The sequence below is a fragment of the Microcaecilia unicolor genome, chromosome 14 (assembly GCF_901765095.1).
Source record: "Microcaecilia unicolor chromosome 14, aMicUni1.1, whole genome shotgun sequence".
Taxonomy (NCBI): domain Eukaryota; kingdom Metazoa; phylum Chordata; class Amphibia; order Gymnophiona; family Siphonopidae; genus Microcaecilia; species Microcaecilia unicolor.
Window position 1 is genome coordinate 23,484,837 of NC_044044.1, and position 69,208 is coordinate 23,554,044.

A 69,208-nucleotide genomic window follows, 5' to 3' on the forward strand; every position below is an offset into this window, starting at 1 on the left:
AGTCTGACACCCAGAACTTGGAGCAGGATCCATGTTAAACACTATTCTATATAAAGTGTGTGTCTATTACACTATAGCACTTAACGCTGAACTTTTTGGCGCCAATTTTCAGAACCGTTTATTGAATTCCCTTCAAAGCATGTAAGCTCTTTCCCAATGGTGCACACCTGCAAGATGATTTGCACTGACATGATGATTCACTCATGCACGTGCTACCAGGAATGAGTGTACACTCGTACATAGTATGCACTCTTTAAGAAGACTTCACACTCACATTCTGGACCTAAAAACAAATGAATGACCTGAAAATGTTCTGGCTGTCCATCCCTAGTATTGATCTGCCCTCATCTTGCTCAATGATTAAAATAACAAAAACAACCACCAAACAAACTAACAGACAGACAAACAAGAAATGATACAAAGAAAACCTAGAATTTTATAAACTTTGTAACTGTTTTTACTGAGTAACAGGAATAGCCATGAAAAGAAAAAATACTTAATTGCTGTTGAATTTTCAGACGACCGTGATAATGTCTTCTTTCCTTTAATGTTATTTTCTGAAGATGAGATTTCTCAGGGCATTTTTTACTTCTTTATTTGAAGCAGGATCCATGTTAAACACTATTCTATATAAAGTGTATGTCTATTATACTATAGTGCTTCACACTGAATTGTTTGGTGCCAACTTTCACCACCGTTTATTGAATTCCCTCCAAAGAATGTGAGCTCTTTCCCAATGGTGCACACATGCAAGATGATTTGCACTGGCATGATGGTTCACTCATGCACGTGCTACCAGGAATGAGTGCACACTCGTGCATAGTATGCACTCTTTAAGAAGACTGTGCACTCATAATAGCATTCGTTCTGGACCTAAAAACAAAAATGAATGACTTGAAAAGGTTCTGGCTGTCCTTCCCTAGTATCTATTTGCCCTCATCTTGCTCAATGATTAAAATAACAAACAAACAAGAAATGATGCAAAGAAAACTTAGAATTTTATAAACTTTATAACTGTTTTTACTGACTAACAGGAATAGCCATGGAAAGAAAAAAACACTTAATTGCTGTTGAATTTTCCAATGACAGCGATAATGTCTTCTTTCCTTTTATGTTATTTTCTAAACATGAGGTTTCTCAGGGCATTTTTTACTTCTTTATTTCTCATGCTATAAATTAAGGGGTTTAGCATGGGAATAAGTACCGTGTACAGAAGGGCAAACATTTTATCTTGCTCTGGTGTAAACATTGAGCTTGGACTCATGTAGACGACTGTTACAGTGCCATAGAAAATAAGAACAATGGTTAAGTGGGAGGAGCAGGTAGAGAAGGCTTTGTTTCTCCCTTCAGAAGAACGGATTTTCAGGATGGCGACAATGATAAATATGTAGGATAACAGGGTTAATAGAAAGGGGGCAACAGCCACAAAAACCCCCTCCGAAAGTATTATTATTTCTAAGTCATGGGTATCACTGCAGGACAGTTTTAGGAGTGCATTGGGGTCACAGAAGAAATGGTTAATCTCATTGGAGCCACAGAAAGAGTAATGGGATATAAGATCTACTAAAGTAATGGCATCAACAATGCCGGTTATCCAGGAAGAAGCTGCAAGTAAAACGCAATTCTTTTTGTTCATGAGGAGTGGGTAATGAAGAGGTTTACATATTGCTGCAAAACGATCATAAGCCATAACTGTGAGAAGCCAGAATTCTGTACTTAAAGCAATTGTGAACAGGTAAAGCTGTGTCATACATGAAAAAAATAAAATACGAGTCTTCCCTTTTAACAGGCTTTGTAGCAATGTAGAGACAGTGACTGTGGTGTTCCAAATATCTACAATGGACAAGTTGCTGAGGAAGAAGTACATGGGTTTGTGGAGATGATGGTCAGAGAACATTAATATTAAGAACCCAATATTTCCCAGCATAGAGATGACATAGGCTGGTACAACTATTGCGTAAATGAAGACACGGTGTTGAGTTTGGTTAAAGAATCCTAGAATGATGAATACTGTGGCTGATGTCTTATTTTCTCCCTTTATGGTTTCCGTGTTCATGATCTGTTATATTAAAAAAAAAGATACATTTTGCAGATGAATGAATGTCTATTTTGAAATATATATGTCATATTCATGGGATATACATGGGATCCAATGTTGCCACTCTTTGAGTTTCTGCTTGGAATCTTGCTATTCTTCAGGATTCTGGAATCTAGAACGTTTCTACTATTTGGGTTTCTGCCAGGTACAATGTTGATACTCGAGATTCTGCATGGAATCTTGCTACTCATTGAGGTTTAAGCAAAGGAAAACACTCATCTAGTTTACTTCAAAGTCTATTGGTGCAGTTGCAAATGGTTTAAAATCCTATAGGTGTCTTACATTAGAGCTCCCTAAAAATGCTACCATGCCTATAGAGTGGCCTAGTAAACAGGACCCTAAATTTTAGCTGTCATACTCCAGACCACTCCTCAAGCTTCAGAACATCCCTACTCATGTTATCAAAACCTTCCAGGGTGTCTGCCCTGTTGCAGATATTGTTATCATCTGCAAAGAGGTTAATAGGCATTTATTTACACATACACTGGCCACTTTCATGTATGCTATGAGTTTTAAAATAATTTCGTTAAATGCTTCCAGAAACGTTAAAATGCTGAAATGGACCTGCACATCCAATACACACCTACAACAGCGCAGGCCATTTTTCGGCACACCTTAGTAAAAGGACCCCACAATATCTTATTAAGTATGAAAATCAGTAATTATTTACCATTCATTCATAATAGAATGACTCTCATAAGAAAGAAAAGACAACAGAAAGTATGAAGCATGTGGGATACGAAAGGCACATATTTACTGCTGACAACAAATATAGAAATAACACAATTTCTCAGTTGGGATATGTGGAGGGCCATAATCGAACAGGCCGTCAAGCGGCGTACCCGACATTATTATCTTTCATTTTGATAATACGGTCGGGGCCGGGCCAAATCTCAACATTTGGCCTGCCCTTAGAGATCACCAGCGTTAGAGATGGCTGCCATTGGTTTTCGCCGATAATAGAACCTAATGGCGGCCATCTCAAACCCGGCCAAATCCAAGGCATTTGGTCATGGGAACAGCCAGCATTTGTAGTGCACTGGCCCCCCTCACATGCCTGAGCATGTTACCATAGGGGGCAATGCAGTGGACTTCACAAATTGATCCCAGGTATATAGCTCCCTTACCTTGTGTGCTGAGTCCCCGAAATCCCCCCCAAAACCCACTACCCACAACTGTACACCACTACTATAGCTCTTAGGGATGAAGGGGGCACCTACATGTGGGTACAGTGGGTTTGGGGGGGGGGGTTGAGGGTAACAGTTGGGGGGGGGGATGGGCCTGGGTCCGCCTGCCTGAAGTGCACTGCACCCAATAAAACTGCTCCAGGGACCTGCATACTGCTATCATGCAGCTGGGTATGACATTCGAGGTTAACATAGAGGCTGGCAAAAAAAAACCACATTATATATTTTTTTGGGGTGGGAGGGGGTTGGTGACCACTGGGGGAGTAAGGGAAGGTCATCCCCCATTCCCTCCGGTGGTCATCTGGTCAGTTGGGGCACCTTTTTGAGGCTTGGTCGTGAAACAAATTGGGCCAAGTAAAGTCTGCCAAATTCTCGTCAGCGCCGGCTTTCTTTTTTCCATTATTGGCCGAAGCCGGCCATCTCTTAACCACGCCCTGTCCCGCCTTCGGTACACTGCCGACACGCCCCCTTGAACTTTCACCGGCTCTGCGACGGAAAGCAGTTGAAGCCGGCCAAAATCGGCTTTCAATTATATCGATTTGGCCGGCTTTAGGAGAAGGCCGGTCATCTCCCGATTTGTGTCGGAAGATGGCCGGCCTCGTTCGAAAATAAGCAGGATACACATTTAATACCCCTTTTAAACTGTCAAGATCCCTAGGGCCCCTTTTACAAAGATGCGCTAGTGTTTGTAGCGCATGCTAACCGTGTAGATACCCATAGGAATATTATAAGCATCTATACCTTTAGTGCACGCTAAAAATGCTACCGCACCTTTGTTAAAGACCCCCTTAGTTTTCTGCACAGCCCGAATATGCAAACCCTTGATTATGGACTCAGTAGTATAGTTTAAATGTGAGCAAACTCAACTAAATGAATCATCTCTATCTTAGGTCAACAGAATCTGACTCCTAAAAGCAGAAAGTAGTTGGATTCTTTCTTTCTTTCTTTCTTTCTTTCTTTCTTTCTTTCTTTCTTTCTTTCTTTCTTTCTTTCTTTCTTTCTTTCTTTCTTTCTTTCTTTCTTTCTTTCTTCCTTTATCATTTCCTATAATGGTGCGCTTGGTGACTCTTGTCTACTGGCATTGACAAAGTTTTCCACATCATGGACTGCAGAAGTCAATCCTAACCTCATTATTCAGAGTTGTTTTTATTTATTTATTACATTTGTACCCCGCACTTTCCCACACAATGCAGGTTCAATGCAGCTCACATAGTAATTCGAAATACAAAGTCTTATAATAGAAATTTCAAAACGGTAATGAAACATTATAAAGTTGATCTTGATAATGTATGATTAGGATAAGAGAGGGTAGACAGGATAGGATAGTATAAGTCGGGAGAAAAGGGGTAAGGAGGGATATAATAAAGGAGAGATGGAGAAGAGAAGGATGGGATGAGTAGAGGGGGAATGGGGAGGAGGGGTAAGTAAAACTAATGATAAGGTTGGTATCTAAGTCAGAACAAAATTGGGAGTGGAGGTTGGTAAGTTTAGATTGGAACATTAGCGTAGGCTAGCTTGAAGAAATGAGCTTTCAGGAATTTTTCTAAAGGGCAAGTAGTCGTTAATTAATCGGATAGGTTTTGGTATAGCCTTCCAAAGTTGAAAAGGAGCCTTCCAAAAAGGAGAAAGTGTTTCTTTATGATCTATTTGGAGTGGATTTAGCTCACAAATTTTAGTAGTAGGCAAAGGCAATTGTATTTGAGTAAAGTAGGTATTTCTCTGACCCTGGAGACTTTCAGGCTCATTTTCAAAGCACTTAGCCTCCCAAAGTTCCATAGAAACCTATGGAACTTAGCCTCCCAAAGTGCTTTGAAAATATGCCTCTTTACCATCTAAGGGGTCCTTTTACTAAGGTGCACTGAGAAATGGCCTGCGTTGTTGAAGGCACGTGTATTGGATGTGCGCAGGTCCATTTTTCAGCCCACCTGCAAAAAAGGCCATTTTGGGGGCTGAAAATGGACGTGCAGCAAAATAAAAATTGATGTGCGTCCATTTTGGGCCTGAGACCTTACCACCACCCATTGACTTAGTGGTAAGGTCTCAGACATTAATCAGGCGGTAATCATCTGTGCACGTACACTGCCGATTACCGCCCGGTTAGTGCCACATGATAGAAAATACAAAATATTTTCTGCTGCACGTGTTGGATATGCGTAAAAAATGGAATTACAGCCCTGGACTCGCGGTAGCCGGGTGTTAGTTCCAAAATGATGCACGTTGGATGCGTGTAGGCGCCTACACACCTTAGTAAAAGGGCCCCTGAGTTTATCCCTCAGGCAAAAGAAAGCTAAAAGTGCAGTTATCAACATGAGCTACCGTTAAGACATACTATTTTATACAATAAGTCCTAGTTAAGAGTAACATCAGTAGCCCATGCGCCAATCCAGAACTACTGCCAGGCTATCTCAGGAGCCTGGCAGTAGTTCCTAACTGCAGCGTATGCCATTTCCAGTGCTACAAAAATATATGCTATAGTTGTATTGCTGGAGTTTATCCAGCGGTAATAGGGCAGCGATGTGCACTGCCCGGTTACCGTCGGGTTGCCCGGAAATGGACATGCGGCAAATGGTTCACTTACCACATAGTCATTACTTTTTAAAAACAAGAACCAGCCTTTTACCTGCCGTGGTAAAAGGGGGACTTGGCACGTCAAAAACATGCACCGGTGATACCGCAGGCCTCCTTTTACCGCAGTTTGGGAAAAGGAGCCCTAAGTGACTTTCCTCAGATCCCAAGGAGTTGTAGTAGGATTTGAACTCAGGTTTCCTTGGTTCTGAACTTCCGACTCAACAACTAGTCTATGCCTACATGTTAACGCAATAGCTCTGCAAATCAGTCAGGAAACTTTAGATATAAACAGAATAAATGTTGCATGAACCAGACTTCCACACTCAAACATTTCCCTCTAGTAAAATTAACCCTATATTGTGGACTAGATAGTAATTCAGCTCTTCTATTTTCTTTTGGGGTATATGTGTAAATATCTGGGCGTCTATTTTATATATACAGTAAGTACAATTGCTTGATTTATTACTTTTAATTGCATATATAAAAAAAATAAGAAACTTTGCACTGGAAATCTCGCGCAAAATGATCAGCTGAGCTTCCTATTTTCAGTTCATTTCACCAAATTAACAGTACTTACTCATGAGCTGGAAGTTCTCTTTAGACTGATTCCTGTATCGTTGCTGTAGAAAGTTATGATCAGATCAAGTGGTCTGATTTCTGAAATAAAAAGAAAATTTCTAGATCTTGTCAAATATTCAACAAGTCAGATTTTGATGTTAACACATGTTGAAATGACTCAGTTAAGCAGACAATAACTTGAAGGGATGATTCTTCTGACAGGAAGATGGGCAGAGAGAAAAAAAACCATGTTCTAGATGACTACATTTTAAATCTGTTTTACCAAACGGTTCCAGAATTTCAATCGCTTATTTCGATCTTCATTTTGCTTTCTGACAAAGAACAAAGTACTCTTAGATAGGGGAAATGCATTTTATGTTATGGTTAAAGAATAATTTTGAGATCAGAATCATGGATTTAGTCAAGAAATATAAACCGTTGCATTTCATACTTAGCAAATCCTGTAATGATTTGTAATCCACCCAATACTTGTCTGAGATAAAGCATGCTTATAATGTCATCTCTTTGTGACTTGTCAACTGTTCTAATTTTCGATTGGCGTAAAGTTAGAACAGTTGGCCAGTCAGTAAGAGCAATCAAAGAGGGGGTTATCCTTGAGAAAGCCGCACGACGATGAAAAAACCCTCCTATAGCCAACAACATCATGGACAAGCTAAATACATCTCTGTAAAATATTAACTTGAAGGTTGCAATTTAAACTATAAGATAGAAGAAAAGAAAAAAGCGTATGAAACTTATGCAAATAAAAATTAACAAAAAATAAATAAATAGAAATACCGGTGATGATATGGCGTATGTTTAAGTGACACTGAAAACAAACAAGTCGCTTCTGCCCATGCTGAGGTCTTTGATAAAAAAGAAAAAAAATGTACCGCACATAAACTATAATGAAGCTGAGAAGGCACAGTTTGGGTGAAAAAATACTACTACTAGTAACCATTTCTATAGTTCTACTAGATTTACACAGTGTTGTACGAGTTCTATGCAGGTACTTTCTCTGGCCCCAGAGAGCTTAAAATCTGAGCTTTTGTAACCAGGGTAATGGAGGCTTAAGGGACTTGTCCAAGATTACAAGGAGCCTCAGTGGGAATTGAACCCAGGTTGTGTAGGCTCAAAGCCTATTGTACTAACCATTAGGCTACTCCTCCGTTCTCCACATACTGCATGTTCCTTTCCTCATCAATGAGACCAGCACGGTAGTGAATTTCATCTTAGCTTGAGCTGTGGAACTAAACGAAATCCAAGTGCATGGCTTTAAGAACAAAAAACAAATAAGCAGAAAACTGTGAACTGACTTGTGATGTTCAGTTATGGCACACAGTTGCTTCTTCATTAATAATGTCTGGATTTGGAATAAACCAGATTATAAAGATAGTCAAAGCTTCTGGGACATGGAGGTTTGGGAACCAGGGTCATCACAGATACAAGAACTCAAAGAATATTTTCATTGTTGGCCTGAAAGTTTGTCTAATTTGTTTTTCTTGTTAATGAGGTTTCGATGACCCTTTGCATTTGATCAAGTAAAAAAAAGTTTAAGATGGTATGATCTTGATTTTGTAAGGAGAAATAACAAAAGAGAACTGTTTAAGTCTAGTTTATAAAGTCAACAGAAGTGCCTGTGTTCTTTCAGATAATAGTTTCCCAGAATCATTGCCCACTGCACACAATGCTGTAGCATAAATTTATGCCTGGTCGGGGGAAAAAAAGGTGTAAATGGGTGTGTACCTAAAAATGTATAAAATATATGTCTAGACCTCCTGCATGTAGATCAGGTACATTTATTTATTTATTTACATTTTCGATACCACTTTTGCTAGCTTGCAGATCAAAGCAGTTTACAATCTAAAATTGGCAAAGAGGGCAAAGGAGCTAGATAATATGACAGGAAAGAGGAATTCTACCCTTAGCAACCAAACAGGCCTAATAACTTAGCAGACTGAAGTGAAAGCAGAAGAACAGAGCAGAAAGGGAGGGAGAAGGCCTGGGTACATAGGGCTAGATTTTTTACATGGTGCCTAGAATCTAGGCGTACCTGATAGAGATGCCAAGGCGTATTCTCTAAGACGTGCCTAAATTCAGATGAGGTATATAGAATATGCTAGGGCCTAGTGGACACACTTAAATTTAGGTGCATCCATTCATGCCAGTGAAAAGCTGGTGTAAATACGTGGTTTTTCATCTATGCACACTGGCCCAAATTCTATCACCGCACACATAGATGTGATTGATAGGCCCGGCAGGAAAAAGCAGAGGTTGACCAAAGACGATTCGCCACTGGAGACTTAAATCCAACAGTCTTTATTGATAAAAGTAAAAAAAGGGACCCGGCATGGGCCGTGTTTCGATGCATACAACCGCCTACATCAGGGGTCAAATAATATACTCCGGCTGAAAACAGGGAACCCCAGCTCTGCTGGAATGCGAAGCTGTCACCTTTCGAAACGTGTTAACACTAGAAACAAATGGATAAACACTTGCAAGTTCTGTTCCTGCAGTCGTTGCAAGTCTCCTCCCATGACTATGCCCCCTATTTGGCTGCACATGTTGGAATTTACATGTGCCGCTTTACAGAATACGCTTAGTAAAGCACATGCGTAAATTACAATTATGGCCAATTAGTTTTGATAATTTGTCATTACTGGCCAATTATCATGATTAACTGGCACATTAAACAATTGAAGGGCGTGCGTAGATTAGAAGCACACACAAATCCATACATGTGCCTCAATGTACCATATATAGAATCCCGGGGATACTTTTATAAAAGCTCATTTCTTCATGAAGATCAGGCTTTATGAAGAGAGCATTTTTATAGATGGAGAGACCTTTTTTAAAGCATTTCCATGGGTAATACATGATCTGCCCAATATTCGGTTCAAAGTGGTAAGTGGCTTCTGAGCTTCTCACAGCCATGGGTGCGATTCCAAGATGCACAGAAAAATAAATCGGATAATGAACTCTGACCCTTCAATAACTGAGTGCTAACAATCAATCAATCAATTTATTTATTAGGATTTATTTACCGTCTTTTTGATGGAATTCACTCAAGGCGGTGTACAGTAAAAATAGATCAAACATGAGCAACAGGCAATTGCAGCAATAAAAATATTCAAGTAACAATACAAAGTATGGCATGGTATACTACTTGCAATGACAACACAATACGTAATAGAACATTACAATTGGTAGTGAAGGGTAAGGCAAAGTTGTAACATATAGATGAGTAAGAAAGTAGGAAGAATTTGAAAGTAAGGTGACTGATTTGATATTCTTTGGCACACAATAAAATTTGCAGGCACATCTGGAAGTACACTATTCTATAAGGTATGGTGTCTAACTCCCATGGTGTGTATCTCAAAAGGGGCATGACCATGGGTATGTTGGGGACATTCTGAAAAGTTGCGTGCAGAATTACAGAATATTGCCTAACCATGCCTAACATTGGCGCTGATAGTTACTCCAGATTTCAGCAGGCGTAAGTCTGACACCCAGAACTTGGAGCAGGATCCATGTTAAACACTATTCTATATAAAGTGTATGTCTATTGTACTATAGCACTTAGCACTGAATCTTTTGGTGCCAAGGTTCAGAACCATTTATTGAATTCCCTCCAAAGCGTGTAAGCTCTTTCCCAATGGTGCACACATGCAAGATGATTTGCACTGGCATGATGGTTCACTCATGCACGTGCTACCAGGAATGAGTGCACACTCGTACATAGAATGCACTCTTTAAGAAGACTCTTTAATGAATCCTGTGCAGAAGGAATATATCCTCAGGAGATTAGCCGAAATTGGGTGGCGGAGCCGGTGGGGGGGAAGAGGGGTTAGTGGTTGGGAGGCGAGGATAGTGGTGGGCAGACTTTTATGGTCTGTGCCAGAGCCAGTGGTGGGAGGCGGGACTTGTGGGGGAGGCGGGGAATAGTGCTGGGCACACATACGGTCTGTGCCAGAGCTAGTGGTGGGAGGAGGGGATAGTGCTGGGCAGACTTATACGATCTGTGCCCTGAAAAAGACAGGTACAAATCAAGGTAAGGTATACACATATGAGTTTATCTTGTTGGGCAGACTGGATGGACCATGCAGGTCTTTTTCTGCCGTCATCTACTATGTTACTATCCTGCTTATAATCGAAAGACAAAAACGCCTGTATTGCGACCCAAATCGGGAGATGGGCGTCTATCTCCCGTGGGCGCCCAAATCGGTATAATCAAACGCCGATTTTGGGTGTTTCCAACTGCAATCCACCGCGAAAAATGGTAAAGTTGACGGGGGCGTGTCGGAGGCGTGGTGAAGGCGGAACCGGGGTGTAGTTATCGGCCGAGGAGAGATGGGCGTCTTTAGCTGATAATCGGAAAAAAAAAGGCATTTTTACCGTGATTTTGGGTAACTTTTTTGGACCCTTTTTTTCACAAACAGGTCCCAAAAAAGTGCCCCAACTGACCTGATGACCACTGGAGGGAATCGGGGATGACCGCCCCGGACTCCCCCAGTAGTCACTAACCCCCTCCCACCAAAAAAACCCCACTTTAAAAACTTTTTTTCCAGCCTCTATGCCAGCCTCAAATGCCGTACCTTCCTCCATGACAGCAGAATGTGTTCTATCCTCTGACAGCCTTTCCCTGGTTCTGATGTGGCTCTCGGGTGAGTGTTACACCCTTTCTGTTATGCACACTGCAGAATCACATCAGCAATGCATTGTGGTGGGTGTAGGGTATTGGGCTCTGTGATTCCACTAGCTTGTGGCAAATGCTCACGATGTTGGTAGTTGATAGGCTGTACTCCCATGGTGCTTTTCCCCCTGCTTACTGGGTCAGAGTGTGCCCTGTTTTGTTTCCGGTAGTCCATGAGGTAGTGGCCATTTTTTAAGCCAGTTATAGATCCCTTTCACGTGTTAGCCACATTACAGAACTTAGTTCTTACCTTGAATGTGGCTGAAAGAGGGCATTGTACAGCATTCTGCCAGCTCTGACCTACTGCTCATCTCAGTACCAGGGAGACTCATTGCCAGTGGGGCACAACCTCTGATCTGCAGTTAACTGTGAGTAAGCGTGCTTATTCCTATAAAGGACGTTTTCGGAGAGATTAGTCTTCAGGTGTCAACTGGTGTGCCAATGTTTTATAGAAGCAACAAGTTCTAGAGGCCTGCGTGTATGCAGGTCACTGGAGCACTTTTAGTGGGTACCGCAGTGCACTTCAGCCAGGTGGACCCAGGCCCATCCCCCCTACCTCTGTAACACTTGTGCTGGTAAATGGGAGGCCTCCATAACCCACTGTACCCACACGTAGGTGCCCCCTTCACCCCTAAGAGCTATGATAGTATTGTACATTTGTGGGTAGTGGGTTTTGGGGGAGGGGGTTGGGTGCTCAGCACCCGTGGTAAGGGGGAGCGTTGTCTGAAGTCCATTGCACTGACCTCTAGGGTGCCCAGTTGGTGTCCTGGCATGTCAGGGGGGCGAGTGTACTACGAATCCTGGCCCCTCCCAGGACCAAATGGCTCGGATTATGACGTTTTTGAGCTGGGTGATTTTAGTTTCCATTATCGCTAAAAAAAAAACAAATGCCCAGCTGAAAAACGTCCATTTTTTCTAAAATACAGTCTGTCCCGCCTCTTCATGTACCCGTTTTCGGACATAGACGCCCATGGAGATAAGTGTTCGCGTTCGATTATGCCCCTCCACGTTACTTCACACTCACAATAGCATTCATTCTGGACCTAAAAACAAAAGAATGACCTGAAAATATTCTGGCTGTCCATCCCTAGTATTGATCTGCCCCCTTCTTGCTCAATGATTAAGAGAAAAATAGGAAATTATACAAAGGAAACCTAGAATTTTATGAACTTTATAACTGTTTTTACTGAGTAACATGAATAACCAAGAAAAGAAAAATACTTAATTGCTGTTGAATTTTCAGATGACAGTGATCATGTCTTCTTTCCTTTTATCTTATTTTCTAAAGATGAGTTTTCTCAGGGCATTTTTTACTTCTTTATTTCTCATGCTATAAATTAAGGGGTTTAGCATGGGAATAAGTACCGTGTACAGAAGGGCAAACATTTTATCCTGCTCTGGTGTAAACATTGAGCTTGGGCTCATGTAGACGACTGTTAAAGTGCCGTAGAAAATAAGAACAATGGTTAAGTGGGAGGAGCAGGTAGAGAAGGCTTTGTTTTTCCCTTCAGAAGAACAGATGTTCAGGATGGCTACAATGATAAATACGTAGGATAACAGGGTTAATAGAAACGGGGCAATGGCCATAAAAACCCCTTCAGAAAGTGCTAGTATTTCAAAGTTCTGAGTATCACTGCAGGAGAGTTTTAGCAGTGCATTGGGGTCACAGAAGAAATGGTTAATCTCATTGGAGCCACAGAAAGAGTAATGGGATATAAGATCTACAACAGCAATCGTATCAACAATGCCGGTTATCCAGGAAGAAGCTGCAAGTAAAACGCAATTCTTTTTGTTCATGAGGAGTGGGTAATGAAGGGGTTTACATATTGCTGCAAAACGATCATAGGCCATGGCAGTGAGAAGCCAGAATTCTGTACTTACAGCAATTGTAAACAGGTACAGCTGTGTCATACATGAAGAAAATGAAATAAAGGTTTTCTCTTTTAATAGGCTTTGTAGCAACGTAGAGACAGTGACTGTGGTGTTCCAAATATCTACAAAGGACAAGTTGCTGAGGAAGAAGTACATGGGTTTGTGGAGATGATGGTCAGAGAACATTAATATTAAGAACCCAATATTTCCCAGCATAGAGATGACGTAGGCTGGTAAAACCATTGCGTAAATGAAGACACGGTGTTGAGTTTGGTGAAAGAATCCCAGAATGATGAATCCTGTGATTGATGTCTTATTCTCTCCCTTTATGGTTTCTGTGTTCATCATCTGTTGTTATATATACAAAAAAAAGAAAGAAATATTTCAGATGAATGAATAATGCCTATTTTGAAATATACATTCAATATTCACGGGTTATACATGGGCTCCAATGTTGCTACTATTTGGGTTTCTGCCAGGTACAATGTTGCTACTCTTTGAGATTCTGCACGGAATCTCGCTATTCTTCGGGATTCTGGACTCTTGTTACTTTTTGGGGTTCTAGAATGCTGCTGCTTTTTGGGATTCTGCCAGGTTCTTGTTACCTGGATGACCACTGTTGGAAGCAGGATACTGGGCTAGATGGACCATTGGTCTGACCCAGTATGGCTATTCTTAAGTTCTTATAAGGTGCATGGAGCTATCAGAGATTTATGCAAAGCAAATCGCTCATCTAGTTTCCTTCAAAGTCTATTGGTGCAGTGGCAATTTTTTAAAATCATCTGCTTTCAAACATGCTTTTAATATTCACATGTGTTTCTACCTCTTCTTACCCATATCAAATATAGCTGGAAAGAGATTCAAGGTGAAAATGAAGACACACAGTTTTGAACCAAGGGCCCTGATTACTAAGCCTCTGTGTACATCCGTATGCTGCACAAACTGGCATGTTTCAAATATTTTCCTAGGTAGAGTAAGTAGTAATTTGTTATGATTCGTAATCTTGTCATTTGGAGAGGCTGGTTGTAGGGACACCCTAGCATAGGAGCCAGCTCTGTGGGTGCTTGAGCACCCCGAATATTGAGAAAATTCCTTGCATGTGTTTGGGGAGGGGTTATAGCACCCCCAATAATTTTGAAAAGATGGCTCCTAACTATGCACCCTAGCGTGTGTTATATTCATGCAGCCACTAAAACAGACATTATGTATGATGGGAGTCAGGTGCTCAACATTCGGAGTTTCTATTTATTTATTTGTATCCCACATTAAACATGAATTTGGTTTAAACCTAGGAGCATTTAAAATCTTTTTTCCCTGTGCCTATATCAGCCCTCTCCTGAAATCACCAACAATTCAAGCTCCTCTTATTGACCTATAAGTGCATTCACTCTGCAGCCCCTCACTACTTCTCCACCCTCATCTCTCCCTACACTCCTTCCCTAGAACTCCGTTCACTAGGCAAATCTCTCCTAATTGCACCCTTCTCCTCCATTGCTAACTCCAGACTCCGCTCCTTCTATCTCGCCGCACCTTATGCCTGGAATAGGCTTCCTGAGCCATTACGTCTAGCTCCATCCCTGGCTGCCTTCAAATCCGGGCTAAAGGCCTACCTGTTTGATGCTGCTTTCGACTCCTGACTTGTAACTTTTATCTTATCCTTGTGTCCTTCTGTCTGTCCTTCCCTTATCCTTATTGATCCTGTCTGTCTGTCCTGATTTAGATTGTAAGCTCTTTTGAGCAGGGACTGTCTTTTTCATGTTCAGTTGTAAAGCACTGCGTACGACTGGTAGCGCTATAGAAGTGATTTATAGTAGTAGTAGTAGTACTAAGCCGAGTTATTACACTTAAGATATAAACAGAATAAATGTTGCATGAACCAGGCTTCCACACTCAAACATTTTACTCTAGTAAAATTAACCCTATATTGTGGACTAGATAGTAATTCAGTTGTTTTATTTAATTTTGGGGTATATGTGTAAATGTCTGGATTTCTACTTTATATATAAGTGTATTTGCTTGATTTATGACTGTGAAATGCATAAATAAAAATTAAGTAACTTTGCACTGGAAATCTCATTCAAAAGCATCAGCTGAGATTCCCATTTTTGGCTCATTTCACAACATTAACAGTACGTACTCATGACCTGGAAGTTCTCTGTAGACTGATTCCTGTATCGTTGCTGTAGAAAGTTTTGATCAGGTGGTCTGGTTTCTGAAATAAGAAGACATTTTCCATATTTTGTTGCCTGTAGAGTTAGAAAAAACTGCGATAAATCTTGTCAAATATTCAAAAAGTCAGATTTTGATGTTAAACACATGTTGAAATGATTCAATTAAGCAGACGATTCTTCTCTGATAAGAAGATGGGTGGAAAGAATCACTTTTCAAAACCCATGGTCCGGATGGATACATTTTTAATCTGTTTTACCAAAAGGTTTCAGAATTTTAATCACTTATTTCAACATTCATTTTGCTTTCTGATATAGATCAAAGTACTCTTAGATAGGGGAGATTCATTTTATGTTATGGTAAAAAAAATAATTTTGAAATCAGAATCATAGATTTGGTCAAGAAATTTAATCATTGCATTTCATACTCAGCAAATCCTGTAATGATTTGTAATTCACCCAATACCGGTCATGCTTATAATTGCATCTCTTTGTATATTCTATGTGATTCCTGTATTTCATGGGGGTCCATATATGTAATATCACAGAGAAACAGATATATAGTTACCTGTTGATGTGACCTCCATATCCATAATGCATACTACTATTACTACTATTTGTATAGGGCTACTAGACTTACACAGTGCTGTACAAGTTATATGCAGGTGCTTTCTCTGTCCCCCGAGAGCTTACAACCTGTAACCATGGTAATGGAGGATTAAGGGACTTGACCAAGTTCACAAGGAGTTGCAGTGGGAATTGAACCCAGGTTGATAGACTCTTAGGCTGCTGCACTAACTGTTAGGCTATTCCTCCACTCTAACAGTACTGCATGTTCCATTCATCATCAATGAGACATGCATGATGGTGAATTTCATCTTAGCAATTCTTAGAGCTTGAGCTGTGGAACTAAATGAAATCCAAGTGCATGGCTTTAAGAACAGAAAAATAAGCAAAGAAAAACTGTGAAATGACTTGCAATGTTCAGTTACTGCACACAGTTGCTTCTTCCTTGATAATGTCTGGAGTTGGAATTAGCCAGATTATAAAGATAGTCAAAGCTTCTGGGACATGATGGTTTGGGAATGAGGGTCATCGTAGACACAAGAACTCAAAGAATAATTTTCATTGTTTGCTTAAACGTTTGTCTAATTAGTTTTTCTTCTTAATGAGGTTTTGATAAGCCTTTGCATTTGATCAGGTAAAAAAAATATGTATGATGGTATGAGCTTGATTTTATAAGAAGAAATAAGAAAAAGAACAGATTAAGTCTAGTTTATAAAGGCAACAAAAGTGCCCGTGTGTTTTTAGATAATAGTTTTCCAGAATCATTGCCCACTGCACACAATGCTGTAGCATAAATTTATACCTGGTCTAAAAAAAAGGTGTAAATGGGTGTGTACCTAAATATTTTATAAAATATATGTCTAGACCTCCTGCATGTAGATCCGGTATATTTATTTATTTATTTGTTTGTTTGTTACATTTGTATCCCAACAATAAAATAAGCAGATCTGGTCAAACAGATTTGCAGAATGATAGAAAATCAGTGGAGGGGGGGGGGGGGGGGGGGGGAAGACCTCAGACAGGTGATGATCAGCCAGATTACTGGAATTCCTCTTGGGAAATCACCATATATCAATCACTGGTCTTGACCCAATCTCCTCCCGTGGTGTAAACAAATTTTTATGTGATTTTTTTTTATAATAAATGTGCTAAGTCCACTGTGTTCATCACAGCTTTGAAAGGCATGAAATGCAAAAGAACACAAACTACTTAGCTTGAAGCAGCGTCGTACTCGGGCATCCCCAGCGCACCCGTTTCGCCAGTGGAGCTTCTTCAGGGAAAGGACGCCCTGTCGGGAAGCACTGCTCAAAATGGCAAGTAGTAGTGTCAGCTTGCCAGCGTTGTTGCGAGATGCTCATTTTTTGATCCGCCAGCAGCCCTTCCCCCCTCCATTTATTTTCTATCATTCTGCAAATCTGTTTGACCAGATCCGCTTATTTTATTGATGGCTTAGAAAACTTAAAGCGGTGTTTCCCCCGATTGTGTTTGTTACATTTGTATCCCACATTTTCCCACCTATTTGCAGGCTCAATGTGGCTTACATAGCGTCGGAGAGGTGTTTACAAGCTCCGGGTTAATCAAATACAAATACAATCTAAAAATCAGCAAAGAGGGAAAAGGAACTAGATAATATGTCAGGAAAGAGGAATCTTACCCTTAGAAACCAAACAGGCCTAATAATATAGCACACAGAAGTGAAAGCAGAAGAACAGAGCAGAAAGGGAGGGAGAAGGACCGGGTACATAGGGCTAGACTCTTTACATGGTGCCTAGAATCTAGGCGTGCCTGATAGAGATGTCAAGGCGTAATCTATAAGACGTGCCTAAATTCAGATACGGTATATAGAATACGTCTGGGCCGAGTGCACACGTGTAAATTTAGTCACACCCATTTACACCAGTGAAAAGTTGGTGTAAATGCATGCCACTCAATCTAGACGCACCCGATTAACACGCCATAGCATATTCTATAAGATGTGCCTACATTTAGATGCCTTACATAGAATACACCTGTGCCAAGTGATTTATAGACCCGGTACGCCCACAGTCCTCACATGACTTTGCCTCCTATTTGGCTGCACATGTTGGAATTTGCATATGCCGCTTTACAGAATACACATCGTCAAGTGCACATGTAAATTAGAATTATGCAAGCACAAATCTATACGTGTGTCTCCATGTGCCAAATATAGAATCCCTGGGATAATTTTATAGAAGCTCATTTCGCCATGTAGATCAGGCTTTACAAAGAGAACGTTTTTATAGATGGAGGGAAGTTTTAAAAGCATTTCCATGGGTAATATGTGATCCGCCCAATATTCAGCCCACAGTGGTAAGTGGCTTTTGAGTTTCTCACAGCCATGGACTAGACTGTCCTTGGATGTTCAATGCTGGGACTCAGGTATATTTAGTTTAATGTAGGGTATATATGTCAAAATGAATAAATCAAATGGTAGGGATAGCTATCATTTGCAATGAAATGTTGTTTGCTAATAATAGGGCACAATTTTTAAGAGTGTGCATGACGAGCAAAGAGGCACATTTTTATTAAAAAGTGTGAACAATGTGCAAATTCTGGATTCTAAATATGGCGACCAAATTTGCACACCAATATTTGGTTGTGCTTCCGAGATGCAAAAATAAATTGGATAATGAGCCCTGAAACTTCAATAACTGAGTGCTAAGTACCAATTATTGATATTACTTGACACACAAAATTGGTACGCACATCTGGAAGTGCGCTATTTTATAAGGTATGGTGCCTAACCCCCATGGTGCATATCTCAAAAGGGGAAGTGACCATGGGCATGTTGGGGGCATTCGGAAAAGTTGCTTTCAAAATTACAGAACACTGCCTAACCATGTCTATCATGGGCACTGGTATTTACACCAGATTACAACAGGCATAAGTCTGACACCCAAACGTTGGTGTGTTATCTATGCTGAACACTATTCTATATAAAGTGCATGTCTTTTATACAATAGCGCTTCGCACTGAATTTTTTGGTACCAAGTTTCACCACTGTTTATTGAATTCCCTCCAAAGAATGCATGCTCTCTCCCAATGGTGCACACATGCCTGAGGGTTTGCCCTAGCATGATGGTTCACTCATGCATGTGCTACCAAGAATGAGTGCACACTTATACGTGGAGGGGCATAATCGAAGAGGGCGCCCAAGCTTTCATGAGGGCATCCTCGCAGGACGGCCACGTAAAGGGGTGGGGCAACTCGTATTATCGAAACAAGATGGTGTCCATCTTTTGTTTCGATAATACGGTCGGGGACGCCCAAATCATGATATTTAGTCGACCTTAGAGATGGTCGTCCTTAGGTTCTTTTTGAGATGGTCGTCCCCGGTTTTCGGTGATAATGGAAACAGAGGACGCCCATCTCCAAAATGAACAACTCCAAGCCATTTGGTCATGAGAGGAGCCAGGAGTTGAAGTGCAGTGGTCCCCCTGACATGCCAGGACACCAAACGGGCACCCTTGGGGGCACAGCAGTGGACTTCAGAAAAAGGTCCCATGTGCATAGCTCCCTTACTTTGGGTGCTGAGCCCCCAAATTCCCCCAAACCCACAATTGTACACTACTACCATAGCCCTTAGGGATGGAGGGGGCACCTACATGTGGGTACAGTGGGTTTCTGTTTTGGAGGGCTCACATTTACCACCACAAGTGTAACAGATAGGGTGGGGTGAGCCTGGGTCCACCTGCCTGAAGTACACTGCACCCACCACAACTGCTCCATGTATCTGCATACTGCTGCGATGGACCTGAGTATGGCATTTGAGGATGGCATAGAGGCTGGTATTTATAAAGATTTTTTGAGGGTGTGAGGGGGTTAGTGACCACTGGGGGAGTAAGGGGAGCTCATCCCAATTCCCTCCGGTGGTCATCTGTTCAGTTCGGGCACATTTTTGAGGCTTGGTCATGAAAACAAATGGACCAAGTAAAGTAGGCCAAGTGTTCATCAGGGACGCCCTTCTTTTTTCCATTATCAGCCGAGGACGTCCATCTCCTAAGCATGCCCCAGTGCCGCCTTCGCTACACTGACGACAAGCCCCCGTGAACTTTGGTCATCCCCATGACAGAAAGCAGTTGAGGGCACCCAGAATCGGCTTTCGATTATGCCGATTCTGGCGACCTTGCAAAAAGGACGCCCATCTCCTGATTTGTGTCGGAAGATGGGCGCCCTTCTCTTTCAAAAATTCACCTGATAGTATGCACTCTTTAAGAAAACTGCGCACTCATAAAAGCATTCGTTCAGGACCTAAAAACAAAAAAAGAATGACCTGAAAAGGTTCTGGCTGTCCATCCCTAGTATCTATTTGCCCTCATCTTGCTCAATGATTAAAAAAACAAGCAAACAAGAAACGATACAAAGAAAACCTAGAATTTTTTACTGAGTAACGGGAATAGCCATGAAAAGAAAAAATACATATTTGCTGTTGAATTTTCAGACAACAGTGATATTGTCTTCTTTCCTTTTATGTTATTTTCTAAAGATGAGATTTCTCAGGGCATTTTTTACTTCCTTATTTCTCATGCTATAAATTAAGGGGTTTAGCATGGGAATGAACACCGTGTACAGAAGGGCAAACATTTTTTCTTCTTCTGGTGACAACATTGAGCTTGGGCTCATGTAGACACATATAATAGTCCCATAGAACAGGAGAACGATGATGAGGTGGGAGGAACAGGTGGAGAAGGTCTTACGTCTCCCTTCAGAAGAATGGATTTTCAAGATGGCTACGATGATGAAGATATATGATGACAGGGTTAATAGAAAGGGGGCAACAGCCACAAAAACCCCTTCAGAAAGTGCTAGAATTTCAAAGTTCTGAGTATCACTGCAGGACAGTTTTAGCAGTGCATTGGGGTCACAGAAGAAATGGTTAATCTCATTGGAGCCACAGAAAGAGTAATGGGATATAACATCTACTACAGCAATCGTATCAACAATGGTGGTTATCCAGGAAGAAGCTGCAAGTAAAATGCAATTCTTTTTGTTCATGAGGAGTGGGTAATGTAGAGGCTTACATATTGCTGCAAAACGATCATAAGCCATGACTGCGAGAAGCCAGAATTCTGTACCTAAAGCAATTAAGAATAGGTAAAGCTGTGTCATACATGAAGAAAATGAAATAAATGTCATCCCCTCTAAAAGGCTTTGTAGCAACGTAGAGACAGTAACTGTGGTGTTCCAAATATCTACAAAGGACAAATTGCTGAGGAAGAAGTACATGGGTTTGTGGAGATGATGGTCAGAGAACATTAATATTAAGAAGCCAATATTTCCCAGCATAGAGATGGCATAGGCTGGAACAACTATTGCGTAAATGAAGACTCGGTGTTGAGTTTGGTTAAAGAATCCCAGAATGATGAATCCTGTGGCTGATGTCTTATTCTCTCCCTTTATGGTTTCTGTGTTCATGATCTGCTGTCATATATATAAAAAAAGAAAGAAATATTGCAGATCAATGAATAATGCCTATTTTGAAATATACATTCAATATTCATGGGGTATACATGGGCTCCAATGTTGCTACTATTTGGGTTTCTACAAGGTACAATCTTGCTACTCTTTGAGATTCTGCACGGAATCTCGCTATTCTTCGGGATTCTGGAATCTTGTTACTTTTTGGGGTTCTAGAATGTTGCTGCTATTTGGGATTCTGCCAGGTTCTTGTTACTTGGTTGACCACTGTTGGAAGCAGGATACTGGGCTAGATGGACCATTGGTCTGACCCAGTATGGCTATTCTTAAGTTCTTATAAGGTGCATGGAGCTATCAGAGATTTATGCAAAGCAAATCGCTCATCTAGTTTACTTCAAAGTCTATTGGTACAGTGTCAATTTGTTTAAAATCATCTGCTTTTCAACATGCTTTTAATTTTCACTTGTGTTTCTACCTCTTCTTACCCATATCAAATATAGCTAAAAAGAGATTCAAGGTGAAAATGAAGACACACAGTTTTGAACCAAGGGCCCTGATTACTAAGCCAAGCCATTACACTTAAGATATAAACAGAATAAATGTTGCATGAACCACATTGAAAAATAAAAAAGGTGGGAATATAAGCCAGGCTATCCAAAGAATGGAACCAAATTATCTTTTTAAAAAATAAACAAAGTTTAATAATTTCCAAACAAATAGTAATGTAACAATCACACATTAAAAATGACTCGACACAACGTTGTGTTTCGGCCGAATAGGCCTACATCAGGAGTCTATAAACATAAACAAACAATAAATAAATAAATTAAGCATAAAAAATAATAATATACAGTAAAAATTATACTGAAAGAGGAACAAAAAGATCAAAAAAACCACCATATAAATGCAAAAAATAAAATTCTATTAGCATAAAGCCAATTGCAGATTATACATGTATATATATATATATGCCAAATAATATGTTAAACAAACATACTGAGGAAAGGAACATTAAATAAAAAGAAGCAAAAAATGATGATGAAACCAAGAAACAAAATGAAATATACAGTACATACATGGGGACAAAGGAAAAAATTAAATGAAAAAAACTAACCTCATTAATCAAGTTGAAATTGAATATAACATTTCAAAGGAATCTCAAAACGTAGATAAAAGATTCCAAAGATCTTGCAGATAAGATCTTAAAAATGGTCTGTAGAAGACAGAGAAAAATTTTTTTTGTAGAAGACAGAGAAAAAAAATTCAAAAAGGTCGTTTAATCACATATGTGATTAGCATACACGAGACAAATAAATATATTTAACCGTTTGGTCACGCCAAGCAATTTAAAATTCCACCCAAATTGAGGAAATCCAAAGAAGAAAAGTCACGTGATTTACCTATTTAGCCTTTTTCCAGTGCTGGTCCGTAATTAAAACACAAGACTAGCTGAAAACCGCAAGATTAGCTAAAAGTTAGTTAGGGGAGAAACCACGCACTACATATTAATGACAGAAGAAACCGCGCATAGATGAAACAAAAAAGCTAAAGCGCGGCAGCGCTAGAGGCACGAACCGCATGCATTAGAGAAGAGACGCGAAACACATACCTTGAAAAAGACTGTTGCACAAGTGGACCGTCTGTCGCAGTGATCTCAGCAGTTATAATAAAAGTAAAAATGAACTGCAGGACAATTTAAATAGCCAGAAGAGCGCGAGAAAAATGCACGGAGATAAACCGACGCTGATGTCAGCTGATCCAAAAAGTGAAACCGAAGCACTGTGTAGCCGTTCATGCGTCTAGCGTACGTAAAGTGGGCGGAAATGCGTCACTACGTGGCACACAGAATATGTAAAGACGTAGAGAGGTTAAATTAATTAAGGTGCTGTCGATGCTAAATAAAATACAAGTACCATGGCAATGAAGTGGTACGTGTGTATAGAAGAATGTTATGAAACAGACTATGCAAATTGAATGTAAACAAATATATATATGAAAGATGTAAATTGGGTGAAATGAGAATAATAAATATGAAAAAAATAAATAAAAAATAAAAATTAAAGATATTCTTGAATGGTACATTGATAATAAACTCCAATTGAAAAATAAAATGCAATTAAAAACTAATAAATCCCATGTATGTATGATAATATAAATAAGGACAATGAATATAATATATGTAATATCAAAAGCAATGGATAAATGTACATAAAACATGGTCAAATTATAAGTTAGTGATGCCATGTCAATCAAAACATGGGTGAATGTAAAATGCAATGCAACAAAAAATCACAAAGATGTCAAAACAATACATAAGTATACATAAATTCTGTAATATAAATTGATGAGTATGGAATGTATGATAACAAAAAAGATAACTATAAACAACAAAAATTATTTGTACAGTATATGTAGTATAAGATGAAAAAACATGAAGTGTAAATAATGAAAAAATAATGATAAAATGTGTAAGTAATAGTACAAAAATCCTTGTCTATATTTGCATTAATAGAACAAAACAGCAACTGAATTAAAGGAGTGTCCGGCATGAACCACATTTCCACACTCAAACATTTTCCTCTAGTAAAATTAACCCTATATTGTGGACTAGATAGTAATTCAGTTGTTTTATGTAATTTTGGGGTATATGTATAAATGTCTGGATTTCTACTTTATATATAAATGTATTTGCTTGATTTATGCCTGTGAATTGCATCAGCTGAGATTCCCATTTTTGGCTCATTTCACAACATTAACAGTACTTACTCATGACCTGGAAGTTCTCTATAGACTGATTCCTGTATCGTTGCTGTAGAAAGTTATGAGCAGGTGGTCTGGTTTCTGAAATAATAAGACATTTTCCATATTTTATTGTCTGCAGAGTTAGAAAAATCTGAGATAAATCTTGTCAAATATCCAAAAAGTCAGATTTTGATGTTAAAACACGTTGAAATGATTCAGTTAAGCAGACAGTAACTTGAAGGGAAGATTCTTCTCTGATGTAGAACAAAGTACCCTTAGATAGGGGAGAATCATTTTATGTTATGGTAAAAAAAAAACTTTTTTGAAATCAGAATCATAGATTCAGTCAAGAAATATAATCATTGCATTTCATACTCAGGAAATCCTGTAATGATTTGTAATTCACCCAGTACCAGTCATGCTTATAATTGCATCTGTTTATTCTATGTGATTCCTGTATTTCATGGGGTCCATGTATGTAATATCACAGAGAAACAGATATATAGTTACCTGTTGATGTGACCTCCATATCCATAATGCATACTACTATTACTACTATTTGTATAGGGCTACTAGACTTACACAGTGCTGTACAAGTTATATGCAGGTGCTTTCTCTGTCCCCCGAGAGCTTACAACCTGTAACCATGGTAATGGAGGATTAAGGGACTTGACCAAGTTCACAAGGAGTTGCAGTGGGAATTGAACCCAGGTTGATAGACTTGTAGGCTGTTGCACTAACTGTTATGCTATTCCTCCACTCTAACAGTACTGCATGTTCCATTCATCATCATTGAGACACGTATGTTGGTGAATTTCATCTTAGCAATTCTTAGAGCTTGAGCTGTGAAACTGTGAAATGACTTGCAATGTTCAGTTACTGCACACAGTTGCTTCTTCCTTGATAATGTCTGGAGTTGGAATTAGCCAGATTATAAAGATAGTCAAAGCTTCTGGGACATGATGGTTTGGGAATGAGGGTCATCGTAGACACAAGAACTCAAAGAATAATTTTCATTGCTTGCTTAAAAGTTTGTCTAATTTGTTTTTCTTGTTAATGAGGTTTTGATGAGTCTTTGCATTTGATCAGGTAAAAAAAATATTTATGATGGTATGAGCTTGATTTTATAAGAAGAAATAAGAAAGAACTGATTAAGTCTAGTTTATAAAGAGGGGCATAATCGAACGGGGGCAGCCATCTTTAAGGCTGGCCCCGTTAAGCGGTGTCCCTGATCATATTATCGAAACAAGATGGCCAGCCATCTTTTGTTTCGATAATATGGTCAGGGGTGGCCAAATCTCAACATTTGGGCAGGCCTTAGAGATGACAGACATTGTTTTTTGCCGATAATGGAAACTTATGGTGGCCATCTCAAACCCCGCCAAAATCAAGGCATTTGGTCATTGGAGGAGCCAGCATTTGTAGTGCACTGGTCCCCCTCACATACCAGGACACCAACCGGGCATCCTCGGGGGCACTGCAGTGGACTTCACAAATTGCTCCCAGGTGGATAGCTCACTTACCTTATGTGCTGAGCCCCCCCAAATCCCCCCCAAACCCACTCCCCACAACTGTACACCACTACCATAGCCCTTAGGGATGAAGGGGAGCACCTATATGTGGGTACAGTTGGTTTTGGGTTTTTTTTGGAGGGCTCCCATTTACCCCCACAAGTGTAACAGGTAGGGGGGGGATGGGCCTGGGTCCGCCTGCCTGAAGTACACTGCACTAAAAACTGCTCCAGGGATGTGCATACTGCTGTCATGGAGCTGGGTATGACATTTGAGGCTGGCAAAAAATGTTTTTTTATTTTTGGGTGGGAGGGGGTTGGTGACCTTCCGGTGGTCATCTGGTCAGTTCGGGCACTTTTTCAAGGCTTGGTCGCAAACAAAAAGGGGCCAAGTAAAGTTGGCCAAATGCTCGTCAGCGCCGGCTTTCTTTTTTCCATTATTGGCCGAAGCCGGCCATCTCTTAACCATGCCCCCGTCCCGCCTTCGGTACACTGCCGACACGCCCCTTGAACTTTGGCCGGCCCTGCGACAGAAAGCAGTTGAAGCCGCCCAAAATCGGCTTTGGATTATAGCGATTTGGCCAGCTTTAGTAGAAGGCCGGCCATCTCCCGATTTGTGTCAGAAGATGGCCTGCCTTCTCCGACGAAAATAAGCTGGAAAAGTCAACAGAAGTGCCGGTGTTCTTTTAGATAATAGTTTCCCAGAATCATTGCCCACTGCACACAATCCTGTAGCATAAATTTATATCTGGTCAAAAAAAAAGGTGTAAATGGGTGTGTACCTAAATATTTTATAAAAAATATGTCTAGACCTCCTGCATGTGGATCTGGTATATTTATTTATTTATTTACATTTTCTATACCACTTTTGCAAGCTTGCAGATCAAAACAGTTTATTTTATTTATTTATTTGTTACATTTGTATCTCACATTTTCCCACCTATTTGCAAGCTCAATGTGGCTTACATAGCGCTGGAGAGGTGTTTACAAGCTCCGGATTAAACAAATACAAATACAAATCTAAAAATCAGCAAAGAGGGGAAAGGAACTAGATAATATGACAGGAAAAAGGAATCCTACCCTTAGAAACCAAACAGGTCTAATAATATAGCTGACAGAAGTGAAAGCAGAAGAACAGAGCAGAAAGGGAGGGAGAAGGGCCGGGTACATAGGGCTAGATTCTTTACATGGTGCCTAGAATCTAGGCGTGCCTGATAGAGACGCCAAGGCGTAATCTATAAGACGTGCCTAAATTCAGATACGGTATATAGAATACACCTGTGCCAAGTGGACACACTTAAATTAAGGTGCATTCATTCATGCCAGTGAACAGCTGGTGTAAATGCGTGTGCCTCAATCTTCGCATACTGAACCAAATTCTGTAAACACACGTATTGATATGATTGATAGACCCGGTATGCCCACAGTCCTCACATGACCATGCCTCCTATTTGGCTGCACATGTTGGAATTTGCATATGCCGCTTTACAGAATACACGTCGTCAAGTGCACATGTAAATTAGAATTATGCAAGCACAAATCTACACGTGTGTCTCCATTTGTCATATATAGAATACTGGAAATAATTTTATAGAAGCTCATTTTGTCATGTAGATCAGGCTTTACAAAGAGAACGTTTTTATAGATGGAGGGAAGTTTTAAAAGCGTTTCCATGGGTAATAAAGGATCCGCCCAATATTCAGCCTAAAGTGGTAAGTGGCTTTTGAGTTTCTCAAAGCCATGGGCTAAACTGTCCCCATATGCTCAATGAACAATGTGCAAACTCCTGGATTCTACATATGAGGACCAAATTTGCACAAATAAATTGGATAATGAGTTCTGAACCTTCAATAACTGAGGGCTAACTACCAATTATTGATACTGATTGGTGCGCGTCTGGAAGTGCGCTATTTTATGAGGTATGGTGCCTAACCCCCTTGGTGCGTATCTCAAAAGTGGGCGTGACCATGGGGATGTTGGGGGCATTCGGAAAAGTTGCTTTCAAAATTACAAAACACTGCCTACCCATGTCTAACATGGGAGCTGGTATTTACACCAGATTTCAGCAGGCGTAAGTCTGATACCCAAAAGTTGGTGTCTTATCTATGCTGAACACTATTCTATATAAAGTGCATGACTTTTATACAATAGCGCTTCGCACTGAATTTTTTGGTGCCAAGTTTCACCACCATTTATTGAATTTCCTCCAAAGAATGTGAGCTCTTTGCCAATGGTGCACAAATGCACGAAGTGTTTGCCCTGGCATGATGGTTCACTCATGCATGTGCTACGAGGAATGAGTGCACACTCGTATGTGGAGGGGCATAATCAAACGAGGTGCCCAAGTTTTTGGAGGGCTCACATTTACTACCACAAGTGTAAAAGGTAGGGGGGGATGGGCCTGGGTCTGCCTGCCTGAAACTGTTCCAGGTACATGCATAGTGCTGTGATGGAGCTGGGTATGGCATTTGAGGCTGGCATAAAGGCTGGTATTTTAAAGATTTTCTTTGAGGGTGGGAGGGGGTTAGTGACCACTGGGGGAGTAAGGGGAGGTCATCCCCGATTCCCTCCGGTGGTCATCTGGTCAGTTCGGTCACCTTTTTGATGCTTGGTCGTGAAAAACAATGGACCAAGTAAAGTCGGCCAAGTGTTCGTCAGGGGACGCCCTTCTTTTTCCATGTTTGACCGAGGACGCCCATCTCCCAAGCACATGCCCCACTACCGCCTTCGCTACACTGCCGACAAGCCCCCATGAACTTTGGTCATCCCCACGACCAAAAGCAGTTGAGGCACCCAAAATCGGCTTTTGATTATACCGATTTGGGCGACCTTGCGAGAAGGACGCCCATCTACTACTACTACTTAACATTTCTAAAGTGCTACTAGGGTTACGCAGCGCTGTACAGTTTAACAAAAAAGGACAGTCCCTGCTCAAGGAGCTTACAATCTATAGGACGAAATGTTAAGTTGGGGCAGTCTAGATTTCCTGAGTAGAGGTATGGTGGTTAGGTGCCGAAGGCGACATTGAAGAGGTGGGCTTTGAGCAAGGATTTGAAGATGGGCAGGGAGGGGGCCTGGCGTATGGGCTCAGGGAGTTTATTCCAAGCATGGGGTGATGTGAGGCAGAAAGGGCGGAGCCTGGTGTTGGCGGTGGAGGAGAAGGGTACTGAAAGGAGGGATTTGTCTTGAGAGCTGAGGTTGCGGGTAGGAACTTAAGGGGAGATGAGGGTAGAGAGGTAGGGAGGGGCTGCAGATCGAGTGCATTTGTAGGTTAGTAGGAAAAGCTTGAACTGTATGTGGTACCTGATCAGAAGCCAGTGAAGTGACTTGCATAGAGGGGTGATATGAGTATATCAGTCCAGGCGGAGGATAAGACGTGCAGCAGAGTTCTGAACAGACCGAAGGGGGGATAGATGGCTAAGTGGGAGGCCAGTAAGGAGTAGGTTGGGCGCCCTTCTCTTTCGAAAATTCACCTGATAGTATGCACTCTTTAAGAAGACTGCGCACTCATAAGAATGACCTGAAAAGGTTCTGGTTGTCCTTCCCTAGTATCTATTTGCCCTCATCTTGCTCAATGATTAAACAAACAAACAAACAAGAAATGATACAAAGAAAACCTAGAATTTTATAAACTTTATAACTGTTTTTACTGAGTAACAGGAATAGCCATGAAAAGAAAACATACTTAATTGCTGTTGAATTTTCAGATGACAGTGATCATGTCTTCTTTCCTTTTCTGTTATTTTCTAAAGATGAGATTTCTCAGGGCATTTTTTACTTCTTTATTTCTCATGCTATAAATTAAGGGGTTTAGCATGGGAATAAGTACCGTGTACAGAAGGGCAAACATTTTATCTTGCTCTGGTGTAAACATTGAGCTTGGGCTCATGTAGACGACTGTTACAGTGCCATAGAAAATAAGAACAATGGTTAAGTGAGAGGAGCAGGTAGAGAAGGCTTTGTTTCTCCCTTCAGAAGAACGGATTTTCAGGATGGTGACAATGATAAATATGTAGGATAACAGGGTTAATAGAAAGGGGGTTACAGCCACAAAAACCCCCTCTGAAAGCATTAGTATTTCAAAGTCATGGGTATCACTGCATGTGAGTTTTAGTAGTGCATGAGGGTCACAGTAGAAATGGTTAATCTCATTGGAGTCACAAAAGGAATACTGAGATATGTAATCTACTAAAGAAACCATATCAACAAAGCCAGCAATCCAGGAAGAAGCTGCAAGTAAAATACAGTTCCTTTTGTTCATGAGGAGTGGGTAATGTAGAGGTTTACATATTGCTGCAAAACGATCATAGGCCATGGCAGTGAGAAGCCAGAATTCTGTACTTAAAGCAATTGTGAACAGGTAAAGCTGTGTCATACATGAAGAAAATGAAATAAAGGTTTTCTCTTTTAAAAGGCTTTGTAGCAACGTAGAGACAGTGACTGTGGTGTTCCAAATATCTACAAAGGACAAGTTGCTGAGGAAGAAGTACATGGGTTTGTGGAGATGATGGTCAGAGAACATCAATATTAAGAACCCAATATTTCCCAGAATAGAGATGACATAGGCTGGTACAACTATTGCGTAAATGAAGACACGGTGTTGAGTTTGGTTAAAGAATCCCAGAATGATGAATCCTGTAGCTGATGTCATATTCTCTCCCTTTATGGTTTCCGTGTTCATGATCTGTTATATAAAAAAAAAAGATAAATTTTGCAGATGAATGAATAATGTCTATTTTGAAATATAGGTGACATATTCATGGGATATACATGGGATCCGATGTTGCTACTCTTTGAGTTTCTACATGGAATCTTGCTATTCTTCAGGATTCTGGAATCTAGAACGTTTCTACTATTTGGGTTTCTGCCAGGTACAATGTTGGTACTCGAGTTTCTGCATGGAATCTTGCTACTCATTGAGGTTTAAGCAAAGGAAAACACTCATCTAGTTTACTTCAATATTGGTGCAGTGGCAAATGGTTTAAAATCCTATAGGTGTCTAGCATGAGTGCTCCCTAAAAATGCTAGCATGCCTATAGTGTGGCCTAGTAAACAGGGCTGTCAGTTTTAGCTGTCATACTCTAGACCATTCCTCAAGCTTCACAACATCCCTGCTCATGTTATCCAAACCTTCCAGGGTGCCTGCCTTGTTGCAGATATTATTATCATCTGCAAAGAGGGAAATAGGCATGTATTTACACATACACTGTCCACATTCATGTATGCTATGAGTTTTAAAATAATTTTGTTAAATACTTCCAGAAGTGATATAATGCTGAAATTGAAGGAGTGGAACTCCATTTGACTTACATGTATGCCTACAAAAGAGAAATTAGCATTGTTCTACTTTATATACAGTGGGGGAAATAAGTATTTGATCCCTTGCTGATTTTGTAAGTTTGCCCACTGACAAAGACATGAGCAGCCCATAATTGAAGGGTAGGTTATTGGTAACAGTGAGAGATAGCACATCACAAATTAAATCCGGAAAATCACATTGTGGAAAGTATATGAATTTATTTGCATTCTGCAGAGGGAAATAAGTATTTAATCCCTCTGGCAAACAAGACCTAATACTTGGTGGCAAAACCCTTGTTGGCAAGCACAGCGGTCAGACGTCTTCTGTAGTTGATGATGAGGTTTGCACACATGTCAGGAGGAATTTTGGTCCACTCCTCTTTGCAGATCATCTCTAAATCATTAAGAGTTCTGGGCTGTCGCTTGGCAACTCGCAGCTTCAGCTCCCTCCATAAGTTTCAATGGGATTAAGGTCTGGTGACTGGCTAGGCCACTCCATGACCCTAATGTGCTTCTTCCTGAGCCACTCCTTTGTTGCCTTGGCTGTATGTTTTGGGTCATTGTCGTGCTGGAAGACCCAGCCACGACCCATTTTAAGGCCCTGGCGGAGGGAAGGAGGTTGTCACTCAGAATTGTACGGTACATGGCCCCATCCATTCTCCCATTGATGCGGTGAAGTAGTCCTGTGCCTTAGCAGAGAAACACCCCCAAAACATAACATTTCCACCTCCATGCTTGACAGTGGGGACGGTGTTCTTTGGGTCATAGGCAGCATTTCTCTTCCTCCAAACACGGCGAGTTGAGTTCATGCCAAGAGCTCAATTTTTGTCTCATCTGACCACAGCACCTTCTCCCAATCACTCTCGGCATCATCCAGGTGTTCACTGGCAAACTTCAGACGGGCCGTCACATGTGCCTTCCGGAGCAGGGGGACCTTGCGGGCACTGCAGGATTGCAATCCGTTATGTCGTAATGTGTTACCAATGGTTTTCGTGGTGACAGTGGTCCCAGCTGCCTTGAGATCATTGACAAGTTCCCCCCCTTGTAGTTGTAGGCTGATTTCTAACCTTCCTCATGATCAAGGATACCCCACGAGGTGAGATTTTGCGTGGAGCCCCAGATCTTTGTCGATTGACAGTCATTTTGTACTTCTTCCATTTCTTACTATGGCACCAACAGTTGTCTCCTTCTCGCCCAGCGTCTTACTGATGGTTTTGTAGCCCATTCCAGCCTTGTGCAGGTGTATGATCTTGTCCCTGACATCCTTAGACAGCTCCTTGCTCTTGGCCATTTTGTAGAGGTAGAGTCTGACTGATTCACTGAGTCTGTGGACAGGTGTCTTTCATACAGGTGACCATTGCCGACAGCTGTCTGTCATGCAGGTAACGAGTTGATTTGGAGCATCTACCTGGTCTGTAGGGGCCAGATCTCTTACTGGTTGGTGGGGGATCAAATACTTATTTCCCTCTGCAGAATGCAAATAAATTCATATACTTTCCACAATGTGATTTTCCGGATTTAATTTGTGATGTGCTATCTCTCACTGTTACCATAACCTACCCTTCAATTATGGGCTGCTCATGTCTTTGTCAGTGGGCAAACTTACAAAATCAGCAAGGGATCAAATACTTATTTCCCCCACTGTAGGTACTAGTAAAAAGAGGTCCGTTTCTGACACAAATGAAACGGGCGCTAGCAAGGTTTTCCTCGGAGTGTGTGTGTGAGAGAGAAAGTGTGTGTGAGAGATGGAGTGTGTGTGAGAGATGGAGTGTGTGTGTGTGTGTGAGAGAGAGAGAAAGACTGTGTGTGTGTGTTAGAGAGAGAGTGTGTGAGACACACAGAGTGTGTGTGAGACAGAGAGAGACAGAGATAGACTGTGTGTGTGTGACAGAGATAGTGTGATAGAGAGTGTGTCAGAGAGAGTGTATGTGAGAGACAGTGAGTTTGTGTGGGGCTGCGAGTTCCAGGCCCCCCTTCCAACCGAGGTCTATGCCCCCCTCTCTCTCTCTCTCCTCCCGTCCGATTTCTTGCCCCCCCCCCCCCCCCCCCCCCGGTTCCCTCCGAGTTCCAGATCCGCATTCTCTGTATTTATTAACACGGCTACCACACAACTTTATCGTATACTAAAAAAAAAAAAAGTCATTTTTCCTACCTTTGTGGTCTGGCTGTTTACAGTTTCTAATTGTGTTGGTCCCAGTCTCTTGTTTCTTCTTTCCTTGATCTTACCTCTCCCCCCTTTGCATCTAGCGTCTATCTCCTCTCTCTCCCCTTTCCATCCAGCATCTGCCCCCTCTTTCCCCTTTCCATCCAGCATCTGCCCCCTCTCTTTCCCCTTTCCATCCAGCGTATACCCCCTCTCTCTCCCCTTTCCATCCAGCATCTGCCCCGTCTCTTCCCACTTTCCATCCAGCATCTATTTTCTCCATCCATGTGTAGTTTTTCTCCTCCTTCCCCTTTCCTTCATCTCTGTCAGTATGCATCTCCTTCCTCTCTCTGATTCCTCTCCTCCATCCAGCATTTCTCCTGTCTCCCCTCCATCCATGTGCATCTCACTTCCTCTCTTCCCTCCCCTCCATCCATGTCCAGCATTTCTCCTCTCTCCCCTCCACGTGCATCTCTGTTTTCCCTCCCCTCCATCCATGTCCAGCATTTCTCCTGTCTCCCCTCCCCTCCATCCATGTGCATCTTCTTCCTGCCTTCCCTCTCCTCCACCCATGTCCAGCATTTCTCCTGGCTGCCCCTGCATCCATGTCCAGCAATTCTCTTCTCTCCCCTACCCTCCCCAGCAACTGTCCTCTCTCCCCTGCCCTCTCCTCCATCCATGTCCAGCAACTCTCCTCTGTTCCCTGCCCTCTCCCCCATCCATATCCACCAATTCTCCTCTCTCCCCTGCCCTTCCATCTATCCATGTCCAGCAACTCTCCCCTCTCCCGTGCCCTCCCCTCCATCCATGTCCAGCAAATCTCCTCTTTTCCCCATGCAGCCACCCATGTCCAGCGACCTTCCCCTCCTGCCCCCCTTGTGCGCATCACCCAAGCCCCTCCATCCCGGCCCATCACCCAAGCCCCTACCCCCCCTCGGGCACATCAACTCCCTCACCACCCGCAGCCGCCAATACTAACGCTGTCCGTCCGCTGCTGCTTCTCCTGTTGAGCAGCAGCGGCCTGTATAAAAAGAAAAAAGGAAAAAAAATGATTTTAAACCTCAAACACGGCTCCGTAGAGAGCCAGCTGTCATTGGCTGTTGTCTCTGCAGCCGCTCCTCCTCTCCCCTCTGATGTTGCTGCGCTCCTCTGGGGTCTTCCTGCAGGGGCAGTGACGTACAGGGGAGAGGAGGAGCGGCTGCAGAGACGTCAGGCAATGCCAGATGGCTGTCCAGAGCTGTGTTTCTGTTTTAAAATCTGTTTTTTTCCAGCCGCCGCTGCTCAACAGGAGAAGCAGTAGCGGCCGGACAGCGTTAGTATTGGCGTCTGTGGGTGGCGAGGGAGTTGATGTGGCCGGGGGGTATGGGCTTGTGTGATGCGCCGAGGGGGGGTAGGGGCTGTGTGATGCCGCCGGCGCGGAGGGGCATGGGTGTTGCACCGAGGGGGGCACAGAGAGCTGATTCGTAGGTGTGTTTCCCTACTCCTCCCCCTGCCTGGCTCGTAGTGGTGTAGATCGATGTCTGCCCCACCCTCGCATCAAACGTGATGACGTCGAGGACGGAGAGATGCGATTGGTTGAGTGCCATTACTCCGCCTTAGACGTCAGCACGTTTGATGCGAGGGCGGGGCAAACACTCATGGGCAAACTTTGATCTACACCACCATGGATTTAGAACGTTGGGACTTGTGGAGGCTTCAATAGAACGTTGGAAGTGCGTTTTATATAGAGAGATTTGGAGTGGATTTAGCTCACAACTTCTAGTAGTAGGCAAAGGCAATTGTATTTGAGTAAAGTAGGCATTTCTCTGACCCTGGAGACTTTACCATCTAAGGGGTCCTTTTACTAAGGTGCACTGAGAAATGGCCTGCGCTGTTGTAGGTACGTGTATTGGACGCGCGCAGGTCCATTTTTCAGCCCACCTGCAAAAAAGGCCATTTTGGTGGGCTGAAAATGGACGTGCAGCAAAATAAAAATTGGCGTGCGTCCATTTTGGACCTGAGACTCTACTGCCACCCATTGACTTAGCAGTAAGGTCTCACACGTTAACCAGGTAATCATCAGTGTGCGCACACTGCCGATTACCCCCTGGTTAGCGCCACATAATAGAAAATACAAAATCTTTTCTGCCGCATGTATTGGATACGCGTAAAAAATGGAATTGCCACCCTGGGCTCGTGGTAGCCGGGTGGTAGTTCCAAAATGATGCACGTTGGATGCGCATAGGCACCTACACACCTTAGTAAAAGGGTCCCGAGTTTATCCCCGAGGCAAAAGAAAGCTAAAAGTGCAGTTATACTACTACTACTAATAGCATTTATATAGCGCTACCAGACGTACGCAGCGCTGAACACTTGACATAAAGAGACAGTCCCTGCTCAAAGAGCTTACAATCTAGGTAAAACAGACGGACAAGACATTACGGGCAAGGGAATTACAGGGTAAAGAGGAACAGGGGAGGAGGAGGGCAAATGAGTAGCGGCTAGGAGCCAAAGGCAGCAGTGAAAAGGTGAGCCTTCAGCATAGATTTAAAAACAGGTAGAGATGGAGCTAGACGTATGGGTTCGGGAAGACGGTTCCAGGCATAAGGTGCAGTAAGATAAAAGGAACGAAGTCTGGAGTTAACGGTGGAGGAGAAGGGGGACGACAAGAGAGACTTGCTCAGAGAGCGGAGTTCACGGGGAGGAATGTAGGGAGAAATGAGAGAGGAGAGGTAACGAGGGGTCATAGAGTGGATGCATTTAAAGGTCAGTAAGAGGAGTTTGAACATGAGCTACCGTTAAGACGTACTATTTTATACAATAAGCCCTAGTTAAGAGTATCAGTAGCCCATGTTAATAACTTCCCCCCTAAGGGGCGCCAATCCAGAACTACTGCCGGTCTATCTCAGGAGCCTGGCAGTAGTTCCTAACTCCAGCGCATGCCATTTCCAGTGCTACAAAAATAGATGCTGTTTTTGTACTGCTGGAGCTTATCCAGCGGTAATAGGGCAGCGATATGCACTGCCCGGTTACCGTCGGGTTACCTGGAAATGGACATGCGGCAAATGGTTCACTTACCACATAGTCATTTCTTTTTAAAAACCAGAACCAGCCTTTTACCTGCTGTGGTAAAAGGGGGACTTGGCGCGTCAAAAACATGCACCGATGATACCGCAGTTTGGTAAAAGGAGCCCTAAGTGACTTGCCTCAGATCCCAAGGAGTTGTAGTAGGATTTGAACTCAGGTTTCCTTGGTTCTGAACTTCCGACTCTAACAACTAGTCTATGCCTACATGTTAACGCAATAGCTCTGCAAATCAGTCAGGAAACTTTAGATATAAACAGAATAAATGTTGCATGAACCAGACTTCCACACTCAAACATTTCCCTCTAGTAAAATTAATCCTATATTGTGGACTAGATAGTAATTCAGTTGTTTTATTTTCTTTTTGGGTATATGTGTAATTGTCTGGATTACTATTTTAAGTGTTTTGCTTGATTTATGATTTTTAACTGCACAAATAAAAAATAAGATACCTTGCACTGGAAATCTCACTCAAAATCATCAGCTGAGATTCCTGTTTTTGGTTTATTTTACAACATTGAAAAGTATTTATTAATGAGCTGGAAGTTCTCTTTAGACCAATTCCTGTATCATTTCTGTGGTATGTAATGAGCAGCTGATCTGGTTTCTGAAATAATGAGAAAGTTTCCAGATTTCATTGTCTGAAGAGTTAGAAAAACGTGAGACAGATCTTGTCAAACATTCAACAAGTCAGATTTTGATATTAACTCAGTTAAGCAGATGATAACTTGAAGGGACGATTCTTCTGACATGGAAATGGGCAGAAAGAAACTCATTTCATGGTCCAGATGGATACAGGTTTAAACGGTTTTACCAAAAGGTTCAAGAATTTCAGTCACTCATTTTTAACTTTCATTTTATTTTTATTTTTTTTATTACATTTGTACCCCGCGCTTTCCCACTCATGGCAGGCTCAATGCGGCTTACATGGGGCAATGGAGGGTTAAGTGACTTGCCCAGAGTCACAAGGAGCTGCCTGTGCCTGAAGTGGGAATCAAACTCAGTTCCTCAGTTCCCCAGGACCAAAGTCCACCACCCTAACCACTAGGCCACTCCTCCACTGTTGCTACTATTTGAGATTCTACATGGAATGTTGCTATTCCACTAGCAACATTCCATGAAGAAATCGGCCCTTGCAGATCACCCATGTGGCCACGCAGGCTTCTGCTTCTGTGAGTCTGACGTCCTGCACGTACGTGCAGGACGTCAGACTCACAGAAACAGAAGCCTGCGCAGCCTTCTACATGGAATGTTGCTAGTGGAATAGCAACATTCCATGTAGAATCTCCAATAGTAGCAACAGAATCTCAATAGTAGCAACATTCCATGTAGAATCTCCAATAGTAGCAACATTCCATGTAGAATCTCCAATAGTAGCAACAGAATCTCAATAGTAGCAACATTCCATGTAGAATCTCCAATAGTATCTATTTTATTTTTGTTACATTTGTACCCTGCACTTCCCACTCATGGCAGGCTCAATGCGGCTTACATGGGGCAATGGAGGGTTAAGTGACTTGCCCAAAGTCACAAGGAGCTGCCTGTGCCTGAAGTGGGAATCAAACTCAGTTCCTCAGTTATCCAGGACCAAAGTCCACCACCCTAACCACTAGGCCACTCTTCCACAGAAAAAAAATACTCTTAGAGAAAATGCATTTTATATTATGGTAAAAAAAAAATCATGTTGAAAATCACAATCTTAGATATGGTTACAACAATGGCTCAAGATCATGAAATATAAACCCTTGCATTTCATTCCTAGTGAATCCTGTAATGATTTGTAATTCGCTCAATACTGACCACAGATAAGCATGCTTATAAATACATCTATGTGTACATTCTTTGGGATTCCTCTATTTTATGAGGTCTATATATGTAATGTCACCGAACACAATTTTCTATCATTGAGAAATAAATATTCATACTTACCAGTTGATGTGACCTCATGTCCATATTGTTTGTTCCACTCACCATCAATAAGACATACACAAAAGTGAATTTCACCTTAGCATTTCTTAGACCTTGAGCTGTGGAACTAAATGAAATCCAAGTGCATGGCTTTAAGAACAAAAAAAAGCAAAATAGTGTGAACTGACTTGCGATGTTCAGTTGTCGCACACAGTTGCTTCTTCCTTAATAATGTCTGGAGTTGGAATTAGCCAGATTATAAAGATGGTCAAAGCTTCTGGGACATGATGGTTTGGGAACGAGGGTCATCACAGACACAAGAACTCAAAGAATAGCCAATAACGTTTCCATTGCTGGCTTACAAGTTTTTCTTGTTAATGAGGTTTTGATGACCCTTTGCATTTGATCAGGTAAACAAATCTGAGATGGTATGAAAAATATGTTCATATAATAACAATACCTCTCTTCCATCAAAACTATGCTGTCTAGATCTCCTACAAGCAGATCAGATATACGGGTACATAATTTTATAAAAGCTCATTTCTACATTTACACACAGTAAATTTTTATAGATGGAGGATACTCTTTAAAAGCATTTCCATGGGTAATACACGATTCGCCCAATATTCAGCCCATGATGGTAAGCGACTTCCCACATTGAATAGCTGAGTATCAGCAATCTCCTGGAAGTTAATCTCCTGGAAGATGTTCAGATTGGTGTCCGGTTAACTTTAGTGTGTTTAAACTTTGGGATCCTTTTACTAAGCTGCAGTAAGCACTAGCATATCTTTATCAAAGGTTAAAAAACCTCTACTGCAAGACTTACTCAGGCATCCTGCGATAGTTTTAGAATTGGTGTGTGCTTCCCACTCGTTAAAAAAATATAGTTTAAGCAGTATTTAACAAAGTAGTGGTAAACCCAACTTGGAACTACCACTGGCCCAAAATGGCCGCCGGCAGCAGTTCTGGCTGGAGCGTGCACCATTTCTGGTGCTCTGGGACATTTTTTCCCTAGTATGGCACTAACCTGGTGGTAATAGGGTAGCACCATGCACTGCCCAGTTACCACTAGGTTACTGTGGGAGCCCTTACTGCCATCTCAATGGCTGGTGGTAAGAGCTCCCCATCGCATGGCCTTGCAGTAAGAATTATCTTACTGTGTGCCCATTTTTGAAGCATTTTACCAGCTGTGGTAAAAAGGGACCTGCTGCATGGGAAAATCAGCCCCCACCGCTATTGCAGGGCCCTTTTCCCCACCCCTTATTTTTTTAGTACAGAGGCATGAGTGTAAGTGCACCCTGCACAGGGTCATTAGTGCATACTGATCGATTAGTGCAGGATTAACGTGGGAGCCCCTACTGCCTCCAGAATAGATGGCAGTAATTGCTCCCACGCTAATTGAGAAATTAGTGCATTGCCATTAATGGAAAATTACAGCCATTTTACAACTGCACTAAAAGTGGCCTCAGCATGCAGGAAACCCATGTGCTAAAAATAGTGCAGAACACTTTTTAGTGCATCTTAGTGAAAGGGCCCCTATAGGTGGTTAATTACCGATAACCGGTTAAGTAGGTGCTTTGCCTATGCTAAACCCCGGCCTTCCCCTAACCGAACCAGTTAAGAGATGGCTGGTTAGCAACGATATTCAGTGGCATTAACTGGTTAAGTGCCCCTAAGTATCATGTGCCGTGTCACTCAGTAGATTTTAAACAGATAGGAGACTCTGAGGGGCATAATCGAACGGGGCCGGCCATCTATATGGGCAACCATCTCCGGGGTCAGCCCCAGGAAGGGGCAGAACCAACAGTATTATCGAAACAAGATGGCCGGCCATCTTTCATTTTGGTAATACGGTCAGGGCCGGCCAAATGTCAACATTTGGCCGCACTTAGAGATCGCCGGCGTTGGAGATGGCCGCCATTGGTTGTCGCCGATAATGGAAATTAATGGTGGCCATCACAAACCCGGCCAAATCCAAGCCATTTGGTCGTGGGAGGAGCCAGAATTTATAGTGCAGTGGTCTCCCTCACATGCCAGGACATCAACCGGGCACCCTAGGGGGCACTGCAGTGGACTTCACAAATTGATCCCAGGTGTATAGCTCCCTTACCTTGTGTGCTTTGTCCCCCCAAACCCACTACCCACAACTGTAGAACACTACCATAGCCCTTAAAGGGTAACAGGTGGCATCTACATGTGGGTACAGTGGGTTTTGTGTGGGTTTTTGAGTGCTCCCATTTACCACCACAAGTTTAACAGGTAGGGGGGGATGGGCCTGGGTCCACCTGTCTGATGTGCACTGCAGTACCCACTAAAAATAGCTCCAGGGACCTGCATAATGCTGTGATGGAACTGGGTATGACATTTGAGGCTGGCATAGAGGCTGGCAGAAAAATGTTTATATATATATTATTTTTTGGGGGGTGAAGGGGGTTGGTGACTACTGGGGGAGTAAGGGGAGGTGATCCATGATTCCCTCTGGTGGTCATCTGGTCAGTTGGGGCACTTTTTTAAGGCTTGGTCCTAAAAATAAATGGATCAAGTAAAGCCGGACAAGTGCTCGTTAGAGCCGGCTTTCTTTTTTCCATTATCGGCCGAAGCCAGCCATCTCTTAACCACGCCCCCATCCCACCTTCAGTATACTGCCGAAATACCCCCTTGATCTTTGGCCGGCACTGCGATGGAAAGCAGTTGAAGCCGGCCAAAATCTGTTTTCGATTATGCCGATTTGGCCGCCATTATGAGAAGGCCGGCCAACTTCCAGAGTGTTAATAGAGCTGAAAAATGAGCTTGTGGAGCTACTGGTAGTAATATGCAATTTATCCCTAAAATCAGGTGTGGTACCGGAAGATTGGAGGGTGGCCAATGTAACACCGATTTTTAAAAAGAGTTCCAGTGGAGATCCGGGAAATTATAGACCGGTGAGTCTGACGTCGGTGCTGGGAAAAACGGTGGAGGCTATTATTAAGAATAAAATTACAGAGCACATACAAAAGCATGGGCTACTGCGACAAAGTCAGCACAGATTAGTGAAGGGAAGTCTTGCCTCACAAATCTACCGCATTTTTTTGAGGGGGTGAACAAACATGTGGACAAAGGGGAGCTGGTGGATATTGTATATCTAGATTTTCAGAAGGCGATTAACAAGTGCCTCATGGAAGACTCCAAAGGAAACTGGAGAGTCATGGGATCGGAGGCAGTGTACTATTATGGATTAAGAGCTGGTTAAAAGATAGGAAGCAGAGAGTAGGGTTGAATGGTCATTATTCTCAATGGAGAAGGGTAGTTAGTGGGGTCCCTCTGGGGGCTGTGCTGGGACTGCTGCTTTTTAACATATTTATAAATGACCTTGGGATGGGAGTAACTAGTGAGGTAATTAAATTCACAGATGACAAAAAGTTATCCAGGGTCGTTTCATCGCAGGAGGAGTGTGAAAGATTACAAGAAGACCTCATGAGACTGGGGGATTGGGCGTCCAGATGGCAGATGAAGTTCAACGTTGACAAGTGCAAAGTGATGCTTGTGGGAAGGAGGAACCCGAATTACAGCTATGTCATGCAAGGTTCCACTTTAGGAGTTACAGACCAAGAAAGAGATCTGGGAGTCATCGTGGATAGGACGTTGGAATCTGCAGCTCAATGTGCTGCGGCGGCTAAGAAGTTGAACAGAAAAGGGATGGAAAGCAAGCATGAAGATGTTATAATGCCGTTATATTGCTCCATGGTGCGACCGCACCTGGAGTATTGTGTTCAGTTCTGGTTGCCTTATCTCAAAAAAGATATAAAGGAATTGGAGAAGGTGCAGAGAAGGGCAACAAAAATGATAAAAGGGATGGGACGACTACCCTATGAGGAGAGGTTAAGACGGCTAGGACTCTTTAACCTGGAGAAAAGGGGTGATATGATAGAGGTCTACAAATAATGAGTGGGGTAGAGTGGACAGATGTGAAGCATTTGTTTACGCTTTCTAACAATAATAGAACCAGGGGACACAAGATGAAATTAGAAGTGGTAGGTTTAAAACAAATCGGAGAAAGTTTTTCTTTACTCAGCGCGTAAGTTAGACTCTGGAACTCATTGCCAGAGACGGTAGTGACGGCAACAGGCCTTGCTAAATTTAAAGGGGGTCTGGATAGATTCCTGAAGGAAAAGTCCATTGATCGTTATTAAATTTGGGGGTTTTGCCAGGTTCTTGGGGCCTGGAGTGGCTGCTGTCGGAGACAGAGAGCTGGGCTTGATGGACCTTTGGTCTTTTCCCAGCGTGACAGTGCTTATGCACTTATGTATTTATGTACTTATGTGGCCGGCCTTCTCCTTCGAAAATAAGCAGGTCTCTTGCCCGGTTAAACTCTTTTGAATACTAGGCCTCCACCTTCAAAGGAGTGTCCAGACCAAAAGTATTCACTTTGGTTCATTTCCTCTCTTATTTCTGGATCTTGATATTTGTTTGTTTTGTTTAAAAATGTTTTAACATAAGCTTTGTGGAAAACCAGAATCCACAGAATGACCACATCAAGCATTATAGACATCAATATATACATTTTTTCAAATGTTTTCAGAAGTCTATTTTGCTTTCATATCGTTTAAACTTTGCAATATATAGTCATTAAAAAAAACATGGTACTTGGCTTTCGAAATGGACTCTACAGAGGCAGTCGACAAAGAAGCGTTTCTAATATATTTGTTAGTGACATTGCCGTAGGGTTAGAAGGTAAAGTTTGCCTATTTGCGGATGATACTAACATTTGAAACAGAGTGAACACCCGGGAGGGAGTGGAAAGCATGAAAAAGGATCTGAGGAAGCTAGAAGAATGGTCTAAGGTATGGCAATTAAAATTCAATGCGAAGAAATGCAAAGTGATGCACTTAAGGAGTAGAAACCCAAAAGAGACTTATGTGTTAGGCGGTGAGAGTCTGATAGGTACTGAGGGGGAGAGGGATCATGGGGTGATAGTATCCGAGGATCTGAAGGCGACGAAACAGTGTGACAAGGCGGTGGCTGTAGCGAGAAGGTTGCTAGGCTGTATAGAGAGAGGTGTGATCAGCAGAAGAAAGGAAGTGTTGATGCCCCTGTACAAGTCGTTGGTCAGGCCCCACCTGGAGTATTGTGTTCAGTTTTGGAGGCCATACCTTGCGAAGGATGTTAAAAAAAAATGGAAGCGGTGCAAAGAAAAGCTGCGAGAATGGTACGGGATTTGCGTTCCAAGACGTATGAGGAGAGACTTGCTGACCTGAACATGTATACCCTGGAGGAAAGGAGGAACAGGGGTGATATGATACAGACATTCAAATATTTGAAAGGTATTAATCCGCAAACAAATTTTTTCCGGAGATGGGAAGGCGGTAGAACGAGAGGACATAAAATGAGGTTGAAGGGGGGCAGCCTCAGGAAAGATGTCAGGAAGTATTTTTTCACAGAGAGGGTGGTGAATGCTTGGAATGCCCTCCCGCGGGAGGTGGTGGAGATGAAAACGGTAACGGAATTCAAACATGCGTGGGATATGCATAAAGGAATCCTGTGCAGAAGGAATGGATCCTCAGAAGCTTAGCCAAAATTGGGTGGCGGAGCAGGTGGGGGGGAAGAGGGGTTGGTGGTTGGGAGGCTAGGATAGTGGAGGGCAGACTTATATGGTCTGTGCCAGAGCCGGTGATGGGAGGCGGGACTGGTGGTTGGGAGGCGGGAAGTACTGCTGCGCAGACTTGTATGGTCTGTGCCCTGAATAAGACAGGTACAAATCAAGGTAAGATATACACAAATAGTAGCACATATGAGTTTGTCTTGTTGGGCAGACTGGATGGACCGTGCAGGTCTTTTTCTGCCGTCATCTACTATGTTACTATGCAATATGTATGGACCGATACCTTGAGGAACGCTCCGAAACACTGGCCATGTTATTGATAGTGAGTCCGTTTGGAAAGTGAAGTGCCATGTTTATTTTTAATGACTATATATTGTGAACTTTAAAAGATATAAAAAGCTAAATAGACTTTTGAAAAAAATGTGAGACTGATGACGATTGAAAACATCCATCCGCTAATGTGATAGCAGTTGAAATATAAGATATATATGAGATGACACTGCTTCTGAGAATCCAAAAGTGACTTTTTCACTGAACCAGATATAAACTGACTTGAGTATATGAGAGACTATGAGGCTTATTTTGAAAAGAAAGGGCCCCCATCTTTCGACACAAATCAGGAGATGGGTGTCCTTCTCCCAGGGTCACACAAATCGGCATAATCGAAAGCCGTACACAGTTGCTTCTTCCTTGATAATGTCTGGAGTTGGAATTAGCCAGATTATAAAGGTAATCAACACTTCTGGGACATGATGGTTTGGGAATGAGGGTCATCGTAGACACAAGAACTCAAAGAATAATTTTCATTGCTTGCTTAAAAGTTTGTCTAATTTGTTTTTCTTGTTATTGAGGTTTTGATGAGCCTTTGCATTTGATCAGGTAAAAAAATATTTACGATGGCATGAGCTTGATTTTATAAGAAGAAATAAGAAAGAGAACTGATTACGTCTAGTTTATAAAGGCAACAGTGGTACCTGAGTTCTTTTCGATAATAGTTTCCCAGAATCATTGCCCACTGCACACAATGCTGTAGCATAAATTTATACCTGGTCAAAAAAAAGATGTAAATGGGTGTGTACTGTATGCATTTACATAATTATTTTATTAAAAAAAATATGTCTAGACCTCCTGCATGTGGATCCTGTATATTTATTTATTTATTTACATTTTCAACACCACTTTTGCTAGCTTGCAGATCAAAACAGTTTACAATCTAAAAATCAGCAAAGAGGGGAAAGGAACTAGATAATATGACAGGAAAGAGGAATCCTACCGTTAGAAACCAAACAGGCTTAATAACATAGCAGGAAAATCAACAAAGCAGATCGTGATGAAAAAATGGTAATTTATTAATAGATATTAAAAATTATATACAGTACAGCCCGACACAGGCCATGTTTCGCCCAGCAGGGCTGCTTCAGAGGCTACACAATGATCCTCTACTGTCAAAATATGGTAGATTTGATTAAACCAAATGTACTGAAGACCGCAGTTGAGAATCTTCTAGTATATATATTGAAATAAACAGCTCAACCAAATAAACCAGAAAAATGTACTGACATAAGATATGTCGGACACTCTCATGATTCTGGGCGAAACACGGCCTGTGTCGGGCTGTACTGTATAGAATTTTTAATATCTATTAATACATTACATTTTTTCATCATAGTCTGCTTTGTTGATTTTTCATCTTGGAGTTTGCAGACCGTCTGCCCCTTTGCTTTCTTGGACCCTAATAACATAGCAGACAGAAGTGAAAGCAGAAGAACAGAGCAGAGAGGGAGGAAGAAGGGCCAGGTACACAGGGCTAGATTCTTTACATAGTGCCTAGAATCTAGGCATGCCTGATAGAGACGCCAAGGAGTAATCTATAAGACGTGCCTAAATTCAGATATGGTATAATTTAGACGCATCCATTTACACCAGTGAAAAGTTGGTGTAAATGCATGCCACTCAATTTAGGCGCACCCGATTAACACGCCAAAGTATCTTCTATAAGACGTGCCTAAATTCAGATGCATTATATAGAATACACCTGTGCCAAGTGGACACACTTAAATTAAGATGCATTCATTTATGCCAGTGAACAGCTGGTTTAAATGCGTGTGCCTCAATCTACGCATTCTGACCCAAATTCTGTGAACACACGTATCGATATGATTGATAAACCCGGCACGCCCACAGTCCTCACATGACCATGCCTCCTATTTGGCTGCACATGTTGGAATTTGCATACGCCGCTTTACAGAATACACTTCATCAAGTGCCCGTGTAAATTAGAATTATGGCCAATTAGTTTTGATAATTGGTCATTATTGGCCATTGAAGGGCATGCATAGATTAGATGCACGCACAAATCTACACGTGTGTCTCCATGTACCATATATAGAATCCCGAGGATAATTTTATAGAAGCTCATTTCGTCATGTGGATCCAGCTTTACAAAGAGAACATTTTTATAGATGGAGGGAAGTTTTAAAAGCATTTCCATGGGTAATACACGATCCGCCCAATATTCAGCCCACAGTGGTAAGTGGCTTTTGAGTTTCTCACAGCCATGTGCTAAACTGTCCCCAGATGTTCAATGCTGGGACTCAGGAATATATAGTTTAATGTAGGGTATATGTCAAAATGAATAAATCAAATGGTAGGGATAGTTGTCATTTCCAATGAAATGTTGTTTGCTAATAATAGGACACACTCTTTAAGAGTGTGCATGACGTGCAAAGAGGGCACAGTTTTATTAAAAAGTGTGAACAATGTGCAAACTCCTGGATTCTATATATGGTGACCCAATCTATTCTGAACACTATTCTATATAAAGTGCATATCTTTTAAACAATAGCGCTTCACACTGAATTTTTTGGTGCCAAGTTTCACCACCGTTTATTGAATTCCCTCCAAAGAATGCGAGCTCTTTCCCAATGGTGCACACATGCACGTGCTACCAGGAATGAGTGCACTCTTTAAGAAGACTGTGCACTCATAATAGCATTCGTTCTGGACCTAAAAACAAAAAAGAATGACTTGAAAAGGTTCTGGCTGTCCTTCCCTAGTATCTATTTGCCCTCATCTTGCTCAATGATTAAAATAACAAAAACAACCACCAAACAAACTAACAGACAGACAAACAAGAAATGATACAAAGAAAGCCTAGAATTTTATAAACTTTGTAACTGTTTTTACTGAGTAACAGGAATCGCCATGAAAAGAAAAAATACTTAAATGCTGTTGAATTTAAGATGACAATGATAATGTCTTCTTTCCTTTAATGTTATTTTCTAAAGATGAGATTTCTCAGGGCATTTTTTACTTCCTTATTTCTCATGCTATAAATTAAGGGGTTTAGCATGGGAATGAATACCGTGTATAGAAGGGCAAATATTTTATCTTGCTCTGGTGTAAACATTGAGCTTGGGCTCATGTAGACGACTGTTACAGTACCATAGAAAATAAGAACAATGGTTAAGTGGGAGGAGCAGGTAGAGAAGGCTTTGTTTCTCCCTTCAGAAGAACGGATTTTCAGGATGGCGACAATGATAAATATGTAGGATAACAGGGTTAATAGAAATGGGGCAACACCCATAAAAACTCCTTCAGTAAGTACTATTATTTCAAAGTTCTTGATATCACTGCAGGACAGTTTTAGCAGTGCATTGGGGTCACAGAAGAAATGGTTAATCTCATTGGAGCCACAGAAAGAGTAATGGGATATAACATTTACTACAGCAATCGTATCAACAATGGTGGTTATCCAGGAAGAAGCTGCAAGTAAAACGCAATTCCTTTTGTTCATGAGGAGAGGGTAATGTAGAGGTTTACATATTGCTGCAAAACGATCATAAGCCATGACTGTGAGAAGCCAGAATTCTGTACTTAAAGCAATTGTGAACAGGTAAAGCTGTGTCATACATGAAGAAAATGAAATAAAGGTCTTCCCCTTTAAAAGGCTTTGTAGCAACGTAGAGACAGTGACTGTGGTGTTCCAAATATCTACAAAGGACAAGTTGCTGAGGAAGAAGTACATGGGTTTGTGGAGATGATGGTCAGAGAACATTAATATTAAGAACCCAACATTTCCCAGAATAGAGATGACGTAGGATGGTACAACTATTGTGTAAATGAAGACACGGTGTTGAGTTTGGTTAAAGAATCCCAGAATGATGAATCCTGTGGCTGATGTCTTATTCTCTCCCTTTATGGTTTCTGTGTTCATGATCTGTATTTATATACAAAAAAGAAAGAAAGAAATATTGCAGATGAATGAATAATGCCTATTTTGAAATATACATTCAGTATTCTTGGGATGTACATGGATGTTGCTACTATTTGGGTTTCTGCCAGGTACAATATTGCTACTCTGCGATTCTGCATGGAATCTCGCTATTCTTTGGGATTCTGGAATCTTGTTACTTTTTGGGGGTTCTAGAATGTTGCTGCTATTTGGGATTCTGGCAGGTTCTTGTTACCTGGATGACCACTGTTGGAAGCAGGATACTGTGGCTAGATGGACCATTGGTCTGACCCAGTATGGCTATTCTTAAGTTCTTATAAGGTACACGAAGCTATCAGAGGTTTAAGCAAAGCAAATCGCTCATCTAGTTTACTTCTAAGTCTATTGGTGCAATGGCAATTTCTTTAAAATCATCTCCTTTCCAACATGCTTTTAATTTTCACATGTGTTTGTACCTCTTCTTACACATACCAAATATAGCTGGAAAGAGATTCAAGGTGAAAGTGTGGAGAAAATGAAGACACACAGTTTTGAACCAAGGGCCCTGATTACTAAGCCGAGCTATTACACTTAAAATATAAACAGAATAAATGTTGCATGAACCAGACTTCCACACTCAAACATTTTACTCTAGTAAAATTAACCCTATATTGTGGACTAGATAGTAATTCTGTTCTTTATGTAATTTTGAGGTATATGTGTAAATGTCTGGTTTTCTACTTTATATATAAGTCTATTTGCTTGATTTATGACTCTGAATTACATAAATGAAAATTAAGAAACTTTGCACTCATTCAAAATCATCAGCTGAGATTCCTATTTTCGGTTCATTTCACAACATTAACAGTACTTACTCATGAGCTGGATGTTCTCTATAGACTAATTCCTGTATCGTTGCTGTAGAAAGTTATGGTCTGGTTTCTGAAAGAATAAGACATTTTCCATATTTCATTATCTGCAGAGTTTGTAAAACCTGAGATAAATCTTGTCAAATATTCAAAAAGTTAGATTTTGATGTTAAACACATGTTGAAATGATTCAGTTAAGCAGAGAATAGCTTGAAGGGAAGATTCTTCTCTGATAGGAAGATAGGCAGAAAGAATCACATTTCAAAAACCATGGTCCAGATGGATACATATTTAATCTGTTTTTCCAAAAGGTTCCATAATTTTAATCACTTATTTCAAAATTCATTTTGCTTTCTGACATAGTACAAAGTACTCTTAGATAGGGGAGATTCATTTTAAGTTCACAAAATCATTTACGGAGATGCACCAGCCTACATGTCAGACCTGATAGACTTACCACCTAGAAATGCCAAAAGATCATCCCGCACATTCCTTGATCTGCACTTCCATGGCTGCAAAGGTCTAAAATACAAATTAATGCACGCGTCAAACTTTACCTACTTGAGCACACAGTTATGGAACGCTCTACCGCGCAACTTAAAAACGATCTACGAACTAATGAACTTTCACAAACTACTGAAGACCCATCTGTTTAACAAGGCATACCACAAAGACCAACCAATGTAAATATACGCAACTCCTCCACATGTATTCAGAACTATCTTACAGTATCTGCTTGTTACACTAATATCATTTTTTACCATTATCATGTTGCTCAAGATCCTTCTGTAACACTAAATGCCTATTTTCTTATGTATTTCCACCACTCAAGATGTATTGTAAGCCACATTAAGCCTGCAAAGAGGTGGGAAAATGTGGGATACAAATGCAATAAATAAATATGTTATGGTGAAAAAAGATTTGGAAATCAGAATCATAGATTCGGTCAAGAAATATAATCATTTCATTTCATACTCAGCAAATCCTGTAATGATTTGTAATTCCCCCTAATACCGGTCATGCTTATAATTGCATCTCTTTGTATATTCTATGTGATTCCTGTATTTCATGGGGTCCATATTTGTAATATCACAGAACAAAATTTTCTGTAATTGAGAAACAGATATATATTTACCTGTTGATGTGACCTCATATCCATAATGCATACTACTATTACTACTATTTCTATGGTGCTACTAGACTTACACAGTGCTGTACAAGTTATATGCAGGTGTGTTCTCTGTCCCTGAAGAGTTTACAACCTGTAACCAGGGTAATTAAGGGACTTGACCAAGTTCACAAGGAGTTGCAGTGGGAATTGAACCCAGGTTGGTAGACTCAAAGGCTGCTGCTCTAACTGTTAGGCTACTCCTCCACTCTCACAGTACTGCATGCTCCATTCATCATCAATGAGACATTAATTGATGGTGAATTTCATCTTAGCAATTCTTAGAGCTTGAGCTGTGGAACTAAATGAAATCCAAGTGCTTGGCTTTAAGAACAGAAAAATAAGCAAAACAAAGTGTGAACTGACTTGTGATGTTCAGTTACCGCACACAGTTGCTTCTTCCTTGATAAAGTCTGGAGTTGGAATTAGCCAGATTATAAAGATAGTCAAAGCTTCTGGGACATGATGGTTTGGGAATGAGGGTCATCGTAGACACAAGAACTCAAAGAATAATTTTCATTGCTTGCTTAAAAGTTTGTCTAATTTGTTTTTCTTGTTTTCCTCTATTCAGGAAATCTAGACTGCCCAATTTGACTGCCCTTATTTGACTGATTGTACATTTGTCCGTTAGATTGTAAGCTCCTTGAGCAGGGACTGTCCTTCTTCTATGTTAAACTGTACAGCGCTGCGTAACCCTAGTAGCGCTTTAGAAATGTTAAGTAGTAGTAGTAGTAGTAGTTTTGATGAGCCTTTGCATTTGATCAGGTAAAAAAATATTTACGATGGTATGAGCTTGATTTTATAAGAAGAAATAAGAAAGAGAACTGATTAAGTCTAGTTTATAAAGGCAACAGAAGTACCTGTGTTCTTTTAGATAATAGTTTCCCAGAATCATTGCCCACTGCACACAATGCTGTAGCATAAATTTATACCTGGTCAAAAAAAAAAGGTGAAAAATGGGTGTTTTTACTGTATGCATTTACCTAAATATTTTATAAAAAAAAATATGTCTAGACCACATGCATGTGGATCCTGTATATTTATTTACATTTTCAATACCACTTTTGCTATCTTGCAGATCAAAGCAGTTTACAATCTAAAAATCAGCAAAGGGGGGAAGGAACTAGATAATATGACAGGAAGGAGGAATCCTACCCTTAGAAACCAAACAGGCCTAATAATATAGCAGACAGAAGTGAAAGCAGAAGAACAGAGCAGAAAGGGAGGGAGAAGGCCTGGGTACAAAGGGCTAGATTTTTTACATGGTGCCTAGAATCTAGGTGTGCCTGATAGAGACGCCAAGGCGTAATCTATAAGATGTGCCTAAATTCAGATACGGTATATAGAATACGTCTGGGCCGAGTGGACACGTGTAAATTAAGGTGCATTCATTTATACCAGTGAACAGCTGGTGTAAATGCGTGTGCCTCAGTCTATGCATACTGACCCAAATTCTGTAAACACACGTATCGATATGATTGATAGACCCGGCACGCTCACAGTCCTCACATGACTATGCCTCCTATTGACTGCACATGTTGGAATTTGCATACGCCGCTTTACAGAATACACTTCATCAAGTGCACGTGTAAATTAGAATTATGGCCAATTAGTTTTGATAATTGGTCATTATTGGCAAATTATCATGATTGTGTGGCACGTTAAACCATTGAAGGGCGTGCGTAGATTAGATGCACGCACAAATGTACACGTGTGTCTCCATGTGCCATATATAGAATCCTGGGGATAATTTTATAGAAGCTCATTTCGTCATGTGGATTCGGCTTTACAAAGAGAACGTTTTCATAGATGGAGGGAAGTTTTAAAAGCATTTCTATGGGTAGTACACGATCCGCCCAATATTCAGCCCACAGTGGTAAGTAGCTTTTGAGTTTCTCACAGCCATGGGCTGTTCCCAGATGTTCAATGCTGGGACTCAGGTATATTTAGTTTACTGTAGGGTATATATGTCAAAATGAATAAATCAAATGGTAGGGATAGCTATCATTTGCAATGAAATGTTGTTTGCTAATAATAGGGCACAATTTTTAAGAGTGTGTATGACGTGCAAAGAGGGCACATTTTTATTAAAAAGCGTGAACAATGTGCAAACTCCTGGATTCTATATAGCCCTCAGTTATTGAAGGTTCAGAGCTCATTATCCAATTTATTTTTGCATCTCGGAAGCGCACCCAAATATTGGTGTGCAAATTTGGTCCCCATATATAGAATCCAGGCACAAAAGAAATGATTTATCTCATTGGAGCCACAGAAAGAGAACCGAGGAATAAAAATAAGATAAGATGCAGGTATCAGAAACCCTAAGATCCATGTTGCTGTGCTCATCAGAGTGCAGACTTTCTGATTCATAACTAAATGGTAAGACAGAGGTTGACATACTGCAACATAGCGGTCATAGGCCATGATTGAGAGAATTAGATTGTAAGCTCTTTGAGCAGGGACTGTGTTTTCATGAATGGTGTACAGCGCTGCGTATGCCTTGTAGTGCTATAGAAGTGATAAATAGTAATAGTAGTAGTCTCTTGTAACCAGAGCTAATATTGTGATGTCATAATGCTTCAGGCCACCAATAAGAGCCAACCTCATCAGTGATGTCACAATGGCTTGATTGTCCTATACTTGGCTCACTTTTATTACATAGCTCTTTGAGCAGGGACTGTCTTTCTTCTATGTTTGTGCAGCGCTGCGTACGCCTTGTAGCGCTATAGAAATGCTAAATAGTAGTAGTAGTAGTAGAAGTATAAATTCCATGCAGGCTAGAGACAGAAAAAAATACATCTGTATAAAACACCCATTCACGGAAATACGATGGCTTTTTCTTAGAAAGATGTCCAACAGCTTGGGAATAGTGACCGTGGTATAAGAGATATCGAAGAAGGACAAATTACCGAGGAAAAAGTACATAGGGGTGTGCAGGTGAGAGTCCAGGAACACAATGGTGATAATAGTGAGGTTCCCCATCAGGATAACTAGGTAAATCAATAATATACCTGAGTCTCAGCATTGAACATCTGGGAACAGTTTAGCCCATGGCTGTGAGAAACTCAAAAGCCACTTACCACTGTGGGCTGAGTATTGGGTGGATCGTGTATTACCCATGGAAATGCTTTTAAAACTTCCTTCCATCGATAAAAATGTTCTCTTTGTAAAGCCAGATCTACATGACGAAATAAGCTTCTATAAAATTATCCCTGGGATTCTATATATGGCGCATGGAGACACACGTGTAAATTTGTGCGTGCATCTAATCTACGCATGCCCTTCAATCGTTTAATGTGCCACACAATCATGATAATTGGCCAATAATGACCAGTTATCAAAACTAATTGGCCATAATTCTAATTTACACGTGCACCTGACAAAGTGTATTCTGTAAAGTGGCGTATGCAAATTCCAACATGTGCAGCCAAATAGGAGGCATGGTCATGTGGGCGTGCCGGGTTTATCAATCATATCGATACGTGTGTTCGCAGAATTTGGGTCAGAATGCGTAGATTGAGGCACACGCATTTAAACCAGCTGTTCACTGGCATAAATGAATGCACCTTAATTTAAGTGTGTCCACTTGGCACAGGTGTATTCTATACAAGGCATCTGAATTTAAGCACATCTTATAGAATATGCTATGGTGTGTTAATCGGGTGCGTCTAGATTGAGTGGCATGCATTTACATCAACTTTTCACTGGTGTAAATGGATGCGCCTAAATTTACACGTGTCCACTCGGCCCAGATGTATTCTATATATCGTATCTGAATTTAGGCACGTTTTGTAGATTACGTCTTGGCGTCTCTATCAGGCACACCTAGATTCTAGGCACCATGTAAAGAATCTAGCCCTATGTACACGACCATTTTCCCTCCCTCTCTGCTCTGTTCTTCTGCTTTCACTTCTGTGTGCTATATTATTAGGCCTGTTTGGTTTCTAATTCCATGACTCTGCAATTTCTTCAGGAGTCTTTCGTGCGGCACTTTGTCAAACGCCTTCTGAAAATCCAGATATACAATATCAACCGGCTCCCCATTGTCCACATGTTTGCTTGAGGGGGTAAGCAAACATGTGGACAATGGGGAGCCGGTTGATATTGTATATCTGGATTTTCAGAAGGCGTTTGACAAAGTGCCGTACGAAAGACTCCTGAAGAAATTGCAGAGTCATGGAATCGGAGGTAGGGTATTATTATGGATTAAGAACTGGTTGAAAGATAGGAAGCAGAGAGTAGGATTGCGTGGCCAGTATTCTCAGTGGAGGAGGGTAGTTAGTGGGGTCCCGCAGGGGTCTGTGCTGGGTCCGTTGCTTTTTAATGTATTTATAAATGACCTAGAGATGGGAATAACTAGTGAGGTAATTAAATTCGCCGATGACACAAAATTATTCAGGGTCGTCAAGTGGCAGGAGGAATGTGAACGATTACAGGAGGACCTTGCGAGACTGGGAGATTGGGCGTGCAAGTGGCAGATGAAGTTCAATGTTGACAAGTGCAAAGTGATGCATGTGGGTAAGAGGAACCCGAATTATAGCTACGTCTTGCAAGGTTCCGCGTTAGGAGTTACGGATCAAGAAAGGGATCTGGGTGTCGTCGTCGTCGATGATACGCTGAAACCTTCTGCTCAGTGTGCTGCTGCGGCTAGGAAAGCGAATAGAATGTTGGGTGTTATTAGGAAGGGTATGGAGTCCAGGTGTGCGGATGTTATAATGCCGTTGTATCGCTCCATGGTGCGACCGCACCTGGAGTATTGTGTTCAGTACTGGTCTCCGTATCTCAAAAAAGATATAGTAGAATTGGAAAAGGTACAGCGAAGGGCGACGAAAATGATAGTGGGGATGGGACGACTTTCCTATGAAGAGAGGCTGAGAAGGCTAGGGCTTTTTAGCTTGGAGAAGAGATGGCTGAGGGGAGATATGATAGAAGTGTATAAAATAATGAGTGGAATGGATCGGGTGGATGTGAAGCGACTGTTCACGCTATCCAAAAATACTAGGACTAGAGGGCATGAGTTGAAGCTACAGTGTGGTAAATTTAAAACGAATCGGAGAAAATTTTTCTTCACCCAACGTGTAATTAGACTCTGGAATTCGTTGCCGGAGAACGTGGTACGGGCGGTTAGCTTGACGGAGTTTAAAAAGGGGTTAGATAGATTCCTAAAGGACAAGTCCATAGACCGCTATTAAATGGACTTGGAAAAATTCCGCATTTTTAGGTATAACTTGTCTGGAATGTTTTTACGTTGGGGGAGCGTGCCAGGTGCCCTTGACCTGGATTGGCCACTGTCGGTGACAGGATGCTGGGCTAGATGGACCTTTGGTCTTTCCCAGTATGGCACTACTTATGTACTTATAAGGGTAGCACTCCTCTTTCCTGTCATATTATCTAGTTCCTTTCTTGTAAACACCTCTCTGGCGCTATGTAAGCCACATTGAGCCTGCAAATAGGTGAGAAAATGTGGGATACAAATGTAACAAATAAAATAAAATAAACTTCTTTGATCTGCAAGGTAGCAAAAGTGTTATAGAAAATGTAAATAAATAAATATACCGGATCCACATGCAGGAGGTCTAGACATATTTTCTTATAAATTATTAAGGTACACACCCATTTACACCTTTTTTTTTGACCAGGTATAAATTTATGCTACAGCATTGTGTGCAGTGGGCAATGATTCTGGGAAACTATTATCTAAAAGAACACAGGCACTTCTGTTGCCTTTATAAACTAGACTTAATCAATTCTCTTTCTTATTTCTTCTTATAAAATCAAGCTCATACCATCGTAAATATTTTTTTTACCTGATCAAATGCAAAGGCTCATCAAAACCTCATTAACAAGAAAAACAAATTAGACAACCTTTTAAGCAAGCAATGAAAATTATTCTTTGAGTTCTCGTGTCTACGATGACCCTCATTCCCAAATCATCATGTCCCAGAAGCTTTGACTATCCTTATAATCTGGCTAATTACAACTCCAGACTTTATCAAGGAAGAAGCAACTGTGTGCGGTAACTGAACATCACAAGTCAGTTCACACTTTGTTTTGCTTATTTTTCTGTTCTTAAAGCCAAGCACTTGGATTTCATTTAGTTCCACAGCTCAAGCTCTAAGACTTGCTAAGATGACATTCACTATCATGCGTGTCTCATTGATGATGAATGGAACATGCAGTACTGTGAGAGTGAAGGAGTAGCCTAACAGTTAGAGCAGCAGCCTATGCGTCTATCAACCTGAGTTCAATTCCTACTGCAACTCCTTGTGAACTTGGTCAAGTCCCTTAATCCTCCATTACCATGGTTACAGGTTGTAAGCTCTCCGGGGACAGAGAACGCACCTGCATATAACTTGTACAGCACTGTGTAAGTCTAGTTGCACCGTAGAAATAGTAGTAGTAGTAGTATGCATTATGGATATGAGATCACATCAACAGGTAAATATAAATATATATCTGTTTCTCAAATACAGAAAATTTTGTTCTGTGATATTACATATATGGACCCCATGAAATAGAGGAATCACATAGAATATACAAAGAGATGTAATTATAAGCATGACCGGTATTGGATGAATTACAAATCATTACAGGATTTGCTGAGTATGAAATGCAATGATTATATTTTTTGAACGAATCTATGATTCTGATTTCAAAATTATTTTTTTACCATAACATAAAATGAATCTCCCGTATCTAAGAGTAGTTTGGTCTATGTCAGAAAGCAAAATGAATGTTGAAATAAGTGGTTACAAATTCTGGAACCTTTTGGTAAAACAGATTAAATATGTATCCATCTGGACCATGGTTTTTGAAATGTGATTCTTTCTGCCCATCTTCTTATCAGAGAAGAATTTTCCCTTCAAGTTATTGTCTGCTTAACTGAATCATTTCAACATGTTTAACATCAAAATCTGACTTTTTGAATATTTCACAAGATTTATCTCAGGTTTTTCTAACTCTGCAGACAATAAAATATGGAAAATGTCTTATTATTTCAGAAACCAGACCATAACTTTCTACAGCAACGATACAGGAATCAGTCTATAGAGAACATCCAGCTCAAGAGTAAGTGATGTTAATGTTGTAAAATGAACCAAAAATGGGAATCTCAGCTAATGATTTTGAATGAGATTTCCAGTGCAAAGTTTCTTAATTTTTATTTATGTAATTCACAGTCATAAATCAAGCAAATAGACTTATATATAAAGTAGAAAACCAGACATTTACACATATACCTCAAAATTACATAAAACAACTGAATTACTATCTAGTCCACAATATAGAGTTAATTTTACTAGAGGAAAACGTTTGAGTGTGGAAGCCTGGCTCATGCAACATTTATTCTGTTTACATCTTAAGTGTAATAGCTCAGCTTAGTAATCAGGGCTCTTGGTTCAAAACTGTGTGTCTTCATTTTCTCCACACTTTCACCTTGAATCTCTTTCCAGCTATATTTGATATGGGTAAGAAGAGGTAGAAACACATGTGAAAATTAAAAGCATGTTGGAAAGCAGATGATTTTAAACAAATTGCCAATGCACCAATAGACTTTGAAGGAAAGTAGATGAGCTATTTGCTTTCCTTAAACCTCTGATAGCAGCATGCACCTTATAAGAACTTAAGAATAGCCATACTGTGTCAGACCAATGGTCCATCTAGCCCAGTATCCTGCTTCCAACAGTGGTCATCCAGGTAACAAGAACCTGACAGAATCCCAAGTAGCAGCAACATTCTAGAACCACAAAAAGTAACAAGATTCCAGAATCCCGAAGAATAGCGAGGTTCCGTGCAGAAACCCAAATAGTAGCAACATCCATGTACATCCCAAGAATATTGAATGTATATTTCAAAATAGACATTATTCATTCATCTGAAATATTTTTCTTTTTTTTGTATATATAACAATAGATCATGAACACAGAAACCATAAAAGGAGAGAATAAGACATCAGCCACAGGATTCATCATTCTGGGATTCTTTAACCAAACTCAACACCGTGTCTTCATTTACACAATAGTTGTACCAGCCTATGTCATCTCTATGCTGGGAAATATTAGGTTCTTAATATTAATGTGCTCTGACCATCATCTCCACAAACCCATGTATTTCTTCCTCAGCAACTTGTCCTTTGTAGATATTTGGAACACCACAGTCACTGTCTCTACGTTACTACAAAGCCTTTTAAAGGGGAAGACCTTTATTTCATTTTCTTTATGTATGACACAGCTTTATCTATTCTTAATTGCTTCAGGTACAGAATTCTGGCTTCTTGCTGCCATGGCCTATGATCGTTTTGCAGCAATATGTAAACCTCTACATTACCCACTCCTCATGAACAAAAAGAATTGTGTTTTACTTGCAGCTTCTTCCTGGATAACCAGTATTGTTGATACGATTGGTGTAGTAGATCTTATATCCCATTACTCTTTCTGTGGCTCCAATGAGATTAACCATTTCTACTGTGACCCCAATGCACTGCTAAAACTCTCCTGCAGTGATATTCAGAACTTTGAAATACTAATGCTTTCTGAAGGGGTTTTTATGGGCGTTGCTCCGTTTCTATTAACCCTGTTATCCTACATATTTATCATTGTAGCCATCCTGAAAATCCGTTCTTCTGAAGGGAGAAACAAAGCCTTCTCTACCTGCTCCTCCCACTTAACCATTGTTCTTATTTTCTATGGCACTGTAACAGTTGTCTACATGAGCCCAAGCTCAATGTTTACACCAGAGCAAGATAAAATGTTTGCCCTTCTGTACACGGTACTGATTCCCATGCTAAACCCCTTAATTTATAGCATGAGAAATAAAGAAGTAAAAAATGCCCTCAGAAATCTCATCTTTAGAAAATGACATTAAGGGAAAGAAGACATTATCACTGTCGTCTGAAAATTCAACCGTAATTAAGTATTTTTCTTTTCTTGGTTATTCCTGTTACTCAGTAAAAACCGTTATAAAGTTCATAAAATTCTAGGTTTTCTTTGTATCATTTCCTGTTTTTCTTTTAATCATTGAGCAAGAAGGAGGCAGATAGATACTAGGGATGGACAGCCAGAACATTTTCAGGTCATTCATTTGTTTTTAGGTCCAGAATGAATGCTATTACTACTACTACTACTACTACTATTTAGCATTTATATAGCGCTACAAAGTGCACGCAGCGCTGCACAAACATAGAAGAAAGACAGTCCCTGCTCAACAGAGCTTACAATCTAAATTGGACAGACGAACAAACAGCTAGGGGTGGGGAAATTGCAGTAGTGGGGTTGATAAGTGAGGGTACTGAGTGAGAGAGTCATGGTTAGGAGTCGAAAGCAGTAGCAAAGAGGTGGGCTTTAAGCCTAGATTTGAAGACAGCCAGAGACTGAGCCTTACGTACCGACTCAGGGAGTCTATTCCAGGCATAGGGAGCAGCGATATAGAAGGAACGGAGCCTGGAGTTAGCAGTGGAGGAGAAGGGGGAAGACAGGAGATATTTACCCAGTGAACGGAGTTCACGGGGAGGAGTGTAGGGAGAGATGAGAGCGGAGAGGTACTGAGGAGCTGCCAAGTGGATGCACTTGTAGGTCAATAGGAGAAGTTTGAACTGTATGCGGAAGCGGATAGGGAGCCAGTGAAGCGGCTTGAGTAGAGGGCTAACGTGAGTAAAGTGACTCTGGCAGAATATAAGACGCGTAGCAGAGTTTTGGACAGATTGAAGAGGAGAGAGATGGCTGAGTGGGAGACCAGCGAGATGTAAGTTGCAGTAGTTTAGGCGAGAGGAGATAAGGGTGTGGGTAAGGGTTTTGGTAGCATCCTCGGAAAGGAAAGGGCGAATTTTGTTGATATTATAGAGAAAGAAATGACAGGTTTTGGCAATCTGCTGAATATGAGCAGAGAAGGAGAGAGAGGAGATGAAGATGACTCCATGGTTGCGCGCAGACGGGACAGGGAGGATGAGAGTGTTATCTACCGAAATAGAGAACGGGGGCAGAGGAGTGGCAGATTTAAGGGGAAAGATGAGAAGCTCGGTTTTGGTCATGTTTAGTTTCAGGTGGCGGCGAGACATCCAGGCAGCGATGTCAGACAGGCAGGCCGATACTTTGGTCTGGATTTCAGCTGAGATATCCGGTGCGGAGAGGTAGATCTGGGTATCATCAGCGTAAAGGTGGTATTGAAAGCCATGGGATGAGATCAGAGCACCAAGGGAAGAGGTATAGATGGAGAAAAGTAGAGGTCTTCTTAAAGAGTGCATACTATGTATGAGTGTGCACTCATTCCTTGGAAGCACGTGCATGAGTGAACCATCATGCAGTGCAAATCATCTTGCATGTGTGCACCATTGGGAAAGAGCTTACAAGTTTTGGATGGAATTCAATAAACGGTTCTGAAACTTGGCCAAAAAATTCAGTGCTAAGCGCTATAACAGCTCATTTTCGAAAGAGAAGGGCGGCCATCTTCCGACACAAATCGGGAGATGGGCATACTTCTCTCATGGCTGGCCAAATCGGAATAATTGAAAGCCGATTTTGGCTGTCCTCAATTGCTTTCCGTCGTGGGGACACCCAAAGTTCACGGGGACATGTTGCCAGTGTAACGAAGGCGGGATGGGGGTGTGGTTATGAGATGGCTGTCCTCGGCCGATAATGGAAAAAAGATGGGCATCCCTGATGAGCATTTGACCGACTTTACTTGGTCCAATTTTCCTCACGACCATGCCTTGAAAAGTGGCCCGAACTGACCAGATTACCACCAGAGGGAATGGGGGATGACCTCCCCTTACTCCCCCAGTGGTCACCAACCCCCTCCCACCCAAAAAAAAATTTAAAAAACATTTTTTACCAGCCTCTATTCCAGCCTCAAATGTCATACCCAGCTCCATCACAGCAGTATGCAGTTCCCTGGAGCAGTTCTTAGTGGGTGCACTGCACTTCATACAGGCCCATCCCCCCCCTACCTGTTACACTTGTGGTGGTAAATGGGAGCCCTCCAAAACCCACCCGAAACCCACTGTACCCACAAGTAGGTGCCCCCCTTCATCCCTAAGAGCTATGGTAGTGGTATAGAGTTGTGGGTAGTGGGTTTGGGGGGGGGGTTGGGGGGATCAGCACACAAGGTAAGGGAGCTATGCAGCTGGGAGCAATTTGTGATGTCCACTGCAGTGCCCCCTAGGGTGCCCGGTTGGTGTCCTGGCATGTGAGGGGAACCAGTGCCCTACGAATGCTGGCTCCTCCCATGACCAAAAGCCTTGAATTTGGTCGTTTTTGAGATGGGCATCCTTGATTTGCATTATAGGCGAAAACCGAGGCTGCCCTTCTCTAAGGTCTGCGATCTCAACATTTAGGTCGACCTAAATGTTGAGATTTGGTCAGCCCGACCATATTATTGAAACAAAAGATGGACGCCCATCTTGTTTCGATAATATGAGTTGCCCCGCCTCTTTATGGAGCCGTCCTTAGAGATGGGCACCCCGTTCGATTATGCCCCTTATAGTATAATAGCCATACACTTTATATAGAGTAGTGCTTAACATGAATCCTGCTCCAGGTTTTGGATGTCAGACTTACGCCTGCTGAAATCTGGTGTAACTATCAGCGCCAATGTTAGGCATGGTTAGGCAGTATTCTGTAATTCTGCATGCAACTTTTCAGAATGTCCCCTACAAACCCATGGTGATGCCCCCTTTTGAGATACGCACCATGGGAGTTAGACACCATATCTTATAGAACAGTGTACTTCCAGATGTGCATGCAAATTTTATTGTGTGCCAAAGAATATCAAATCAGTCACCTTACATTCAAATTCTTCCTACTTTCTTACTCATCAATATGTTACAACTTTGCGTTACCCTTCACTACCAATTATAATGTTCTATTACTTATTGTGTTGATATTGTAAGTAGTATACTATGATTCTAATGTTGTATTACCACGTGGTGTTCAAAATATTCTGCTTCCAACAACTGCTGCTGTAAATCACACTTGTTTATTCTTACTTTTATTAAGAGGACCTCAGATCTTCCCAGCTTGGCTGTTCTATTCAGAACTCTTTTGCATAATACTTTCTTACATGCGCTCAAGCTGTTTTCTGGAAGTATTTATTATCACCGGTCCTATATTTGCTATCAAATTCTTTCAGAGGTCAGGATTCTAAATCACTGAAAAAAACTCCCACTCGGAGAAAAACCAGTGATTCCTGCCCTCTGAAACACAGCTTCCCCTTGTGTCAAGCAGAATATTTTCTGCAACTGATTCTGTCCTACATTTACATTTAAATAGGGTTAAATGCAGTGCTCAATCTCTCAGCTTTTTGTTTGTAGGATCTCTATTCTCCCCAAACATAAACAGTCTGTACTTAGCTTCAGGGTATTCCGTGAACCGCCAGCTACAAGCTGTTTATGTTTGGGGAGAATAGAGATCCTACAAACAAAAAGCTGAGAGATTGAGCACTGCATTTAACCCTATTTAAATGTAAATGTAGGACAGAATCAGTTGCAGAAAATATTCTGCTTGACACAAGGGGAAGCTGTGTTTCAGAGGGCAGGAATCACTGGTTTTTCTCCGAGTGGGAGTTTTTTTCAGTGATTTAGAATCCTGACCTCTGAAAGAATTTGATAGCAAATATAGGACCGGTGATAATAAATACTTCCAGAAAACAGCTTGAGCGCATGTAAGAAAGTATTATGCAAAAGAGTTCTGAATAGAACAGCCAAGCTGGGAAGATCTGAGGTCCTCTTAATAAAAGTAAGAATAAACAAGTGTGATTTACAGCAGCAGTTGTTGGAAGCAGAATATTTTGAACACCACGTGGTAATACAACATTAGAATCAGAATATTTCACCAGTGGTCCCTATTTAGGCATTAAAGTAGTATACTATGCCATACTTTGTATTGCTATTTGAATATTTTTACTGCTGTAATTGCCTATTGCTCATGTTTGATCTATTCTTACTGTACAACGCCTTGAGTGAATTCCTTCAAAAAGGCGGTAAATAAATCCTAATAAATAAATAAATTGGTTGAAGGTTCAGAGTTCATTATCGCATCCAAATTTTGGTGTACAAAGTTGGCCACCATATATAGAATCCATGAATTTGCACATTGTTTACACTTCTTAATAAAAATGTGCCCTCATTAAATATTAGATTGTAAGCTCTTTGAGCAGGGACTGTCTTTCTTCTATGTTTGTGCAGCGCTGCGTACGCCTTGTAGCGCTATAGAAATGCTAAATAGTAGTAGTAGTAGTAATCAGAGGTGATATTGTGATGTCATAATGCCTCAGGCCACCAATAAGAGCCAACCTCATCAGTGATGTCACAATGGCTTGATTGTCCTATACTTGGCTCACTTTTATTACATAGCTCTTTGAGCAGGGACTGTCTTTCTTCTATGTTTGTGCAGCGCTGCGTACGCAGCGCTGCGTACGCCTTGTAGCGCTATAGAAATGCTAAATAGTAGTAGTAGTAATAGTAGACTCTTGTAATCAGAGGTGGTATTGTGATGTCATAATGCCTCAGGCCACCAATAAGAGCCAACCTCATCAGTGATGTCACAATGGCTTGATTGTCCTATACTTGGCTCACTTTTATTACATAGCTCTTTGAGCAGGGACTGTCTTTCTTCTATGTTTGTGCAGCGCTGCGTACGCCTTGTAGCGCTATAGAAATGCTAAATAGTAGTAGTAGTAGTAAATGTCGTGCATACTCTTTAAGAGCATGCCCTATTATTAGCAAACACATTTCATTGCAAATGATAGCCATCCCTACCATTTTACTTATTTATTTTGACATTTATACCCCACATTATCCTAAATATACTTGAGTTCAATATGGCTTACCATATTTTTATTTATTTGCTGTACTTGTATCCCACATTTTCCCACCTATTTGCAGGCTCAATGTGGCTCACAAAATGTTATAGCAACTTGTACACATTATAGGATAAGAATTTCAAAATATAGATACAGATGGGTGCGTAGAATATCAAAGCAATCACAATAATGGAATAATAATTTTTACAATTATTACAAATAAGAGTACATAAGTAAATCATATTGGATTGGAAGTGGATTGAAAGATATGACCATTTCTGTCCCCGCCCGGGATTTCCTTTTTCTGGGCGGTGGTAAAAGAAGGACCTCTTGGTCGATACTACCATAAGGCTCCTTTTAGCCCTACTTTATTTATTATTTTTATTTGTTGCATTTGTATCCCACATTTTCCCACCAATTTGCAGGCTCAATGTGGCTTACATTATGCCGTAATGGCGATCTCCATTTCCGGGTAGAGAATTACAAGTGGTATTGCATTAAGGCACATAAATGGTACAAAAGAATACAAGTGGTATTGCATTTAAGTTACTACTATTTAACATTTCTAAAGCGCTACTAGGGTTACACAGCACTGTAAAATTTAACATAGAAGGACAGTCCCTGCTCAAAGAGCTTACAATCTAATGGACAAATGTACAGTCAGTCAAGTAGGGGCAGTCAAAATGGGGCAGTCTAGATTTCCTGAAAGGTATAAAGGTTAGGTGCCGAAAGCAACATTGAAGAGGTGGGCTTTGAGCAAGGGTTTGAAGATGGGTAGGGAGGGGGCTTAGCGTAGGGGCTCAGGAAGTTTATTCCACGCATATAGAGTGAGGTGAGGCAGAATGGGCGGAGCCTGGAGTTGGCGGTGGTGGAGAAGGGTACTGAGAGGAGGGATTTGTCCTGTGAGCGGAGGTTTCGTGCGGGAACGTAAGGGGAGATGAGGGTAGAGAGGTAATGAGGGGCTGCAGACTGAGTGCATTTGTAGGTAAGAAGGAGAAGCTTGAACTGTATGCGGTATCTGATCGGAAGCCAGTGAAGTGACCTGAGGAGAGGGGTGATATGAGTATGTCGGTTCAGGCGGAATATAAGACGTGCAGCAGAGTTCTGAACGGATTGAAGGAGGGATAGATGGCTAAGTGGGAGGCCAGTGAGGAGTAGGTTGCAGTAGTCAAGGCGAGAGGTAATGAGAGCGTGGATGAAAGTTCGGGTGGTGTGCTCAGAGAGGAAAGGGCGAATTTTGCTGATGTTAAAGAGGAAGAAGCGACAGGTCTTGGCTGTTTGCTGGATATGCGCAGAGAAGGAGAGGAAGGAGTCAAAGTTGACTCCGAGGTTGCGGGCAGATGAGACGGGGAGGATGAGGGTGTTATCAACTGAGATCGAGAGCAGAGGAAGAGGAGAAGTGCGTTTTGGTGGAAAGACGATAAGCTCGGTCTTGGCCATGTTCATTTTCAGGTAGCGGTTGGACATCCATGCAGCAATGTCGGATAAGCAGGCCGATACCTTGGCCTGGGTCTCCATGGTGATGTCTGGTGTGGAGAGATACAGCTGGGTGTCATCAGCATAAAGATGATACTGGAAACCATGAGATGAGATCAGCGAGCCCAGGGAAGAGGTGTAGATTGAAAAAAGAAGGGGTCCAAGGACAGATCCCTGGGGAACACCAACAGAGAGCGGGATGCGGATGGAGGAAGATCTATGAGAGTGTACTCTGAAGGTGCGGTGGGAGAGATAGGAGAAGAACCAGGAGAGGACAGAGCCCTGGAACTCAAATGAGGACAGTGTGGCAAGAAGTAAATCATGATTGACAGTGTCAAAAGCGGCGGATAAATCGAGGAGGATAAGTATGGAGTAGTGGCCTCTGGATTTGGCAAGGAACAGGTCATTACAGACTTTAGAGAGTGCTGTTTCTGTCGAGTGTAGAGGACGAAAACCGGATTGAAGTGGATCGAGGATGGCCTGAGAGGAGAGGAAATCAAGGCAGCGGCTGTGAACAGCACGCTCAAGTAATTTGGAGAGGAAGGGTAGGAGGGAGATGGGGCGGTAGTTGAAGGGACAGGTAGGGTCAAGTGATGGTTTTTTGAGGAGAGGTGTGACTACGGTGTGCTTGAAGGTGTCAGGGACAGTTGCAGTAGAGAGAGAGAGAGGTTGAGGATATGACAGATGGAGGGGGTGACAGTATGAGAGATGGTGTTAAGTAAGTTAGTGGGGATGGGATCAGAGGAACAAGTTGTGCATTTCGAGGAGGAAAGAAGGCGGGCAGTTTCCTCCTCGGTGATATCAGGAAAGGAGGAGAAAGAGTTGGTTGGTTGGTTGAGGGAGAGGGTGGAAGAGTGTGGAGAAGGAGGTGGCTTGGTAGTGAATTCAAGGTTGATCTTTTGCACCTTGTCGCGGAAGTAGTCAGCCAGTGATTGTGGAGAGAGTGAGGGGGGGTGGGAGCAGAGGGCACTTTGAGGAGGGAGTTAAGGGTGGCGAAGAGACAACGAGGGTTGGAGCTGAGAGAATTGGTCAATTGGATGTAGTAGTCCTGTTTGGCAAGGAATAGGGAGGACTAGAAGGAGGATAGCATGAATTTGTAATGAAGGAAATCTGAATAGGTGCGAGATTTCCTCCAGAGGCATTCAGCAGATCGGGCGCAGGAGCGAAGGTAACGGATGCAAGGGGTCAACCAGGGCTGGGGATTAGTATGCCTTGTGGGACGGGAGATGGATGGTGCGAGGGTGTCCAGAGCAGAGGAGAGAGTGGCATTGTAAGCGGAGATAGCCTCGTCGACAGACTCAGAAGATATGATGGAGGGGAGGAGATTAGAAATACTAGAGGATAAGGTGGGAGGGTCAATAGCCTGGAGATTCCTGGAAGTAGTGGTTAATGTTGGGCGGGGCTGAGGGGGGGTGAAGACGTGTGAAGGTGATCAGGTGATGATCAGAGAGAGGAAGAGCTGAGGCGTGGAAATTGGAGGTTGAGCCGGAAAAGGAGAGGACGAGGACAAGACATTGGCCATTTTGGTGAGTAGGGGTGGTGGAGCACAGCTGGAGGTTGAAGGAGGATGTTAGAGTGAGGAACTGAGAAATGTGAGAGTCAGATGGGTCATCAGCGTGTATGTTAAAGTCTCCAAGAATGAGGGACGGAGATGAGGGATTAAGAAAAACAGAAAGCCAGGCATCGAAGTCAGTGAGGAAGGAAGAGAGAGATTTATTAGGGGAGCGGTAGATGACTGCAACTCTGAGTGGCAGCGGGTAGAATAGACGGATGGAGTGAACTTCAAAGGATGAGAAACAGTGAGATTGTGGTAGGAGGGAGGGGTTGAAAACTACAGGCGGGTGAGAGTAGTAACCTGACACCTCCTCCGTGGTTGACTGGGCGGGGAGTGTGGGAGAAAAGATAACCTCCATGGCATAGGGCGGCGACTGAGGCCGAGTCATCGGGGGTGAGACAGGTTTCAGTTAGGGCGAGCAGATGAAGGGAGCGGGAGATGAAGAGATCGTGGGTGAAGGAAAGTTTGTTGCTCACGGAGCGGGCATTCCACAGGGAGCACGAGAAGGGGAGGGAAGAAGGGGGAAGGAGGGGAACAAAAATTAGATTGGAGATATCTCGGAAGCGTTTGCATGGATAAGACGAGGGCATGTGTGGGGGCCTGGATTGGGATTGATGTATCCGGCGGATAGTAGGAGAAGGAGCAAGAGGGAGCGGAGGAGGGTGGGGGAGGTAGGGCGACGAAGGCGACGAAGATGGGATGAGCTTAGTAGGAATGGGGATGGGCTAATGGCAGGAAGGAAGTGTTGAAGGTTGAGAGCTAGGAGGGAGGGAGGATAGGAGAGATGGTGAGGTGGTGAGGAACGGGGGTGGGTAGGGTAATGCAGTAGTGAGTAGGACGGGAGAGGACATGGATGGGCAATGAATACCTGTGGTGGACAGCGGTTGGGGGAGGGAGAAAAGATTAGGAAGGGACAGGGCGATGAAGACAATGTGTAAAGGGGCCATGGTCAGGGAGGCAGGCAGGTGATAGGTGAGCTGGTAGGCAGGTGGGTCAGCAGTTAGGTGGTTGTGCAGGCTTGAAGGCAGGCGGCAGGCGGGGAGGTAGTTAGGTAGTTGAGCAGGCTAGATGGCAGGCAGGTAGTTGATGGGTTGATAAATAGGCAAGTTGATGGTCTGGCAAGCAGGCAGGTTGGTTGCTGATCAGCAAGCAAATTGATGGACTGACAGCATGCAGGTTGGTTGCTGGTAGGCAGGCAGGCATGTAGGTAGACTGGGGTGGATGCGATGGGACTGGAAGAGGCTGGACGAAGGACTGGAGACAAGCTGGAACAGATGGACAGATGGATGGACTGGAGCAGTAGGACTGGAACGAGCTGGAACAGATGGATGGACTGGAACAAGCTGGAACAAGCTGGACAGGTGGATTGAAGCCAACTGGGATAGACGGACAGGAATAAGCTGGAATAGATGGACTGGAACAGGCTGGGACAGCCGGAATGGGCAGACTGGAACAAGCTGGTAAACTAGAACAGATGGACTGGAACAAGCTGGAACAGACTGATTGGAACAGGCTGGAGCAGATGGACTGGAACAAGCTGGAACAGACGCATTGGATCAGGCTGGAGCAGATGAGCAGGAACAAGCTGGAATGGGCCGGAACAAGCTGGAACAGACGGATTGGATCAGGCTGGAGCAGATGAGCAGGAACAAGCTGGAAAGGGCTGGAACAAGGGCTGGAACAAGCCGGAACAAGCTGGAACAGATGGAGCAGATGAGCAGGAACAAGCTGGAATGGGCTGGAACAAGTCGGAACAAGCTGGAACAGATGGATTTGAACAAGCAGGTGCAGTTGTACTGGAGCAAGTAGGAACAGACGGACTTAAAGAAGCTGGAATGTGTGGACTGGAACAAGCTGGAACAGGCTAGGACAGATGGGCTGGAAGAAGCTGGAACAGATGGACTGGAGCAAGTTGGAGCAGAAGACAGCGGCGCAGCAGGACTGGAACACGCTGGGACAGACAGACTGGAACAAGCTGGAGCACAAGACAGCGGAGCAGCAGGGCCGGAATAAGCTGGAACAGATGGATTGGGACAAGCAGAAGCAGGAGAGAGCAGAGCAGCGGACTGGAACAAGCCAGATTGGAACAGACTGAAGGGCCAGAGCAAGCTAGGACAAAGGACCGGTGGCAGATGGGCAGGGCAACAGGGCGGCAGGGTAGAGGCAGGACCAGAGCCAGCGAGGGCCACAGGACGTGAACATGAGGGCCTAGGGAACAGCTGCCTGAGGTCACCTGGCTCCCCAAGCTCCCACGCCAGAAGGATCAACACCAGGGCCAAGGGGTCAGCTGCCCCAGGTCTCCTGGCTCCCAGATGGGCTAGGGAGAACGGCTGCCACATGCACAATCAGTTTGTAGAATAGCAACTAAAGGTTGTTATATGGGTGAAGCGGAGGAGTAGCCTAATGGTTAGTGCATCACACTGAGATTCTGGGGAACTGAGCTCAATTTTTATTTTATTTATTGCATTTACATTTTAGTTCAAGTACATATTCTTGAAACAGAAAAGATTATTTCAAGTCAACATAAATGTAGGAAATTTGATTTACAAAATAATTAAATCTTAACCTTGATCTATTACTCATCTTTAGTCCACCAAATGGAGGCATTACACAATTAGAAAGGAAATCTATTAATTAATCTCTACTTTATAGCAAGGAAAAAAAAGAAGAACGAGTGATAATATACTTATTGCGGCATTGAAGTTGGTTGTGGCAAAGGTGAACTAGCTATCTTGGCATCCAAA

At 42.0% G+C, this 69,208-nt stretch overlaps 6 protein-coding genes across 6 annotated transcripts; 1 reads left to right on the forward strand and 5 right to left on the reverse strand.

The window, feature by feature from the left end:
* Positions 1-1,114: 1,114 nt before the first annotated feature.
* Positions 1,115-1,699, reverse strand: LOC115457512 (olfactory receptor 1019-like). Its single transcript, XM_030186956.1, has one exon. It carries the CDS (start codon positions 1,688-1,690, stop codon positions 1,115-1,117), a length of 576 nt encoding a protein of 191 aa, XP_030042816.1. The 5' UTR covers positions 1,691-1,699.
* A 10,680-nt stretch (positions 1,700-12,379) lies between these two features.
* LOC115457749 (olfactory receptor 1019-like) lies at positions 12,380-12,955 on the reverse strand. The gene has a single exon (XM_030187327.1). It carries the CDS (start codon positions 12,953-12,955, stop codon positions 12,380-12,382), a length of 576 nt encoding a protein of 191 aa, XP_030043187.1.
* A 7,250-nt stretch (positions 12,956-20,205) lies between these two features.
* Positions 20,206-20,781, reverse strand: LOC115458358 (olfactory receptor 1019-like). The gene has a single exon (XM_030188257.1). It carries the CDS (start codon positions 20,779-20,781, stop codon positions 20,206-20,208), a length of 576 nt encoding a protein of 191 aa, XP_030044117.1.
* An 8,360-nt stretch (positions 20,782-29,141) lies between these two features.
* On the reverse strand, positions 29,142-29,717 carry LOC115457748 (olfactory receptor 472-like). Its single transcript, XM_030187326.1, has one exon. The coding sequence runs from the start codon at positions 29,715-29,717 to the stop codon at positions 29,142-29,144; it is 576 nt and encodes a 191-aa protein (XP_030043186.1).
* A 16,949-nt stretch (positions 29,718-46,666) lies between these two features.
* LOC115457947 (olfactory receptor 472-like) lies at positions 46,667-47,242 on the reverse strand. The gene has a single exon (XM_030187663.1). The coding sequence runs from the start codon at positions 47,240-47,242 to the stop codon at positions 46,667-46,669; it is 576 nt and encodes a 191-aa protein (XP_030043523.1).
* Positions 47,243-57,922: 10,680 nt separating this feature from the next.
* On the forward strand, positions 57,923-58,498 carry LOC115458357 (olfactory receptor 1019-like). The gene has a single exon (XM_030188256.1). It carries the CDS (start codon positions 57,923-57,925, stop codon positions 58,496-58,498), a length of 576 nt encoding a protein of 191 aa, XP_030044116.1.
* Positions 58,499-69,208: the final 10,710 nt, after the last annotated feature.

Excerpts from the sequence above, each read along its gene's own strand:
- LOC115458358 (XM_030188257.1), bottom strand. The coding sequence starts at position 20,781 with ATGGCTTATGATCGTTTTGCAGCAATATGTAAGCCTCTACATTACCCA.
- LOC115457947 (XM_030187663.1), bottom strand. The coding sequence starts at position 47,242 with ATGGCTTATGATCGTTTTGCAGCAATATGTAAACCTCTACATTACCCT.
- LOC115457749 (XM_030187327.1), bottom strand. The coding sequence starts at position 12,955 with ATGGCCTATGATCGTTTTGCAGCAATATGTAAACCCCTTCATTACCCA.
- LOC115457748 (XM_030187326.1), bottom strand. The coding sequence starts at position 29,717 with ATGGCCTATGATCGTTTTGCAGCAATATGTAAACCTCTACATTACCCA.
- LOC115458357 (XM_030188256.1), top strand. The coding sequence starts at position 57,923 with ATGGCCTATGATCGTTTTGCAGCAATATGTAAACCTCTACATTACCCA.
- LOC115457512 (XM_030186956.1), bottom strand. The coding sequence starts at position 1,690 with ATGGCTTATGATCGTTTTGCAGCAATATGTAAACCTCTTCATTACCCA.